Source organism: Telopea speciosissima, chromosome 7 (genome assembly GCF_018873765.1).
Source record: "Telopea speciosissima isolate NSW1024214 ecotype Mountain lineage chromosome 7, Tspe_v1, whole genome shotgun sequence".
In the NCBI taxonomy this organism is placed as follows: domain Eukaryota; kingdom Viridiplantae; phylum Streptophyta; class Magnoliopsida; order Proteales; family Proteaceae; genus Telopea; species Telopea speciosissima.
In genome coordinates this window covers 57553913-57626001 of record NC_057922.1, presented here as the reverse complement: position 1 = coordinate 57626001, position 72089 = coordinate 57553913, and the positions used below count along the sequence as shown (strand labels likewise).

General features: G+C 39.3%; 3 protein-coding genes and 1 non-coding gene across 6 annotated transcripts; 3 read left to right on the top strand and 1 right to left on the bottom strand.

Moving 5' to 3' along the window:
* Positions 1-5627: 5627 nt before the first annotated feature.
* On the top strand, positions 5628-8685 carry LOC122666949. The gene is made up of 9 exons (XM_043863074.1): positions 5628-5780; positions 5942-6018; positions 6739-6967; positions 7079-7233; positions 7338-7383; positions 7488-7579; positions 7749-7845; positions 8060-8116; positions 8540-8685. Exons 1-9 carry the CDS (start codon positions 5628-5630, stop codon positions 8645-8647), a joined length of 1014 nt encoding a protein of 337 aa, XP_043719009.1. The 3' UTR covers positions 8648-8685.
* Positions 8686-17857: 9172 nt separating this feature from the next.
* On the top strand, positions 17858-23281 carry LOC122666920 (sugar transport protein 14-like). Of its 2 annotated transcripts, none has more exons than XM_043863032.1 (3): positions 17858-17999; positions 21567-22519; positions 22814-23281. In XM_043863032.1, the coding sequence occupies exons 1-3, from the start codon at positions 17858-17860 to the stop codon at positions 23249-23251; spliced, it is 1533 nt and encodes a 510-aa protein (XP_043718967.1). In that variant the 3' UTR covers positions 23252-23281. The 2 variants fall into 2 exon arrangements, with proteins under 2 accessions (XP_043718967.1, XP_043718969.1); XM_043863034.1 differs by having other exon boundaries at positions 17916-17992; positions 21560-22519.
* An 11052-nt stretch (positions 23282-34333) lies between these two features.
* On the top strand, positions 34334-34405 carry TRNAD-AUC. Its single transcript has one exon. It is a non-coding gene; the product is annotated as a tRNA-Asp (tRNA).
* Positions 34406-37769: 3364 nt separating this feature from the next.
* Positions 37770-70563, bottom strand: LOC122666742 (centromere/kinetochore protein zw10 homolog). Of its 2 annotated transcripts, none has more exons than XM_043862805.1 (7): positions 69812-70563; positions 69598-69735; positions 69207-69380; positions 54480-54641; positions 40923-41156; positions 40559-40702; positions 37770-38290 (listed from the first exon to the last, which is right to left on the bottom strand). In XM_043862805.1, the coding sequence occupies exons 1-7, from the start codon at positions 70361-70363 to the stop codon at positions 38153-38155; spliced, it is 1542 nt and encodes a 513-aa protein (XP_043718740.1). In that variant the 5' UTR covers positions 70364-70563; the 3' UTR covers positions 37770-38152. The 2 variants fall into 2 exon arrangements, with proteins under 2 accessions (XP_043718740.1, XP_043718741.1); XM_043862806.1 differs by having other exon boundaries at positions 37770-38285; positions 69812-70562.
* Between the last annotated feature and the right edge of the window lie 1526 nt (positions 70564-72089).

Genomic DNA, 72089 nt, shown 5'->3' with positions numbered 1-72089 from the left:
AACAACCTTGTCCTTAAGGTTCAAAGAGGGAAATTGTCTGAGTAACACGGCACTATCAACCCATGAAGCCTCCTCCAGAGGAAGGTTAGCCAATTGTACCAAAACTTGAGTAATTCATTGGCCCTGTCGACGTAGCTGTCGAGAGCGAAGGATAGCCATTGGAATAGGACTGGGGTCCGGAGGAGTTGAAACAGGAACCAAGTAATAATTAATAGGAAAAAAGAAAGTTGCTTGGTCGTGTGGTTCCTATGCCCAAACACATGAGCATGCGACATGACCGTTCAGTCCCCAATGAAATCGAAAATCCCATCTAGACAGATGCCCCTACACGCACTCTCATTGGCCTCATACTAATACAGGGGCTACACAACCAAACAACGGTCTCTTACCCTAATTAATATAGAGTTATCTGAGCTCAGCCCGAAGCTCCGGCCACGGGCCTGAAAATTCCAACCCAAGCCCACCCTGCTGGCTGAAAAACCCAACCTAGACCCTATCAGAGCTCAAGACGGGCTCGGTTCCACAGGGTCAAACTTACACCCCTAGTTGTTGGACTGGAATTTTACTGAGCTTTGAAGAATGAATATAATTTGTACTGGCTTCATGGGCTCACCGTCAAAAAACCTGAATTTGAACTATATTAGGATGGGCCTCAACTTGGCTCTGTTCAAAGTTTAACACATACAAAGCTCAGGCCCAACCACGGGCACTGATAATGTTTATATTTAAGCTAAACATTTTAGGAAAACAAAGTTGTTTTAAATTTATTTTTAATGGATGAGACTTGAGAGAGACTATGGGCTATTGGGCATGTTCCCTATTTTCGGACTGAAGGGATTGTGGTTCTGTTGCATGAGTGTTTTTTTTGGTAGATAGAGCAAATGTTATTTATCTAACGTGTAGTACACCCAGATGGAGAAGTGACAAATTCAACAATCCATGGATTGGAATTAGGTTAGACTGTCGTACACGTAACCGACAGAGCGCTCTAGCCAAGGAATCAACAAAGCTATTTATCTCCCTTGGAATATAAGCAAAAGAACAAGATAAAAAAGAGAAAGAAATATAAAGAATATCTTCCAAAATAGGTTTAACCTCCAACACCATCGATCCACCACCATGCTGTAGATAATTAACGATACTCATATGATCAGATTCCACCATGAGAGCAGTATAACCAATAGATAAGCCTTCCAGTAAAGCCGAGTGGATAGCCAACGCCTCCCCCCGCCATGATATTAGAAAAAACAATTGAACTGAAACCGCCCAAACTGGAAAACCTTGATGATTCTGAAAAACAAAACCCAATCCACTTTTGTTGTCATAATGAAGTAAACTAGTATCATAGTTTTTCTTCAGCTTGTCTCTCAAAAATTAAAAACGGACAGTGCCAAGGGCTTTCGTAAATGTGTTGACGAGATGATCATGGGTGGAGATGAATTGAACGTGCAACTACTTCTTGGCCACATAATCACGAACAAAATGAAAGTCGATTTCCACATGTTTGATTCGAGTGTGGAAGATGAGATTCGTAGAGAGATAAGTGGCGCCAATTTTGTCACACCACAGTATAAGAGAACCATGTAAAGGATAACCAAATTCACCGAATAAATAATTTAGCATAAACTATTTAAGAGTCCTACTCATGTTCAGTGGTACTATTATACACCCACCACCCAATGGATCGATCATGTATGTTTACTAAGGAACAATTACTCAGCTACTCCACCAAGCCGAAAAGAATTTGCCCTTAAGGCTGTTCAAGAGATTGAATTCAATTCCAAACAAAGTCATTCAACAAATATCAGAAATTGTTCACAACCCTGCTCATCAAATTCAATGATATTCATAACTTATTGATCTACCTAACATGAATTCTTTTTTTTATTTTTTAGGGAAAAGAAAAAAAGAATTATAAGCAAAGAAAAGTTTATTTTTCTTCAGAAGCTTCTGTCACCCGAGAGTGGAAAAGACCAAGACCAGCAAAAATCCCTCCTAATATTAAACTTTTAATATCCTACAAAAGGGCAAAATTCAATATGTCACACCTACTAGACTACTTAGATCTCTGGTCAAAGAGTCTACCTCATCAGTGATAATCAATTGTTTTAAAAAAGCTGGAAACTGTTGAACCTAAGGGTGTCAAAACTATATTCCCGTCCATCATTCCTCAAGTCTCATAGGCTTCATCTGATTCTGTTGAATCTGGCCCATTTTCTCATCGAGCAAAGGGTACAAAATAAATCAGATTGAATTTTCGATCAAAAGTACTATGTGAAATCCTCAATTTTTTCCTCTTCCTCTATTCCTATCCCATAGGTACAACGTTTGAATCAATAGAGAACCCTTTCTTCTGTAAGCAAAATCGTTTACCGAAACTTAACCGAATCATTTACATCGAAACCATGAAATTGTCTAATAAATGGTTCGATCTTGGTTCAAAATTGAAACTGTTTAATTAAATAGTTTAAATCAAAGCCAACTGTTTAAACCGATTGATAAATACATAGTAAGTTAACCCATTAATTCATAGTTAGAATAAACAATTATGGTAAGAATAAATAAATTCCACTAACAATTTAGAGACATTCAAACCTTTTAAATAAAAAATCAAACATATAAACAACTATAACTTTACAATTATTAAAACAAAACATATAGCAATAACCAATTCAATTCAATGTTAAGTTTATATTTATTTCAATACAAAATTTAAAAAGAAAGAAGTCAATTGTATTTTTTTTTTAAATAATGAAACTGTTTAAAATATTTAAAACCGAACCATTTAAGCTGAAACCGAACCATTTAACACCCTTAGTTGAACCATTCTGGTCTGATGGCCTGTGACATCAGGTCCGACCATCAAGTTAACTACTATGACTTAATTTGCACTTATTGACAATTGCCATAATATAAGAGGGTTTCAACTGCCGCAGGGGATGATTTAAAACCATCCAACCTAACAAACCCACATCGGCTATGGACTGGTTATATATCTTAATGAAGTTGTTTGATTCTTTATATGGAGTGAGTAGGCTTGAGAAGGAACTAACTATTGTAGTGAGTTTGTTTCATGTTTTACCTAATGCTTCCTTTTCTCTCAAAACACTCTCTACGTATTACCTAAATCTCAATCCAATATATGAAGCAACCAAAAAGTCCAAACAAACCTTAATGAAGTGGGTGAAAATTTGTTGTCTGCAACTTGAAATAGTAGCAGTTAAGGTATATTGACAACCAACCTCTATTTAGATTTAGGGAGAATGTTCTCTGAGCGGGGGCACAGGCTGTGCCCAAACACATGGGGGGCGCAATGACCATCCTGCCCCCCTGAGTGGCAGGCCCATGCGGCACAGAGAACATGAGCCCCTAGATTTAAAAGCTGATAGAGTCAAGAGGTTGGTTTTTCCCTTTATGGGCCATTCTTCTTTGCTAAAAGGGTTGTTGGACTGGAATACAAAGCCCAGTAAATTTGTATTGGCTTAATGGGCTCATTGGCTAACTCAAAAGCCTGAATTTGAACTATATTAGGATGGGCCTCAACTTGGCTCCATTTAAAAATTTAATAAAAAATGTAAAGCCCAGGCCCAACTACATGCATTTCTCGTAAGGGTGAATTTGGAACTATAAACCATCCGTTTAAAATCGAGTAGAACTGAACCGACCAAAAAAAATCGATTTTGAATTTGGTTTTAAAAGAAGGAATCTTTTCTTGATTCGGTTCGATTTAAAACAGAACCGTATTTACTCTAAATTGTATTAGTAGTTTAGAGTTAGGGTTTGTTGGTTGCCATCAAAAGCACTCAAAAAGCCACTGGTGCACAAATGGAAGTTTGTTAAGTCACAAGTAAATTTGGGACATTTGTTGAATATTCATCCTTATGAATCCAAATGATTAAATATACACGGTTAACTTTGAACTATAATGTTTACCCCAAAAAAAAACTTTGAATTATAATTTCTCTGATTTTTACTAAAACAAGATACTAGAAATTTTTTTTTTTTTTTTCTATGGATTGTGCACTATATTCAAGTCAATTTGTGTTAGTAGTTGGAGACTCAATAGTGAAATGTCTTTGTGGGTGATAGGACCTAAACCCAATATGAAACTGAATAAGGAACCGAATACAAAATGGAATGAAAATCGAAGCTGTTGCCACTGCAATTTGCACCAACGTAATGACGTGGAGACATACACACGGTGGACTAGAACGTGAACAACAAAGAGAACTGGAGCGAACTCTGAGGAGAACTCTCTAATGCTTAAGTCAGAACTCAGAGCAACAAAAGTATTTTGCAGGGATGTTGAAAGAGCAATGGTTTGAGAGAATTAATACATGCGATTGAATGTAATGTACCTTGTACCTCATCTTCTTATTTATAGGATAGGAGGCAGAGAAGTTCGATTCTTAGTAGGAAGCAGAGAAGGAAGGTGGAACCAGATATATGTGGAGAACCCCAAAAGGAAAGATTTGCATGTAGGAGGTTTCCTTGTAAAGAGTCCTTAGCTCACTGATAACCGCGGAGAAATTCCGGTCCCAATAAGTAAGTTCTACTTATGGAAAGCTTGGATCTCGGTGAATCACGGTGGCTTTAGCTCAATCCACGATTTTACTTGATCTCTTCTACCACGTGTTGCATGTCCATTGGTGGACAGTTTTATGCGTATCAAAAACCAAATTGAGTCAACTCGATTTTGGTTTTGCAAATATTTTCCTATTCTTGATTCAATTCGATTTGGGTTTTGCCAATATTTTCTTATTCTTGATTCAATTCGATTTGATTTTGGTTTTGCAAATATTTTCTTATTCTTGATTCGATTCAATTTTAGTTTTGCAAATATTTTCCTATTCTTAATTCGATTCGATTTGGGTTTTGCAAATATTTTCCTATTCTTGATTCGATTCGATTTTGATTTCAACATTCAGTATCTTGCATCAAACTGAATGACGGATTGGAATAACCAAAATCGAACCAAACAGATTATTATTATTATTATTATTATTTTCCCTGCGAGTGTTTATATTTAAGATAATTTTTAAGAAAACAAAGTTGTTTTAAATTTCTTTTCTATGGATGAGACTTGAGACGGTGGCTATGGGCATGCCTCCCTAATTTCGGACTAACACGATAGTGTTTCGGTTGCATGAGTGCAGTTAGCACACCATCACGCACTTCTTCTCTCCCCTAAAACCCGTTTGCATCATCTTTATCTTTGTTTTTTTCAGTGTCAAAAAGAACTATTTAAAAACAAGAGCTTCTACTTCTACATTTGTTTTCATGAAGTCAATGACAATTCTACCCTTCGTTTGTATTTGATTGAAAAATTGAATCTATCTAATAGTGTATTAATTACTTAATTAGGCATGGAACTCCAAAAACAAAATTAAATTCAGGGGCTTTATTGTAATATCACGAACAAATAAAAATGGAAAATCTCGGTATTGGGTTTGTTCAACTGGAGAGGATTTCTTTCCAATTAACACTAATACGTGAAGAAAGCACTGGCGAGTGGCGACGGCGTCCATATATGTATGCATCAACGTCTCCTTTTGAGTTGTCGAAACTCTGCAGCTCACAGACTCAGAATAAACGAAGCTCTGTTTTGGAAGAAAATACAAACGGAAATGTCTGGTAGTTTCGGCGTCGATGGTATTGGTGGCGGTGGTATAGATGATGCGTATCGGCCACTCCCCTCCGTCTACCTGGGCTTCTTATCGATCTGGTTCCTTTCTGCATTCTCTTGGACTTTTAACACCTGGAACAACCGCCATTTTCAGGTTCGACTTTCTTTGTTTTCCCGGATTTTACGTTAATCGAAGAAATTTGAATGTGAGATTGTAGAAATTATTCGCAAAGCTTTCAATTTTCGTTTCAAGAATTCTAAGTTTGAGTTGAACAGAAGTGGAACGTTAATGAAAGTTTTTCTGTATTTGCGCAGTCAAACCATCTGCAGTGGACGCTCTCCTCTGTTCCATTGATTAAAGTTCTGCAGCTTACACTTTCCTTTCTCTTCTGGTACGTAGAAAGAAAGATGTTATATATGTACCCTGAAAGTTATTGGCTTAAAAACTTTGGATTCTGTTTATGTTCACCCTGGTTTCTTCATTTATTTCTGAACATGATTGATTATCTATCTACCTAAGATGCTTATGTTAGGTACTTGATCGATACGCCAAAAGCTCCGAAGCAGATGAAAAGCGTTAAATCAAACCCTTTAAACTATTCCATACTAGGCTGGCCTAATATAGCGCCCATATACTAGAGTGGGCCCTATTAGGCACATAACAGACCACCACGTTTTCGTAGTTGTCGTCCTCGGCGGCTCTCACTCTAGGCAGCTTTCACTCTGACGGTAGGTAGCCATTTCCAAGCGGCTTCACTCTACTCTAAGGTTTTTAGCTTGGCTGAAACACTCTATTCTAGGTAGCCCTCTCTTAGGTAGCCCTTTCCGTGACTCGAACCCATGCCGTGGTGCCCAGCTCTGATACCAAATGTTAGGTACTTGACTGATACGCCAAAAACTCCGAAATTGATGGAACGCGTTAAATCAATCCCTTTAACGTATCTCATACTAGGCTGGCCTAATCTAGCAGCCATACACTAGAATGGACCCCATTAAGCACATAACATCTTATTTGCCTTTGTTTTCGAAAAGATGAAATGTTTTACTCATCATTAGTTGCATTTCCATTTCTTCTTCTCTTCTTCAATTTCCATAACAATGCTCTTTTACAGGTATTCCTGCTATAACTTTCAGACTTGCTCTTTGTGGATGTCATTTGGGGTGTACGTTACAGGAGCACTCTTTCAGACAGTTTCATTTGTGTCCTTTTTGCTCATTTCTCATGGTTACTGTATCATGTGTGAGCGTCTTTCAGTACCCGAACGTCGTACTACAGCTGCACTTGGGTGTGTTTCCTATTTGACTCTAGTTGGTTACAGAGCTTCTGTACCTTACTTCACTGTGAGTCTCTTGTTTTCTTCCTTCATAACCATCCTGTATCTGCAAGTTGATACTCAGTAAAGTACATTTCGACATTAATATGAGCTAATAATTCCTTTACCTGTTATCCAGGTCCTTTTGCTTCTTAATTATTTCATATCATTCTATGTTATCTTCCACCACATATCTCAGAATCTCCTGGTTTTGCGTGAACAATTAAGCTCTATAGAGGATGAAGACATTCATATAATGCATGATGCAGTATACACAAAATACACTATGTTCAAGTATGTCTATGGATCTGATGTTGATTTAAATTACTTAAACTAAGAAAATAGAAGTGTAATTTGACCTTTAATCTATTTTGGTATTTGCTTTTTCTTCTATTCAGGAAATTCCAAAGTGCAATGCAGATGGTAGCCATGGCAGAGACTCTGGTATGAGTATGACATCCTTCTGATTTCATTGATCCTAATGATATTTTTCAATGTTCAAAATATGGGAAACAGTTTTTGAAACAATTGATGCATTTTGATACCAGATATATATAAACATGGATGATACCTCAGACAATTACTGGCTCCGTGTTTTAGTTCGAGAATGGGCACAGCTCTGCATTTTCTTGTATATTGGGTATGTTCTACCAACTTGTACAAGTTATTGCTTATGAATTTCCTATTTTTAAAAGAGAATTCAATGTTCACATGGTGATCTATTTTCAACATGAATCAGGGCAACACTCTTAATTATTACAACATTCTGCCTTGTGTTATCATATGTCATTGATTTCTGTACCTTCCAGGTGGACTTTCAGGTCACAAGAATTCTCATACAATTTCTCAGTTATGCCTAATCTAAAGTCTAAAGCGGGGAACATGGTGCCTCCCATCTACAGCATAGTAAGACTCCTTTCCCTCAGATCTAAAGACTTTTAAGAACTTTGCTTTTGGGATCTCATGACTAGAAATGTCTCCAACAAAACAAGCAAGGCAGGCTCAATGCCCACAAGTACAAAACCAATCCCAAATAGGAACAAATAACTGAATGCACAGTAGACAAGGTAAAAGACTAAAATGTCAAAAATTTCTCTACTAATGCCAAACTTAATTACAGGAAATGGATGCTGCAGCTTTCAGAGATTTCAGCTCTCATGAATGGCACATTGGGGTGGTAAGTGAAATCTTTTCAACTGTATTAGCTTATTTCTCTTTAATGAAAAAATTTGTTATTCCTGGACTTTTTCATGTGAGAATCACTTTGTTTTAAGAACTAAAAGTCATTCAACATTTTCTTTCCCCTTTTTGCATAGTGCCTGACTTAGGTTATTCTATTTCATTGCACTACCCAACACTTGTTGGTAGATAAGTAACAGAGATACTGCTGCAGATGTTGGTGTCCAAAATGGACACCAGGTATTCACAGTACATACTGTAAGAATTATATGGAATTTAGTAGAAAATTGAAGTCCAATCTTGTTCTTGCTCTTTAACATAAAGCAGATATGGGAAATTTTTTGAATACCGAAATGTCCTTTTTTGTATAGCTTGGTAGTTGGTCCTAGTACTGAAAGTTCAAAATGTTCAACTATTGCAGCCAACTTCCTCTCCAAATGCAGAAAGCTCTACAGATTCATTTCTAGTCATAGTTCAGCATCCGCATTCATATAAAGCAAGTACTGGAAGCCAAATAGTCCACACATAGCTGCTAGTGTGCAACAACTACAACCGCAGCACCAAAGATTTAGAATACGATTCATTTTCATGAAACAGCAATCTGGTATAACAATTCAGGACCTGAATTGATTGATACCATTGCTTCTATGTACTAATATCAGCGTCAAGTAGGCACTTTGACTGCAAATATCTCATGATGGCAGAACGACAAGTTAAAATTTATTTTTTTTAATCTTTTATACATGTTATTTCCTGTTACAGCCACCTGAAGGCAAGGTCTGCACTCTTGAGAGTCATAACTTTATACCCTTTTGGGCTAGAATGTTGTTTCCATTCACCCCTTCCCACCAGTTAAAATGTATATTTTCTGATTATGGGAGCATAAAATTATATGAAATTGCAAATTATGAACTTAATGTTCTGGGTCTTCTCCCTATGAGTGCAGCATGAAAAAAGATAAATTTCCCGGAAGATTGTAACATTTTTTATCAATGTTAAATGTTACCCACATTTTGGAACTACATAAGAAAACAGGAAAAAGTGCTCACAATGGATGTGCAGCAGTATCCAATTGGTCCAAATTCTGGGACATGCCCCAAAAATGGGGAAAAAATAGATAAATCAGAGGGTGCATATTTAAGTTCTATCCTGCCTGGTTGGGATCATGACATTGAGGATGATGAATCCCAGGTCTGTCATGTACACTAATTGTTGAATTCAACTTGCACCTTAAAAAAAAATTGTTCAATTTCATAAAATATTAGTTAGCTTCATATGTTCTATGAGTACTAATGTAACTCCTTTAAAAAGGTTGCGAGATTGAGTTGGGTAAAATTTCCATGTCTATAGGGAATATTCTCATTAGTTAAACCACTAATTATTTTCTACACCGGGATGTGAAAACTGGACATAGGAACTTCCAGAGCTGTTGTTATTGTCAGAGTGATGAGTAGATCCTCCAATCTTGAAGATTTCAGAACAGGGAAAGACTATCAAAATTGTGGTTTTCAGTATTCTATTTATGATTATAATTCGTTGTTCATAAAAACCACTTGCGAACAAAAAGTTCTAATTAAGGAAGAGAGGGGACAGAGCTACTCATAACATCTTTATATACATCATTACCTCATTAATAATTTTACGAGTATTAAACAATAAAGTCTTTGAGAAGGGGTTGTTATATATTAATCCACTAGGCTTGCAATATGTTACCTTACAAAGACACAGAATTACCTTTATTGCAGTGGTAGAGAGAACTGATCAATGCAAGGATGAACTCCTGCTCAAGTGACAAAAAAACCAGGGAGGTCGAGTTGTTAGCATGTCTTAGGGGTCATGCTCCAGAGGGGACTGTTCAAAAAGATCTGAACTCATCACTGGAAGGGCATCAACTATTTATAGATCCAGAGAGGAATGCTAATGAGTAGAAAGGCTTGGAGGGAAATCGAACTTGCACCAAGATTTTCTGTTTTTTCCTGCATTCTTAGCCACTTCTATATGAAGGATCTCATAAATGTGTCTGAAGCTTTTATAATATATTATCCATGTATATTTCCAAGTTTCACCCACTAATGATTGTTAAATGTCAATTTTTAAAAGGCTGCTACTAAGATAATCCCTTTCTTGGAGGAGTTGTACAGAGTGCAGGTCAATTAAAGACTCTTGGTCAAGCAATGTAACCTGTAGGATTAGCCAATCTGTTAGTATCAGTTATGTGTATAGTAGTATTTGCAGTCACTTTCCTGCATGCTCAGCAATTTGCAGCAGAAAATACAATAATCTCTCATAAACTGTCTTTTCCAATGGACTTTCATATGCAGTTCTTCAAAGAATCATAAGAATCACATCTTATTGTTATAAACTATGAAAAAAGACGCTTCAGGTGAAGAAGAATCTAAATTATATGCTTATATATATTTATATTTATTTTCCCTTAGATGGTACAATGAATGTCTGAATCTACCATTTTGTGTATGAAATTCTAAAAAGGCTTGCCTTTTGACAGTTCATATGTTCAAGTTGTAAGTTGAATCTAAGCCAATTCTTCATGCTAGTCTAGAAAAAAGTTAGCCTTACATTGCTAGAAACCACGGATAAACCTTAAACTTGGGTTTCTCATCCCTTTGCTTTCTTATACTTCACAATGAAGTCGTCATCATGTCTCTCAGTCATTATTCTTTTCTTCACTTTTAAGTCACTGTTCTTTGAGGCCTGGTGCTGCTTTTGCGAGCTTTCTTGTTTGTCCAGTTTCATAGGCTTAACGGGAGTTCCGATCTTTTGGAAGACAACAAGCCATGTTCCATCATCCTGTAGAGGGAAGTTGGTTATTCTTTTTTCATTTAACCACAGAACAGTCAAACACTAATTAACATAGTGCGCAGTGGATTGTCTCATCTTCACCTCAATCAATAGCAATGTTTGAAAACTCTATTGTATGTACATATATACTTACCTGCATGTTGTCTACTTGAGTAAAAGTTTTTGATCAATGAGTTTGCCAATATAGTTGAGAAACTTGATTTATAAACCACTACCACTGTTTCTTCTCTTCTTAAATACATAAATAAATATGCTGACAAAATGAGTACAAAACTTGATATTGAGTATGTCACATGATATTGTGGTTTGAACTGTAAGATAACAAAATGAATGCAAGAGGGTTAAATCATGCATATTCTGAATCTTATATTTTGCAAATGTTTTCAGCATACACTTGGTGACAATAATTCCCTCCTACTGAATATGAGTAGACTGGTTGAGAACTAGTACAGAAAGAAGACCTTAACACAAAATAACAGGGAAATTGTGGGAAAGGAACACCACAGTGTTGAAAAGAATTAGTTGGATGGATTGTGCTCCTAGAGAGGTGAGGTTATGATTTTTCAGATTAAGTGATATATACTCTTTCAACAAGATGTCCAAAACAGATCTCCTGAGAGCTGTGAGGTATGTTCTTATGATCTTTGCGATAGAACAATAGGTACTCTTCATACAAACAGGGAAAAGAAAAAAAAAAAGATTTTTAAGTTATCTTATGCAGAAGAAGCAACTAAACATAAATTGAAAGATGGGAGAAAGGAAAAAGAAGGCTGGTTTCTTTCCACCAACCTTTACATGATCATGCAAAGAACAGTATTTGCAAGCTCAAATTTTTAGTTCACTCAAATAAGGAAGCATTCATGGAACAGACTCACCATTTTAAGCAGTTGGGTTCCAGAAAAAAAAAAATGACCACATGATCCACAGATAAACTGCTAAATGAAGTTCACATTAAATAGAGTTGGGAAGGGCCCGAAAAGAATGGTCACATGGAGAGACATTCCAACATGAAATGACTGAGGAAACCCCCCCCCCCCCAACTAACTGCCCTTTGTTTGTCTTAACCAAAGTTTGTTACAGAGGTTAGTGCAATTGTTGAATCAGTCCCATGGTAATTAATCATTAACCAGATAAATCGATTGGTCTCCTCCATGGGGATATAATTACCGTATTTGAACCTCCTGGTGGTCTTGGATATGTGCCTCAGTGCACACAAATGTAGGAGGAGAGAATCTATGTACCCTAAGGTAAGATAGTGGAGACTAAAAGGTTAGTCCCTAGGCACATTTACTGAGAATATGAGCAAACAAGGAAAGTGGGACTTTGAGGGAGGCACCAATTAATATTTTTCAAATTTTAGAAAAATCTATATTATTATTAGAGAAAAAGTTCTCTGTCCGGGAGTGTGGCCTACGCCAGCACTCCCATGAGTCTATCTCTCTCCTCCCCATGTGAAAAGACACCTCTACCCCCTTGTTTTAAGGAGGAGAGAGATAGACACAAGGGAGTGCTGGCGTAGGCCACACTCCCGTGCAGAAAACTACTTCCCTTATTATTATTATACATATACATTTTTATTTTGTCATAATTTTTAAAATTTTTTTTTTTCATTCGAGAAGTTTGACCCCTCTCACCAATTTTGTTTTCTTTATTTTCATTTTCGAGACTTTGTTTTTTTTATCTACACTACTTATCCCAAATCTCTGACCAGACCAAATAGAATCATGTAGTACTTCATATATAGGGCTACACCAATTGGTTCTTAAGCCCTAATCCTTTGTGGCAACTCCATTTTATATGATCGTATGATTCCAATTCCCCCCTCCCGATGATTGCGTGACACGTTTCTTTTCCTATCCTCGAAGGGAAGACCATTCCCATAAGGAACGAACCATTTCCGTGGCGAATCTCACAGATGCAAATTGTACCTGTCCTATAGCCAACTATCAATTATGCCAACAAGGCCATCTATTTCATTGGCACTAACAACTCTACATAATGCCTTGCAAACTATACCATTTCACTGACACTACCACTGCCATATGCATTTTGCCTGTGCATGACTCATCTGATAACTAGGATCAACCATGTAATCTCATCTCTTCTCAGCTTCACATAATACTAGCATCTCTGCCTTCTTTAGCCATGTCCGCATACTACCCACTCATTGTGTCAATCCACACATTCAACATTAGAGCCACGGTAAGGGTGTGTTGACCAACTGATTGTGTTGACAACAATGACAACATCAACGTATTCCAATTGCTTGGTCTAGTCAAAAGGGAAATAAAGAGAAGCTAGGGAATTAAATTTTAAACAATTAGATTTTTTTTGGAGGCAAGTGACCACTGATTGATCATGCAGCCCCTACATAAGTGTGGGGCCAGTAAGAGCGCACACAGTGGCATCAACATAGATGAAAATTTTATTTTAGGAGGAGTTTGACGGTAATTTTGTGCACTCCTATGTCAAGGCATAGGAGCCACGTGACCAATTTCAACGTTCTTTTTACCTTTTTTTAATCATTATAAATAATGATCGTGTAACTAATTCAAACACTTATCAATTATAATAGCTTCTTATATCATTTATTTGGATTTCATATCTACCAAAGCTTATACGTTACAAGATGTTGATTGCAATTTGGATTCTTGAAGGAAGATCCAAAACTAGTTTGAAGTTTGAATATGCATTCAGATTTTGGAGATGTTTATAGATATTTGCAATATTCATGCCCTTGGCAGATAGATGTTTATGGATGCATGTCATCATATTGCCATATTCATGCCATTGGCGTCAAGGTTCAAAATCTGAAATCTGGCATGGGATGGGCCTCCAACAATTCAGATCTTATTCGGATCACAGATGGTCTAGAATATCGTTCAGAACTCCAGAAATTGAAATTGGAAGAAGCAAAGATTTCCTAAAATTTGTGATTTTTTTATTCAATGAATTTGGGGATTTTGCTACAAGAGAAAAGTTTTCATTGACTTTCTGCTCTTTCATTGATAAAAAAAAAAATGAAAATAATTAGTAAAAAAAAAGATGAAACACAAATAATGACAATGGGAAAGAGGGTTGCAAGAATCAACTAGAATGATCAGTTCCAATTCCGGTTCCCAAACCATGATTGGCAGCCACACTAATAGTTAGATCCACTCTTTAGTCACGTGTTAGATAATGGAAGTTATTAAACATGAATGTATTTGGACGAGTTTATGTGGGCGCTAGCCCCTCTGTATCTATCTTTGTACTTCTCACATGAAATTACTTTATTGTCCTCTTATGTATGATATTGTTTTGACCATGTTTTTAGGTATTGGTATCTGTTAATCGAATATGGGCCTGAGGCCCAGTTCTGGCCGTCCACATGGGGCAGGCCAGTCCAACCCACGAGCATGGGAGAGAGCCGACCACTTAAGTGGCTGACTTCCCCCCCCCCCCCCTCTTTCTCTTGGACGATTCCTAGAGGGAATCTACAAGGGGAAAGGAGTTTTAGGGTTTTAGGTTATAAATAGATAACCTTCCTAACTCTAAGACTAGGCTATTATTTAACCAATTTTTAATTTCTTTCTGCTCACCGAGTGTTGTGTTCTCTGTGGGATTTTATCTCTTCCCAGGGATTTGTGGTGTGGAGTTCTCTGTGAAGAAACCTATTGTGATCGTAGAGATTCGTTTGTATGCTCGTAACCATAAACTTAGCTTATGATTCTTCTTTCACTGTGTTTTCGTACATATTCAGGTATGATCCAAACCCGAGCTTATTTGGATTTGGTTTATGTAATCTAACAATGGCATCAGAGCTATTGGTTTATGATTCGCCTATATGGGGAAGAGATTATTATTTTTTGGATTATGGAATTAGGGATTTTTTGTTTGGAAAGAGCATGAGCGCTGCCCATGGTACGCAGCTCATGCCTCTCCCTTGTTTCTCTCTCTTTCCCCCTCTCTCTCCTTCCTTTTCTCTCTCTTTCTTTCTTCCCCATGACATGCAACCCTTGGCGCACGCCACAGCTGCAGCAGTCCACGGCCAGCGGCTGCCGCAGGCATGTGCAGGGCGCACGCCAGCCGCTCACAGTAGCAACAACAGCAAGCCGTGGCCTGCGGCTGCTGCAGCTGTGTGCAGCAGGCCACGGGTCATTGGCATGGTGCAGCAGCCGCTGGCCTAGCCAGCAGCTACTGCAAACAGAGAAATGAAAAAAATAAAAATAAAAAAAACACAAGAAGAAGAAAAAAAGATGGTGTAATGTGGGTAGCCTAAAGGTTTTAAAACCCTACGGTTAATTTTTTTTAAAAAAAACACTCTTGCAGTCGTACTGTTTTGGCCACGCTCTTCATGGGCAGCATTTTTTTTTGTTTGGCTTGGTTTAGGGTTTTCTTTCTCTCCACCCACATTCTAGTTTTTCTCTCACTTGGTTTTAATTGCCCTTGGGTATGTATTTTTTGTTTTAATGTGTTTGCAAATTTAAATTGGCAATTTTATCCTCCCGTGGCGGTATTGACTTTGTTTGACTCACACCATATAGGTAAGAGGTCAAACCCCATCCCATGCAATGCAACCTGTGTGATTTTATTTTCGTATTTTATGGGATGGAATATTGGTGCTTGTGTAAGGGATATGTTTTTTGTGTATGTGCGATAGGGTTGGTACCTGGATATGATACAAAGTGCGGTGCTCCCTAATAGTGATGTAGTAGGATTCTTGAATATAAAGAACTGGTTGTAATTTTTAATATTTTATTTTTGAAAAGCCATGTAAAAGGAGGCTACTGCACTGTGTATCATGACCTCGTATCGACTCGGCATATCACTTCAAGTACCAATCTGGGTCTCTTGTTGTGAGGATCTGGTCTTTTTTTCCGTCCGGTGCACGGATGGCGCACAGAGAGTTTCTTTATGCTTCTCATTTGGAGGGAGAGAAGGAATGCGTCTTCTCAGGGGTATATGTGAATTTATCAGGAGATGGGGGTCATAAAATGACATGAAATGGAGTCGCCACCTAGGGTTAGGGCCTAGGACCCATTGTTATAGCCCTAGAAGGGCTATGAGACTTCGGTTGGTTTGGTCAAAGATTCGGGGTAAATGGTCAGGTTACGAGAGTGGGAAGGTGTTAGGCACTCACCTCGCCCGGGTAAACCGGTCTTTCTACTGGATGCTTGTTTTCGAATATTCTCCCTTTATGAATGTCCTATTCCCACATGTATGGCTACATAATGATGCACCAACTATTTAATTAAATTAAAATATGTTACACTAACTACTGTACACTACACGAGAATACTTGAAAGGACTACATCGTACTGGAATTAAAAAAATTAACGAAAGAAATATATACCTGTACACTTTAAATAAATGCAAGAATGCAAGACGGACAGCGTCCCCCAGCTTAGGTGGAGGCAAAAGACTAGCTTTGTCCCATCGTCAGACAAAGTAACGGCTTACGAGTGTCGGATCTTAAGATCTCGGATAGAATAACGGCGTTCCAAGGCTTTGGAAACTAGGGGTTCAAAGGCCAGACAAAGTGGCTATGCCACGAGAGGTTTCCCAGATTTGGGAAAAAATGGTCGAGCGAGCATGACTCGGATAGCCCGGGCTTCGGACAGAGGGACGAGGGTTGAAGGCTCGAAATCAAATTGGGGAAGATCCCTGAAACAGGAAAACAAGAAAAAAAAACTAGAAAATTAGAGCTCTAGGGTGCCCCTCTCCCACAAACTTGGATTTTTTTCTATACACACATATTATGAACAAGATGTCTGGTCCTATGCCTAGTCGAGAATCGTTTTAGGTAAGAACCCATGGAACAAACTTATAAGCTCGTAAATGAATTTCATGTAATAATAATAAAATAAAATATATTTAATTATTCCAAATTAACCAGGTTTGATGGACACAATCCGTCAGATTCGTGTCATTATTGGTTGTGACCGATACTGATACATATCGGTGGTATCGATCAAAAAGATGTTTTCTTTTGCATTTTTGACCGATTCAGCTGCAATATGATGTGTGATCGTATCAGTATTGATGGTGACCGTAAACTAAAAAGAGAAGATGCTGGAGTACCCTCCACTGACGGTTCAAAAAAACTTTTCAACCTTTTCCCCAATAGTAAATGAGAGGGTTCTCTAGACTAAATTCTTAGACAACTATTGGGCCCAAAATGGCAAATATGATGTGGATGGATGGATCTTTATCACCCTGGTACTGGGGGAGTTGCTGTATGCATCGTGCGGTGTAACAGTGGTCATGTGCATACAATGAGGCCCACTGAGCACACATGGGTGCTGCTGCGCCACACGATGCGCACAGCAGCGCCCCAAATACTGGGGGCAGCGCAATAATTTTCCCTGGATGGATAACCTTCTTCATGGACTTCCGTTGTCAAAAGTCCAACGTTTTTTACATCCAGTTGGTAAAGAAAGAGGGGGTTTAAATCCAGAAATCCGATAAATGAGCCGTTTAAAGAGGATATTTTGGCTGTCCAGTTCCTTTTGAGATTAGCTGGCTCCCTCATCTTTAAGATATTTCTTTCTGGTTTTTTCTTATAAATTAGTCTTCCTTCTCCACTCTCCAACAAGTCACCACCTTCAAATCTCTTGTTCATGTAACCGTAGTGTTTCTCGATCTAGCTACTACTGCTTTGGTCCCTTTTTTGTTCTTCTAAATTAAAATAAATTAATTCTTATGGATACCCTTGCACTTTCATACTAATCGACTGTAGTAGAGTCTGGTCCATATATCGATCACATCATCTGTGCAGTTTCTTCCTTTTTATCTTGACCTCTACTGATGAGGAGTAACCATTGCCTTCCTTTTTCTTGTCCTGAGGGATTTGGTTTGTCCTTCTGTTAAATTGTATGTAATCGGAGACTGACTGACTGACTTACTGTTCATCTTCATCAATCAAAATCAATCATCAATGGCGGGTGGTGGATTTGTTGATCCAGAGGCTTCAAAGAGGGCTCACCTCTATGAGTATAGAATCACAAAGGCTTTTGTCTTCGCTTGCTGCGTTGCTGCACTTGGTGGTTCTCTTTTCGGATATGATCTTGGTGTTACTGGTAAGTTCTCTCTCCTCCTCATCTCAATTGTTCCATCTTTTATCTCTCTCTCTCTCTCTCTCTCTCCCGGCGTCCCCTACAGCAATGGTGTTAGTCTGATGTTAGTTATTGGTGTGAAAGGATTATTTTATCCTTGAATTAAAACATTAGAATTAAATTTATAATACTATGCTCCAAAATCTATGTTTTGAGGTCAAGTTAGTTTAGAAATTTAAATTTATTTTTAACTGGCTGATATATCATCACTTAACAGCATAAAACTAATAGTGAAAGATAATTTATCATATTGTGATCTAATACATTAATACAAGGGTGATTTGAGTTTTGTTTACTTAGATGAAAGAGCCAAGAGTGTGGGAGTTCGACTCAGTGGATATGGGACTACGGATTATTAATCCTCACAGAACCGAAGTTGGGCAGTTGGGAACTAGAAATAAAATCTCTTTGTTTTGATAAGGTCACGAATTCACGATAAACTTCATCAATGAAGCATCGTGATTCATGAGAGGTTAAAATTTTCCTCTAAATTCGCCTTTGTTATGTGTATTTCCTCAGTAGAGTTGCCTCTATGGACTTTGGACCATTCATTAACGCCACGTTCCCATACTCTACACGAGTCCTGTCTCTCCTGAGTCTTGAGAATTGCCTCTTCTGACATGTTGAACGGTGCCTTGGGTCATTCACCAGTTAGGTTAATATTTTTTAATTGAGCTCTTCTCCAGAGCACCCCGGGAGGGGTAGATGTCAACACTTGGATGGGGTATGCTGGACAATTATCATCTACGGTTCCTGACCGGTGTGATTCTCTACTCTCACAAAAGGGAAGTGTGGAACCCACCTGGGCAACAGACCGAGCAGTCTGCAATGCATAATTCCCAGCGGAGCCTTGGGTCATTGACTAATTAATTTGTTTTTTGGATTAGGTTCTTCTCCAATGCATCCCTTAGGTGGACATCATCCAACGTGGGGAAGATGTTGACACATGGATGGGATGCCAATCGAACGGCACCCTGAACTGAGAATGATGTATATCCCATGGACATGCACATACAATAAACATGCGATGTGCATCATTCCCTAGCTCGGAGAGCCATTGGATTGCCCTTATGCTAGAGACGAGGCAAATTGACGAGGTTGATCCCCCTTAAATCCATGGGACCCATTTTTTAATGCTGAGAGTCAGGCATCACCAAGGATTCATTTGTGTTCATGACTCATGACTCGGGAGTCGGGAGCCAGGTCCCATTAATAGGTTTATTGTTAACTTTTCTGGATCAAGTGGATCGAAAAACGGATTTTAATCCTCTCCAATTTCTAAAAGTGTGCAATGCGATCATGCTAGGTGGAGATATCAATAGCTAGCAGTTCAGGCATTCAACAGTGTGAGCTCATTGACTCGGTTTTTTTTTTAAATGTTGGATATTCGAGCTGCCAGGTGTCGACATCTCCACTTGGCGCCATGCTGCACTGCACACTTTCAGGGAATTGGAAAGGATTATTTTCCTCCAAAACCCCATCCGTGTTATAGTTTCAACGAAATGGAAAATCTTATTCCAAAAGCTAATGCTAATCCGACAGTAAATCTAAGAGGTTTTCTATAACCGAGCCTCGTAGTTCTGGAGGCGGGATCCCAGCTCGTTTAAGTTTTTAATTTTTTTTTTTTCATGTCTAGCTTTAGTCGCCAGATGATGTGTAATCCCTACAGAGTCCCTATTCTATTTTAATGTGTGTATATATTTTTAACCTTTCATTGGGGGGTGGAGTGGTCATTTCACCCTCTCTGCGTCTGGGTCTGGAAAGTACACCACTATAACCCCATATGGTTTTACGTTGAGCACACCACCAGAATACCCAGCCTATGTCGTCCTCTTTTCTTTCTCCTTTGAAAAGGATCACCTTGCCCTCCCTGTGTCTAGTCTTATAATTGGTGTAAGCCGTTAGCTTTTCTATATCGAGGGCGTAGGTTGCACCCAAACACATGGGGTGGACGAAATAACCACCCTACCCCCTGAATGACAAGCTCATGTGTCTGAACGTAGATTGCGCTACGGCACATAAAAAATCAGCCCTAAAATATTTTATCAAATAAGATAGAAAAACCGACTGCAAAGTAGAAGCGGTGAATTAGTTGACCTCCTTGTTATCCGTAAAGACAAAGACTAAAGATTCTCTGTGCCAGCAATTATTATTTTAACCATGGTATCTAATTCTGATAATATTGGGGATGTCAATTTTCAGCCCAAATCAAATTGAATCTAATACTTTTTTGTTTGGGGTTTTATGAAACTGATAGAAACTGAAACTACTATGAACCGACTGAAATGAAATCGATATAAAACCGGACCACACCCGAAAATAACCAATAAAATTTAAAAGGATAAAAAAATTTGTTTTTAATATCTTTTAATGCATATATATATATATATATATGAAAAACTAAAACCGAACCGATAGCAGTCCAATAATGGTCCGATAAGAGCCCATTTAGTCAAACCGATAAACATCAATCTAAGTTAGATTGAAGCCAATTTTTGACTTGTCGATTTTCCCTATCATCAGCCCAATCGGAACCGGACCGAACCGAGCATAGGACACCCCTACCTGATATGCTCGTAGCAGCACGAATATCTGCTTTGATCATGTGGGGCTGAAGTTTTTTGGACTAGTACATTCCAAGGTCATGTGTTCACCAATGAAGTGTCTACCAAACAAATTAAGACAAGTGACAAAATAAAACGAAGTAGTTTTTTGTGTGGTAGTGTGGGCTACGCAAGCACACCCATGAGTCTATCTCTCTCATCCTTAAAACAAGGTGGCAGAGGTGTCTTTTCACATGGGAAAGAGAGAGATAGACTCATAGGAGTGCTAGCATAGGCCACACTCCCAGATAGAGATCTTTTTCCCATAAAACAATGAAAATCTAAGACACTTGAGAGCATGCATTCCAATATCTAGGAGAATGTATGATTAAATTTATCTCTTACCTTTTCAAATATTAGTTAAAATTGCCACATCACTTTTCTGATCTAGGATAATTACTGTGTCAAATTTCATATAACGGTACCCTTGTTGTTTTCTATCATTTTTAGGAAAGTTTAATAATTTTCATAACTCTATTGGCCAATAAAGAGGTTGGAATTGTGTTTTGTTGAACTTGACATATAAGTAGGGATCAACCCTCCAAGAAAGAAGTGAACCCCACCTCATTTGTTACATAACAGAAATGTGGATGAAGGCAGGAAACCCAGAAAAAAAAATGGTAATTAACAACGAGCTGATCTTTAAGTACATGCCAAGTTAATTCACCCAAAAAAAAAAGTTCTTTGTGGGAGAGTGTACCTCCCCACCCTCATGAAAGGTGGAAATCCTGCCCCCATGATGCCAACGTCTACTCTCATTGGTCCCCGTGTGCACAGGGCCACGCTCTCCCACAGATATTGTCAAGCCAAAAATAAAATAAAATACATGCCAAGTCTATGATTTGATTTACTCGAAAACACAAGCATGCACTTGCAATTGAATATTACTGAATTCGACATATTGATCTTCTTGTTTACTATGTTTCAGGTGGTGTGACTTCCATGGATGACTTCTTGATTCTTTTCTTCCCGACAATATATGCAAGGGAGCAACAAAATCTCAATGAGACAGATTATTGCAAATATGACAACCAGCTCCTCACGCTCTTCACTTCTTCTCTCTACTTTGCTGGCCTCGTCTCCACATTTGGGGCCTCATATTTGACCAGAACAAAGGGTAGAAGAGCCAGCATTCTCTTTGGTTCTGCCAGTTTCTTCCTTGGCGGGCTCTTGAATGCTTGTGCTGTCAACCTAGCAATGCTCATTATAGGCCGCATCCTTCTTGGTTTAGGCATTGGATTTGGGAATCAAGCTGTCCCTCTCTATCTTTCAGAGACTGCTCCTCCCAAGATCAGGGGTATGATTAACCAACTCTTCCAACTAACTACCTGCCTCGGCATTCTGGTTGCCAATGTCATCAACTACTTCACTGACAAAATCCATCCATGGGGTTGGAGATTGTCTCTTGGTCTAGCCATGGTCCCTGCTTCTCTAATGTTTATTGGTGGCCTTTACCTTCCTGAGACTCCCAACAGCCTTGTTGAACAAGGAAGATTAGATGAAGCAAGAAAGAACTTGGAAAGAATTAGAGGCACCACCAATGTAGATGCAGAGTTCCATGATCTACAAGTAGCAAGTGATGCAGCGCGTGCTATTAAGCATCCCTTCAGGAACCTTTTGGCAAGAAAGAATCGTCCGCAGTTTGTGATAGGAGCTTTGGGCATCCCTGCATTCCAGCAACTCACTGGCGTGAACTCTATAGTATTCTATGCTCCAGTCATCTTTCAGAGCTTGGGTTTTGGCTCAAACACTTCTCTTTACTCATCCATTATAACAAGTAGTATGCTTGTCGTTGCTACTTTCGTTTCAATGTATGTTGTTGATAGGAAAGGTAGGAGGTTCCTCTTCTTGGAAGCTGGTTGCCAAATGATCATCTCCATGGTAATCCCCCACCTTTTCTCAGCTTCTTTCACTTAATCTGTTTATAGTTAATTTTAGAACTAAATCTCCTTCGAAACTGACTGAAATCTCCGAGTTGTCTCAATTTCGTGCCTGATCAAAATGAAACCCGGGTTGAAACCCAAGTTTCAATCAATCCTGGGTTTCAACCCTGGGAGGGCCGATTTCGGGTCTGCTGGAAACCGACATCAAAATCAAGATTTAGAACTTTGGACTTATAACTCTCTCTTCTCTTGCAAATTAACACTAACAGGAATTCGATCTTTTTTACTACAGTTGGTGGTGGCCATTATTCTTGGCCTCGAGTTTGGACATGGAGTGGCAATACCTAAATCATATGCTGCCATCCTAGTTGTCATGATATGCGCTTTTCTCCTTGCTTATGGTTGGTCATGGGGTCCTCTAGGATGGTTAGTACCAAGTGAGCTCTTCCCTCTGGAAACAAGATCAGCTGGTCAGAGCATAGTTGTCTGCAATAACCTCTTTTTTACAGCTCTGGTTGCACAGTGTTTCTTAGCGTCTCTCTGTCACCTCCGATATGGAATCTTCTTGCTGTTCGCAGCTTTGATTATGATCATGAGCTGCTTCGTTTACTTCCTCTTGCCAGAAACAAAGCAAGTCCCCATAGAGGAGATTGTCTTCCTATGGCAGAACCATTGGCTCTGGAAGAAATATGTTGAACCATCAGATGGGAAGGTGGTACGAGCGGACTAAATTAAATCTCCATTGATCTAAGAGATTTTCATTCATGTTATGGAATTTGCATTAGACAATTGTTTCCTGATGAATTTCATTTCTTTAATTTTCCCTTTCTATTTATGAAATAGCAAATCATCAAACCTCCAAAACTACTGATAAACCATGTTCATTCATCTACCCTTCAAAGCCTGGAATCATTTGAAATATATATGAAGAAACCCAGACCATAGACCTATTATTGTACTTGATTTTATCTTACCATTTCGGTGTACTTTTTCTGAATTTATAACAAAGTAACTAAGACAGACTTCCCTGATGGCTTTGTAAATGGATCATAATTTCTTTTTCTTTTTTTTTCTTTTTTGGAAAATAGAAGTCTATTGACCGTAGGAGCGCATTTTTCAATCACTAATTTGTTAATGTGGTGCTCAGCCAGAAATTTCAATGCGTTAGGAAAGACAGTGGGGTTGAATCCTACCTCTTATGGTATGACCGAGTATATGTGAATCGACCTCCAAAAGAAATAGGCTCACAAGCTCCTCCACTAAGTCATTACAATATTTTTTTTTTTGATGGAAAAAATAAAATATATTAACTATGAGGCGCCATGGTGTGCCTTTACATTCATAGGTCCACATATGTCCGAGTGGACTAGCTCTAAAAGATGAGTCGCATGGACTGACTTACCAAAAAGCTTTCGATGAGCTTTGCCTGCTAGACAGGGCTCACTGGTTGATAAGGTGACTTTAGCGAGTGGGCCTAATAGGCCTTCTTGAGCTAGCCTAGTCATCCTATTCCTCCCTATGTGTCCTAGTATAGCATGACAGGTAGTGGATTCAAAACACACATTCACATCAATCACATAGACATGACACGCATTGATTTTATGTTTTGGTGACCCTTAGTGTCACGCCCCCATTCCGATGTAAGATATTTTACTACAAAGGAGGTGACTGGGACAATACTTGTCATCCAAATACCTACCAGGATCACAGATACAGTGTCACGAGCCACAGTCCACCTTGTCATCACATTATGATAACAGAAAGGAACGTACCAGAATGGAATAAATCGTTCCAATTACAGAGTTAGCGGAAGCGAAATTAAATGAAATCATGTGAAATTATAGAGCATCGGTTCTTTAATGATAACACATAGTACAAGTTCAATATTTGTAACCATTCACTCTCTCTTTATAAATAAACATACAGTTTGTACATGATTGTGGATGAATATAGAAATTAAATAATAAACAATTGCCACAAGGGCACCAATCTTGGGTGTACATCTATATCCAAGTCACAGCCACCGGCTCCACTTGATTCGCATCCAACGGTGCTCATTAAGAGTAGTATCTCCTGCATATAGACTAAAAGGGGTTACGCAACGGGGTTAGCTACACTAGCTAGTGAGAGAGCCCATGCACATTCATACACACAATCAATATCAAGCAGAATGATGCATGCTAATGTTAGATTCATTTTTCACCTAGCATACAAATTGTACAAGTCTAGTGTATGCTACTGTGAAAACTCGGGAGACACTGAGGGTTACTTAACTTATCGTCCCAGTGAAACCTTAATTATCACACGGGAGGTTACGCAGGTAGAAACCATCCGGGCACCCAGTGGCAGACCCCGATAGTCATTACTGCCCCTGTTGGCAAGGGTCGTAGCATAAAGGAACAAGCATTCTAGCCGCAGATATACAACATGCAAATTCTATCGTCCCGAGAGGCATTCCGGGTGCATCAACGTCCCATTCCATCTAGTACCCGGATACCAGTACGGCACGATACATATAGATCAGGATGATATACAATAATTTCTATAATTAAATAAATTGGGGTTCCGGTACCGGCACACCCGACACCGTAGCCCGATACAATGGTGAGAATAATATCACATTCATAACAATTCACATTTGAGATAAAAGATGCAATGCGCACAATGCTTATATTTGTATAATAGCATGCTTAAGATTGCTTAATAAATATATCCAAACCCAACAAAGTCACCTAGAACCCACTCACCTAACACGGGTGTCACCCTGCGTGGTTGACATGAATCTGCATCAGCTATCCATCGACTTGGGTAGCCTAAAAATACGAAAACAATCATTAAAGCATCTATAGAAGGGTCCCATGCTAGGTCCCTAAGGTTAAAATCAAGTTTCAACTAAGACAGCACAAACGGACTCATGGGGCGGTTGCAGCAGAGAAAAATCCGCCCCTGACTCCGCTCAGGCCAAAAGGTGAAAACAAAGGGAGCGGATCCACAGACAAAAATTCTTACTTAGATCCGGTCATGTATCCGTTCGAATTTTGAGACACACTCGAGAGGGAGCGGACCCATGAGCGGATGTGTTTCCTTGGTCTGCCCCTGCATCCGGTCGATCCCTGAGACATACCCGAGAGTGAACTAACCCACGGGCGGATGCAACAGAGTGAATCCGTTCCTTCATCCGTCCAGGTCATTTCACAGGGATTATACTGGGCGGACTAACAGACGGTACCACGATTGGTGGATCCGATCGTGCGTCTGCCAGTAGTCTTTTCTGAGATTTCAAAGGGCTTCTTCTCCAGCTTGAAGCTTGGAGTACCCTAGCACTTCAGGGTCATGGAGGGGATATCTAAGCCTTCCTAGGGTCACTAGAACCTAGGCTTACCTCATAGATTCAAGATCACACAAGGATTTGATCTCAATTTGGTCTAGGGATAAGGTTTCAAAGCTTAGAACCAAAGCTCAACAGCAATGGGTGCAATGCAGCTCATGGGAACCATTCCTAGAGCTAGGTCAGCACCATTTGAGCTCTAATCAAGGACCGAGCTTCACCTTGAGTCCCAAATGGAAACCTAGGTTAGCCCAAGCTCAAGGAACTACCAAAATACAGAACCCTGAGCTATTTAAATATAGAGAAATGGAGAGGGAGAGTTGGAAGATTCACTCACCTCCAATGGAGAAGCAAAACTCAAGGCTAGGTGAGCCTTCTCTATTCTTTCTTCCTCCCTTCCTTTCCATCTCTTCTCCTTTACCTTCTTCTTCTCCCTTAGTCTAGTTAGCAAGAGAAGGTGATGTGGGCAGCCAGCCATTTTGGCATAGCTCCCATCTTCTTCCCTTCCCCTCCTATTCCTTTCCTACTTCCACTTCTTTTTCTTCCTTCCTCCTCCTCCTTCTCTTGTCTCTTCTCCTCCACGGTTTGCTTGGGAGGGGGACAGATAAGAGAATAAAGGATTCTCTTATCTTTTTAAGGGTAGAAGGGGCCTTAGGTCGTGTTTGGTTAGTTGCCCTTAGAATACATCTAACCCCTTAGGCTTTAAATGGGTTTTAGTTGGGTCTTAGGGCTTGTTTGGCCCAAGCCATAGACCATTAGGTCCATTTAGTTAATTAGGGTCTGTTTAGGTTGCATCCTAAGTTTATAGGACTTAATTGTCCCGTAAGGTTTGTTTGGTTTAGGTTAGGGTGTAAAACCCATTAATTTATTTTAGTTAAGCCTTGTGGGCCCACTTTATGGCCCAATCAACCAATGGATGGTAAGGGTAGGGGTCCATATGGTCCAAAAATTAAATTATAGTGTCCGAGACACGGATATGTGGGTCCCATAGAAAAATAAATCAAAAGGGTAGGTAACAACACGGGCGGATCCTCGAGCGGATTCAGTTCGAGTGAGTCCGTTCGTGACTCCGTCGCTGCTGGCAGGGCTCAAACTTTAAGAAAAATTACGGGGCTTTGGCCTACACTTCTAGGGCTTCGAGGGGATACTTCTAATAATATTTTAAGTTCAAGGTCATCAGTGTTGACCATTGCCACCATGGCATTATCCTTAGGTAAAGCCTAAATTGCCCCAGGGTATTTTGGTATATTTGGGGTGTGGGTGTAACACTTAGGACCACTTGAAGTTGACTAAAAGTTGAAAGATTGGAAAGCGTTTGAAAGATGAGTAATGATACTCAATTATGTTAGGACACGTAACTATTAGACTATACATGTATGAATGATGATTAGAGTCAATGAATGCTATGATTTATGCTAACTATGAACTATACATGCATGATAGATATAAAAGATGTATGTTAGAAGAAGAATAAGAAAGCTCAATGTGATAATAGTTTCTAGTTATGCATTATATATATGGTAAATGATTAGAATGATAAGAATGCATGATTGATGGAATATGAGTGGGAATCTTAATATAAAGTTATGATTACTGATGATATAATGTTTATCCCTCATGTATATTATGATGAGAATGATTGAATGATTACATGGGACTATAAATAAATTAAAAATGGAATGAATGTATGTGCTCTTATTGTGCATGCAACTATATTATACCCCCTATGTATCATGCACGTACATGTTCATGGTAGAGATAAGAATAGTTTATTAAAAAGATATACTTAGTACATAATGAATGTTCAAGGATAAGGAAAGAAAGTCATTCAAAGCTCTATACAACATGATGCGCAAACAAGTTCACAACAAGCACGCCAATCCCAAACACGGGTTAGTAAGTGTGGACGCTGAGTTGGCCCATATGACAAGGGTTACAAATTGGCAGAGTCGGCCAAAGACGAGATCAAGGGTGATCAGGCCGTTTAAGAACAAGGTCAACAAAGTGTCGGTTCAATTCTCAAACAATATTACAGTTAGTGTGTCGTGACTTAAGCATTGTGCTCTAGATCCCTACATGATGCATGCTGGTTAAAGGATAATAAGACCGAAAATGGTTCCCTTAGCAAGGTGCTCTTATATACCTCTCACCACTCCTATGAGTAAGATGATCAAGCAGTACGACAGTGCAAGCCTCTTTGATATACCAGACAATATGGTGCTAAGAGTTGTAGTTTCACCAAGGGTAAGCACATGTCTACACACCGGGCCCAGAGCTCTCGATCTCCGCCAACGTCAGTTAGAATCGATCAAATGGGTGATATTGGGTTTATTAGGTATTCCCACCCCCAAATAAATCTGCAACCACCACCTTTGAAGAACCAGGGTTTGGATTTTCTGGTTACACGAAGAAAACTTCTGGCATAAGGAGAAGAACTTTGCAACCACCACCTCTGTATAGGGCTTTGAGTTTGCTCACTACACCACTACTCGAAGAAACCTTCCGACAAAAGGAGAAGGAAAGTCAAATTTTTTTGGGGGGAAGAAGAAAGTATTGTTCAGCTGCACTAAGTCCTTTTCATTACAGGAGATACGAGGTGATACCAGCAAGCTTAGGATAATCACTACAAATACCACCAATGATTAAGATTTCATTTGTAGAACATCAACGGATTACATTAATCTGTTGTGTTTAACAATGCATTTAATGAAAATATCGATCGCTTTGCGACCAACAACTCTTATAATTTTGGTTTAGGGAGATGTGATGAAATCGATTGGGGAGAATAATGACTTGTGTCCCTATGGATCACAACCAAACTCTATTTATTATAAGGGAGAAAGAGTGTAAATTATAAGTACGCCCTCAAGATAGAATATACTAAATATAATACCCAATTTGCCCAAATTACAACACTCTCCCTCAAGTTGGTGCATATATATCATACATGTCCAACTTGTACAAAATAGGATGAAACACTTTGCCACTAAGCCCTTCGGTGAAAACACCAGCCAATTGATCACCTGATCGAACAAAGGAAATACATATAACTCCTTGGGCCAACTTCTCCTTAATAAAATGTCAGTCTATCTCCACATGATTGTTCTTGTCATACTGAACTAGATTGTGAGCAATGCTAATAGCAAATTACTTAGCACAGTACAATAGCATTGGAGAGTGAAGGCTGACACCAAGATCCTTAAGGAGACCCTTAAGTCACAACAACTCACATATGCCATGTGTTATAACACAAAATTCAGCCTTCGCACTAAATCAAACAATAACAACTTGTTTTTTTGCTATGCCAAGTCACAAGGTTACCTCCGACAAAAGTAGGATAACCAGATGTGGACCTTAGATCATTTGGAGAACCTGCCCAATCGGCATCAGTGAAGGCTTCAACACGCAAGTGGCTATAAGGAGAAAATAATACCCTTTTGCCTGGACCTGACTCCAGGTACCTCAGAATATGATGCACAACATCTAAGGCTATCTTTGGTATAGTTTTTATTTTTTATTTTTGCCTTAAAAAACGTTTTTAGTTGTGTTTGGTATCGTTTATGGAACCTGTTTCTATTTAAAAAAGATTGAAAAAAACCAAAAATAAAAAACGACTCTTGACCCATTTCTGTGTTTTGGCCAAAAGCTATTTTTGTTCTATTTTTTCGCTCAATGTTAATGAACACGTGCTAATATGTCACAAAAAGTGGTGGTAAATACGTCATTTGATTTTGTTATTAGAAAGGCAAGCCCCACGCCCCTTCTCTTCTTCTTCTTATTCTTCTTTGTCTTCTTCTCACCCTCTTCCCTGCAACCATTCCCTGCTCATCGGCTCCCCACCCCTTCCCCTACAACCCCGCCCCCATTCATTCTGCCTCCCCCACAAATCTCCTATCTTCCTCTCCCTCCTCAACCCCTGCAATACCCCCCCAATCTCCCATCTTCTTCTTCCTGTCCCCTTCTCCTCCTTCGTTCCTGGGTTGTAGAAAAAACGGAGGCCAGATCTATTGCTCCTGCATTGTTCCTAGGTTGCAAAGAAAACGGAGACCAGATCTATTACTCCGAGTCCAGGCCCTTCAAAGATGGAGAGAAATTCTATTCAAGATGGGGTAAATAGTATTACAGCATGAAGAAATCTAACATTTTGTTTATGAGTTCGGAAGATTCTTATCTGGGCCATTCCTAATTTGTCCAGCCTTAAAGGGAACGACTTGGGATGGAGTTTTGGAAGCCATGGATGGGGCGGTGGTCAAAGAAGAAGAAGAGGAAGTGGGGAAATTGAATATAAAAAAAAAGCGATACAAACCGGTTGGGTGATTTACAGTGGAGAAAACAAAAATAATAAATTAGAGGGAGGGAAAGAGATGAACACCACAACCGTAGAACTCCATTCCCATAAATCCCTCATCTCGGGTCTCTATTCACTCCATTATCAATGTTCCACTGTTCAAATCCATATCTGAACCATTCATCCGTGAATGGAATTTTTATGCATTGCAATTTAACTCAAAGGGCTTGGGAAGCTGAGAGAGTTATAAAGAAGATGGGTGAAGGGAACATCTCTTAACCTCTTTTTTAAAAAAAAACATTTTGTACATAGGGGTACCAAACCCATTTCTTCAAAAAAACCATTTTATATCTATTGGTTATCAAACCATTTTTATGTTTTGATAAAAAATGATTTTCGTTAATGATTTATGTTAAATTGGCAAAAATAAAAAATAAAAACTATATCAAAGATAGCCTAAGTGAGTAGAATGTGGGTCATGCAAAAATTGACTCATCAGACTCATAGCATGAGCAATGTTTGATAGAATACATTCATGCGGAACATCCATGGAGATCAATGAGCATAGAAAATTATGATGGTGTTCTTGGCGTACCTGATCTATGTTTGTGGAAGCCGAACTCTTGACGATCCCTGTGGTCTGGTCTGCCCTCTTCCACACAACTTTAGGTTTTCTCAGAGATGTCACTTAATCGGCCAGTGACAACTATTTATAGTGGTGAGGGCAGGGACCAACCCTGCAAAGAAACTAGAGTTTCATTCCCATTAAGGAAACAACACTTTAGGTCCACACATAGTAACTGGACTCATACCATTAAGGCAGCTCCCATCAACACAATTAAACCAGTTTTAATAAAATAAAATGGGACTATGCCAGCCCACCTTATGGAAATCTTACAATCTCCCACTTGGGCTGCATATGTCATAAGTTTTGATTTTGAAAACCTTATAAAACGACTCTCAGGTTTAGACAAACTGATTGTGGCCACAAAAGATAGTGTTGAATGGAGTACGCCTTAAACCTGATACCTTGGTCCGAATGAAACTACAAACACCCAATAGTGCAGATCGTCACATCTGAAGAGACATGAGACCTAGCACGTCAAAGTGCTTATGGCCTCACCGACTTGGGTTGTACAGTATGAGAGTGTGGTATGAAAAATGCATGATATAATGATCAACATGGCAATTTCTAAATTGATCCAGGCTCGAAAATCGAATGAGCCGCATGAGACAAATACTGGAGGTCTCATTTACCATAAGCATCGCCCAAACGCAAACACTTCACATAAGGAAGCTCATTGGGACTGGGTCCGAATGTCCCAACATACTAGTTCACATCCTCTAGACCGAATGAGGCTTTTCTAGTGAACAAAATGTGCGTGTATTTACTAAAGGCCTCAGATACCATAGGAGACAAATACACCACATAGCCTCAAATATCTGAAGGAGGCAACTAACCAAGTGTACACAATAGAATCTGTATGCATTTACTTAACAACTGGATGTGCATGTATTGACTGGAACCTCGTATACTGAATGAGATAAATACACCACATATGACCTCAACTAATTCTCTATGAGGCAATTAATCAAGTGTATACACATAAACAAATGGCCATAACAAAATGCATGTATATTCTCGAGAATAAAATGTCATAAAAAGACATGAATCTGAAATCAGTTGCAATTGTATACACAAGCAAAACTCCCACTAATAAAATGCATCAAAAGAACTAACAAGTTCCATATTACTGACATACTCTTAAAACTTTTGGAGTCAAATCCTTAGTGAGAGAATCAATAAGTATATTATCTGTAGTAATGCACCAAACTGAGTTTTGTGACTCACAAACTTTCTCTCTAACAAGGAAGCATAAATATCAAATTCCGAGTTAAAATTCCTCAGTCATAGAGTCTAAACAGTGACATCACAATAGGTCACAAAACTCTGCTTGCATAGAGAAAAGCAGTCGGTGTCCGTAAGACACCCTCTTAACATATAGTACCACCTATCATCCCAAACAGATATCCACATATAGTCTTTTAGGTCATCTTGACAGTTACCTAATGTGCTACTCCAAGATTATAAAATAAGCAATATCAATCCATATGTATTCTTGAGTTTACATTAAACTACCAACATTAGATGCACAAAGAGTATTATTCACCTGAATTCACTGAGTATTGATAAATCTATTTTCTTTCACAAGAAATCTTTTGAAACAAACCAAGAATACGTATAGTTCTATTACGGTGAATCTTAAGGCCTAAACATAAGAGGCTTCACCAAGATCTTTTTACCAAAATGATTAATACTGTTTTATCTAAAGTAAAATGATAATATTATTACTTGCAGCAAGAATATTATCACTATAAAATACAATAAAATATTATCTAACTCCCACTGATCCTCAGATAAATATTGTCAAACTGGATATGGTAGAGTGTGGGATGGTCTTTACTACCTGGATCTTAGTCTCACTGCTGCTCCCTCTCCAGTTTCAGCTCATATTACCCGTGAGATTGTGCTCTCCGTCAACTCTGTCATTGGCATCGTCGTCTCGGTCACCCTTATAAATTTTGCGTTGTTTATTTCCTTATTTAGTCAAATAGTGTAATTTGGATCATTTTAATTGTGATAACTGTGAACTTGCCAAGCACACCGGGTCCTTGTATTTTTTCCAGTGATAATAAAAGTTTGATTCCTTTTTCTATTATTGTAGGGTCTTTCTCGGACAATTGCTCAGGGTAGGTTTAAATGGTTTATCACTTGTATTGATAATTGTACTCGACTAACTTGGGTGTATCTTCTTCGGTCAAAATCCGGAGCTTTCTACTACTTCCAGTCCTTCCACAGAATGATCCAAACCCAGTTCAATGCCCAGGTCAAGGTTCTCCGCAGCGACAATGGAACGGAATACATTGACAGTTCATTTCTTAAGTATATTGATACACATGGAATCCTCTCTCAGACCTCATGTGTCCGCACCCTTGAGCAAAATGGTATCCCATAACGAAAGAACTACCATATTCTGAAGGTTACTCGGTCTCTGATGTTTACCACTCAGGTCCCTAAGTACTATTGGGGTGATGCTGTCCTCATTGTTGCATTTCTTATCAATCGAGTTCCTTCCGCTGCTCTCTATTTTAAGACACTAATCAGCCAACTTCCCGATCCTACTATTGCCTCTCATCTCCCTTCCTGTATCTTGGTTGTCTGCTTTGCTCACAACTTCCCCCCCTCGATCGAAACTTGACCCCCGAGCTTTCAAATGTATCTTTCTTGGATAATCTACTTGTCAGAAGGGTTACGTGTTATCATCCCCCTTCTCGCAAGCTGTTTATCACTATGAACCTTATTACCAGTCTTCTCTTTAGGGGGAGACTCTAGAAGAAGAGAATCCCTTCATCTCCTTGTCATTGATACTATTCGTCTTCAGGGGGTGCAAGTGGATGAGATTGATGCTACTAAACAGAAGGATTCCATCACCTATTCTCGACACCAGAAAAAGGCTGTCTCAAACATACCAAGTTCATCTTCGCCTCCCGAGCAGGTTCTACCAACCTAGGCACCCGGTAATGAATCTCCTCCTAACCCTGATGATCGTCCTATTGCTCTTAAAAAAAGAGAAAGGACTTCCACCAAACACCCTATTTCTAACTTTATCTACTATGAGTCTTTGTCTCCCTCCTATCATGCCATCGTTTCTTTTCTGTCCTCTGTGCCTACTCCATAGGGATGGAAGGAAGCTATCACAGATCCAAAATGGAAGAATGCCATGGTAGAGGAAATGCAAGCCTTAAAGAAAAAAGACACTTGGGAGCTTGTATTTTATCCTAATGGAAACAAGTCAGTTGGATGCAAGTGGGTAATTACTATAAAGCAAAATGCAGACGGACCTATTGCTCAATATAAGGCCAGATTGGTTGCCACGGGATTCACCTAGACCTATGGTATTGATTATTAGGAAATTCAATAGTGACTTTCGGAGGATGGAACTAACAATGTTAAAATCTTTATGGAGCAGGAGCCAAAATCCGTATCGCACAAGGTGTTGGAGGCTCCTCAACCGGGGTGGGGCTTTCTATCGTCACCTTTTCTCTCGGTGTATGTGAAAAAGAGTGACGAACCCATTTTTGTTCAATAATAGGTTGGTCCAAAGAACGAGAGTCGGCTTCCTTAAGGTAGTTCTTCCTCAATAGCTCAGTGGTAGACCGATCGGCTATCAACTGACTGGTCATAGGTTCAAATCCTACTTGGGGACTGAAGCTCCACCCTACATACCTCAGAAACATCTGAATGAAGCCTATACACCCACTTTGTTGCCAGGCCTTGATTGCCGACAAAAGATCCAAAGAAAAAGGATAAAGCTACGAGAATGAAATTCAATATCAGGCGCTATTCCATTTTTACAATAGATATAGGCAAAATCTTGAGATCATGCCACGACGATCGATATGGAAGGGCAGTCTTGTTGATGCATTCCTATTGAGAATGCAGAACAAAAGAGATCTTTTGAACAGGAAAATTGGGTTACGTAATTCAATTATTCACCCACGCTAGACGATTCAGATTCCCAGGGGGCCCAATAATAAATGTTCTCCCTTTATAACAAATTAACAACTCAAGTTACCAAAGTAAAGAGTTTAATTGTTGAAGACAGAACCACGACTAATAAAGAAAATAGAATAGCTCCATACTCTCACCCTATCTCCCAGTGCATGGAGGTCCACTGAAAGCCGCTCTGGTGCCCTGATATTAGCTAGAGTGTCCCCCAAAACAAAGGGCTGCTCATCTTCCTTGAGCACATATCCACACACTGACACTCATGTTGCGCCCCCTCAAACTCTAGGTCCCAAGTGGCAAAGATGAATTTTGTTTGAGTCATGTTGTCTTGTGCTACAAACATGGGATGGAATCTTCAGTAATTGGACGTGAAGAATGCCTTCCTCAATGGTGATTTTGAAGACGAAGTTTACATGGACATTCCTCCTAGTTTTGAATCATCTACTATAACTGACAAAGTGTGTAAACTCAAGAAATCTCTCTATGGGTTGAAACAGTCCCCTGGGGCCTGGTTTAGTAGGTTTCAGAAGGCTATGCAAAAGTTTGGCTTCAAACAAAGTAATGCTGATCATACCTTGTTTATCAAACACAGAATTGACAAGTCACAACACTCATTATTTATGTGGATGATATAGTGATCACTGGAGATGATGAGGAAGAAATTTGTCTTCTAAAGACTCGACTGGCAACCAAGGTCGAAATTAAAGACCTAGGACATCTCAAATACTTCTTGAGAATCGAAGTAGCCCAATCCAGTAAAGGGATCTTCATCTCCCAACGAAAGTACATTCTCGATCTTCTTGAAAAAATTGGGATGCTTGGTTGTAAACCAGTTGATTCTCCTATTGAAGTGAACCACCAACTCAGCAGCACCGATGGTGATTATGTGGATAGAGAGCGCTATCAGCGCCTCGTAGGAAGACTTATATACTTGTCTCATACCAGGCCAGAACTGGTGGTGATTATATCCCAAAAAAATCAGATCATATGAATGGAAAAAAGGCCCTTACTGGGAGTCAACTCATCACCAAGGGTGTGAAAGAGAGCGGCAAAATGGGAGAGGGCTCCCGCGAGAAGGAAGGAGGGACCGAGACGTGTCGCGGAAGGCTGGAAGAGGCGGAGAGGGGCTGGTGGTGGCGGAAAGGGTAGGCAGAGGCCTGGAGGGGCTGGGGAAGGTCGGCGGAGGTGTGGTGGTGGCGGCGGAAGGCTGGCGGAAGAGTGGTGGTGGTGGCAGAAAGCTGGCGGTGGTGAGTGGTGACCAGCGGTGGTGAGGTTATGGTGAGATCACGAGAGAGAGAGAGAGAGGAAAAAAATTATTGTCCATATTCCCGGATGATTTTTGGCTCTGATGCTATGTTGAATTCCGTGAATACAAGCTTTAGTCAGAGTGACTACAGCCATCTTTATTTATAATGTAAAGAAGAACATTTTGGAATAGGTACAACCGTACAAGGACATAATTACCCCTAGGACAATTTTACCCTTGAACCCATATTACAACAATTATATTTACAAAACATTCATAAGATCATATATATGCTGGTGGCTGTACATATAGATATTTACAGTCTAGTACAAGTCAAAATATAAATTTGCACCCAGCCGCATGGGCTGGCCCAAAGGCCGATCGAACCATGGTCCCTATTAAGTGTGAGGTTCTTGCTTCCCAAGGTTTCTGCGACTGTATTTCTGGCCCAGGAACCTGTCTACATCAAGATGTTTTCTGTATTTTGTCTTGGAGACAGTTGTTACTCTTGAAAAATCCATTCTTACTATTTTAAATAGAATAATAAATAAAAGGGAAAATTACACTGCCACCCCCTGAGGTTTGTATTAAATACAGAGCAACCCCCTGTGTTTCTAAATTATACGGTCACACCCACTGAGTGGACGGTGAGTAGACGGTGTTAAATAATACATTTTAAATACCAACTTTGCCCTCTTCTAATATCCTGTTAATACTCAGTGAGAAATTCCAACTTTACCCTTTAACCCTTGTGTTTCAAAATCCTCTTTCTTCTCCGGAAACTCCACTGTCCTCTCCGGCAATCTGTGAGGGAAGACTTTACCTTCAAAGAACGAGAGCAGATGCAGAGTTGCAGTCCCATTTATAACATTCCACCAAGAACCCATCACCATGAATCCATTAACAAAGTCCAGATGGTTCTGTTTCCTGTCATGGACGATCTGCTCTCTAAAACCAAAATCTCACCACACGACATCGATCTGCCCTCAGATTTCTGCTTGCACCGCCGCTCCAACCTCTGGATCTGCTCAAGATCAAGAACGCTTAACAAACTGCACTTTTGAATCTCACTGGGGACTTCTCCGTGAAAAGAGGTTCGCCACCCTCATCTCTTCTAACTTGAAGAGGTTACCGATGCCAACTGGTAGCGTGCCTGCAGATTAAAGAGACGATTGGAGAGAGGGCCAGAGAGTTGTAGACGAGGGGCAAGTGAAGCTCACGAACATGGCCATTGCTGTTCTATTTGATCCAAGATCAGTTGTTCGTCTCCAAAACCAATCCGAAAATAACACAAGACAAACAGATTAAATAGAGATGAAGAAGAAAGGAGAAGAAGAAGAAAACACAATCCCCAAATTTGAAGTTGCCTCCATTGCTGACCTGCAACTCCACCGCACAGGTATTCATTCCCAAATTTTTTTCCAGGTGGTGGGGCCAGTGGGGTTGCAGAGAAGGAGGGATGATGATGGGTGGGTCCCATTAAGTTTATTTCAAGGTAAAATTAGGAAAAAGAAAAAAATTGAGCAATTAGGGGTATATTAATCATTTTAAGTCATGAATTACCAACACCATACCACTTAACGGGAATGATATAACGAAGTGGGGCTGTCTGTAACAACTAATCAAACCTCAGGGGGTGTGGCTGCATAATTTAGAAACACAGGGAGTCGCTCTGTATTTAATACAAACCTCAGGGGGTGGGAGTATAATTTTCCCTAAATAAAAATAGGGAAACGAGTTGCTTGTTTGAAAACAGAGACATCTGGAGATGTATCAAACAGGCCGTACATTTTTACTAGATTTTGCTTCATTTGTATGTAGTCATATGCACGCTAGTTACGCAAATTCCCCACCTGACACATGAAAAAGGCATGGATTTGAGCTGTATGCTCCATTCTCTCACATCCAGAGCGGCTGTGTATACCTCACAGGAAAAAAAACCTACTTCTGGCGCACTTTAGGGTGTTTTGAGGGTTCTCACCTCAAGGTGCAATTCCTTTTAAGACACTAAAGATGCTGTTTCCAGTCAAATTTTGAGTAACATTAAATCATCAACCATACATCTCCACTATATTAGAAGTAGCTGAACAAGTAGAATACCATAATGTAGCTGCTCAAAACTTTTACCCCTAATCCGTTATACAGCATTGCATAGACAGATGCTAATTCAACCTGCATTCCCAGTAAATTCCCAACTCCTCACCATAATCGGATATAAGAGTTGCTATAATTCACTGACCTTGACAGGTACAACAGCTTCATAGAGAAGAAGAGCATCCCTCGCAGCATGATAAAATTCCATAGCCACTCTTGGAGATGACAAACAAATATCCTGCACTGATAGTTAATAAAACATAATTATGCCCCCTCAAAGAAATTACATTCTTACCAGTCACAGAATATGAAAGGAAACTATTGAACAAAAAATATTGTTGAGGGGATACAACATTAACATAATAATAATGTGAAACATTTAGTCAAGGGTATGAATGTAACAATGACATTATATATCAAACAACAGTACAAATTATTTGCCCACTATCTCTCTCCCTAGTCCCTACCCCTCCCACTTTCTCACTAAACGAAACAGAAAAGGGAACTGCAGTAACAACTTTAATTGTAACGTACCTTTTTTGTAAACCCAACCCCCCCCCAAAAAAAACACCTTTTTATTTAATGCATAAGAGAATTTAAAACCATCATAATAGATAAGAGAATAGATCGGTTCTCAACTGATTGGGTTTCAACGCTGGAAACCAGATTTCAATATTCATGAGAAGCAATCTACAACAAAACTTGTTTGGGTAAGATTCCCAGATCTCGCACTCGAGTATTGCATTAGAATGTGCTTCTTTCAATTGCAAAAGCAGTAGGTCGGCCTGTTGCTTTAGACTGACGAACACGTCAGGGTATACTAGGTTATTTTGCCCGTATCCTAGTGAAAATCGATGTGTCTGATCCAGTCTCGCGTCTAGAGGAGGTGCAAGTGGAGCGTCGTGAACCTGGTTCGAACACAGTGTTTAGCTTTTTTCAAAAGGTGATATATGAAGAAGGGTTAGGCCGTTTTGCATATTGCAAGCGAGATGGTCATCAGGTTTCAAAGTGCCGCCATAAAAAGTTTGATGAAGCTAAGTAGGACGCCATGGACAAAGCTGTGGAAGTTCCCGGAGCAGTGTACATGGAAAGGATTACCTCGGTTTCTAGGGGTAATAGAGTCAACTCGCAAGCTGGAAAGTCTCCAAATTTGGAATGTTTTCAATCTCTTTCCATTCAAGGTGTGCCATCTTCCCATTTAGTTGGGAATCCCGTTAATAGTGGAGAGAAAGAAGGGATAACCACAGCTGGGCTTCAAGCCAGTACGAGTTCTCCTCACACGGGAAATCTCATTGAGGGGTTACAAGAGAATGAGTTGGCATTTGAAGGCAGTGGAAACACTCACGTTTCTGGGGTCTTGAATACTCAAATCGGGTTAGGGTCGGATTTGGGTCATCGATCAAAATTCGATCCAGAAGATCAGATTGAAGGTTGTGAGGAACTTGGTACTGTTGAGACTGGGCATCAAAGTAAATATTTGGTGCCGAACCAAAGAGAGGGAGGGAGTTCGGTGCATATTTCCCACTTGCAAGATGGGGCTATCGGTTTAAATATGCCTAATGAGGTAGATTCAGTTCAAAGATCGGATTCTCATGGGCCGGGTTATGACCAATCTGATCAAGAGGAGGTGCAAGGCGGATGGACTCAGTTGTTGGGCTGAAAAAATCGTGATGGAAGTAGGAATGCTCTTCGAGGTGGTCGTGTGGGTTCCCATTTGGCAACTCCAGTTATTGGCAGAACTCGAAGTCAAAGGAATGCAAGTCTTGGTGTTAAGGCGGTGGATGTGGCGGTAGAAAAACATCAGATTGAAAAGGAGTTAAAGGTGGGTTTGCAAAAAATTTCATCTCCCTTTTCGCCAGAGGAGGAGGCTCTTTTGGCCCGTGTGGCTCTTGATCGGCTTGGCTTATATGTTGAGATCCCTCGACAATCAAATAGGATAAGGACCCCCTCGGTGCGCCTCACAGATCCCCCGTAGCCTTATTTTATTATTTCTCTTGGGTGAGTGAGTGGCTTGTTATCCTCACCAATATGTTTTAGGTCTGAGTCCCCTTTTTAAGCTTTAGATTTCTTTGCCTTTAGTCTGTCTTTAGGCTTGTTTGCCTCCTTTTAATCTTCAATAAAATCTTTATTTTTATAAATAAAAAAAAAAGATAAGAGAATAGATCATTAGAAAGAATAAAAAAACAACCAGGTATACAAAGAGAAGCTCTACAAAGGGGAACCAGAAGAAAAAACAAAGCATACTCTTTTCCTTTTTCCTGGTTAGTAACTCACGTGTGCTAGATAGTCTACTTGCACCATATTAGCCAGCAAATGGGCAAGAATACAGCTAAGACATAAGAACATTTGAAAGGGGGCGTAGCCACGAAGTTTATATGTGTGTGTAGGCAATAATACAGCTAAGACATAATAACATTTGGAAGGGGGCATGGCCACGAAGTTTATATGTGTGTGTGTGTGTGCTATTTTGACACACAGAGGAACAAGCACCCACCAATTCCCAAGACATACCTGAAGTGTATGATGCACTAGTTCCATAAGTAACAGCGCGGCTTTAGACACTACACACCTCCTGGGCAAGAAAAGCAAATCAACTGCATGCTTAGAAAAATTTTCTCCCTGAGCCTTTCGCGTAGAACCTTTCGTCATATAATCCTGTCACAGTGTTCACCTTTTCTTAAATGCATATGCAGATGTATATATTGAAGAGAATATCTAAAGAAATAATCCATGAGGCAGAAAGTCTACCCATGTGTAAGCTTTTGGGATATTAATTAATGAAGATTAACAAGAGGATGAACTTTCAAAATTTTGTTTATTGTAAATAAGAGCAATGGGAAAGGATTTTCCTTCTCATTCCGGTACTATTACTTACTGGAGGAAGAGTGAAGTCACATTTTAGAAGAACATTTCTAGCCTTTGCTAATATTTCCTTCTTCTTCCTAGATGCAAAGTGAACTTCAACATTTTGTGCAAAATTGCTCAACCTTTCATCCCTGCTATCAGATGATGAAATAAACTTCATCTCCTTTAGAACAGTCTCAAAATCAGATGAAAGCTTGATGATTTTTTGAAATTCTGTGAGCTTGGAAGCATCATCAGGAACAGCCTGGAATAAGCATTTTGAAAACCAAATTATTCACTAAAATAGAATCAATAACAATAAACAACAAAAATAGCACAACCGAAGTTTTAAATTACTCGTGAGAGAAAAAAAATCAAAATTATCTAGAAACGTATGATCCCCCAAAATCAAACAAAAGTAGTGCATCAATAGTCAAGGAAATGTAAGCCCACCCCCGTGATATTCCTGATAACCAATTACCCAAAGAGATTTAGCAGGATTGTCAGCATCACAATGGACAAAGAGTTCAAAAGCAATGCTGAGTTATTATTCAGTAGTAAGCCTAATTCCTATACTCTAAAAGGAAATTGCCAACAAAACAGAAAAAATAATGATTGCTTGAATGATCAATGAGATCAGTCAAGCTCTCTATTTATAATAATAATGAAAGAGATTACAAAGGGAAACACTGTTCACAATACTACCCTTGTTTAAAAGTACATAAATAAAGCATAAATAAAATACCAAAAAGACCACAATACCCCCCCGATATTCTAGAGTACATTATTTAACAGTCCCCCTCAAGTTGGAGCATAAATGTCAAACATGCCCAACTTGACTAAAGAAGGATAGAACAACTTCCCAGACAATCTTTTACTGAAAATATCAGCAAGCTGATCTGTAGACTTCACAAAGGGAATACAAATCAATCCATCTTCCAACTTTTCCTTGATAAAATGACTATTCACCTGAACATGCTTGGTACGATCATACTGTACTGAATTATGAGCAATGCTAATTGTGGCGTTGTTGTCACAGTACAACATCATAGGGAGACGAACAAGAACACCAATGTCTTGTAACAAACCTTTCAGCCATAGTAACTCGCAAATACCTTGTGCCATGGCACAAAACTCTGCTTCAACATTAGAACAAGCTACCACATTCTGCTTCTTGCTACGCCAACTGACAAGATTGCCACCTACAAAAATACAGTACCCAGTGATGGACTTGTGGTCAGAAGAACCAGCCCAATCAGCATCAGTATATGCTTCTATCCGTAAGTGATCATGAGGAGACAGGAGAATGCCCTTTCCTGGAGCTGACTTCAAGTAGTGAAGGATGCGAAGAACAACCTCCATATGGGAAGAGTAGGGATCATGCATGAACTGACTCACAGTGCTCACTGCTATAGCAATGTCAGGACGTGTGTGAGAGATAAATCAACTTCCCTACCAACCTTTGGTACCGGGCTTTATCAACAAGTTCACCCTCCTTTTCTTAAAGACGAACATTGGCATCCATAGGAGTATCTGAAGGGTGACATCCTAACAGACCCATTCCTGTCAACAAGTACAGGCCATACTTCCTTTGGGAAAGAAAGATGCCCTTAGAGGACCGAGCCACTTCAATTCCAAGGAAGTACCTCGATTTTCCTAGATCTTTAATCTCAAATTCCTGTCCCAAAAAATTCTTCAAACTGTTGATTTCATCACCATCTTTACCGGTTACCACAATATCATCAACGTAGACTTTAAGTACAATGATTTTTTCACCAACTCTCCTGATTAAAAGAGTGTGATCAAAATTACTTTGCTTATAGCCTACAGAAATCATAGCCTTATGAAACCTACCAAAGCATGCTCGAGGTGATTGCTTCAGCCCATAAAGTGCACGTTTCAATCTACACACTTTGCCTTGGATCTTGTCACAAAAGAACCTTGGTGGAATATCCATGTACACAGTACACCTCCTCATCAAGTTCTCCATTAAGAAAAGCATTTTTCACATCCATCTATTGTAAATCCCATCCAAGATTCACTGCACATGATAATAAAACTATGAGAGTATTAAGCTTTGCAATATGGGCAAAGGTCTCCTGATAATCAATGCCATAGGTATGAGTAAACCCTTTTGCCACAAGTCGTGCCTCATATCTATCCACAGTGCCATCCACCTTCTGTTTCACTACAAACAGCCACTTACACCCAATAGGTCTTTTCCCTGGTGGACGAACAACAACCTCACATCTGTCATTTTTCTTGGCTTCCATTTCTTCCATCATTGTTGCTTTCCACTTTCCATCTGATAGAGTTTCCTGCCAATTTTAAAGAATACGAATAGAAGAAAGAGAAGAAACAAAAGCACAAAAAGATGGAGAAAGGGAATCATAGGAAATAACATGAGATATAAGGTGTTGAGTGCAAGCTCTAACACCTTTGCGAACAACAATAGGTAGGTCAAGAGAAGAAGTATTACCGGTGGAGATGTAGGTTCTAGATCCAGGGTTGGCAACTGGATGGGTACCTGTGTTGTAGTGGATTAAAGCTGCTTATGTCTGGTTTTGCTTTTTTGTATAGACCTTCAAATTAGAATCATCAATCCTCCGCTGAAATTCACCAATGGTTTTTTGGACTGGAGTGATCTCCCCCTGAGCAGGAATTTCATTATTATTTGTAATCTCCCCCTAAAGAAGAGGGAGGCACAGGAGCAGGAGCAGGAACAGACTCATCATGCACATACCGAAGGGGGGTTCTATGGTCAACACATCTTCACTAAAACTCTCCCCCTAAAGAGGTGGGAACGAATAATAGGAGAGACGCTCATGAAGACAACATCCATACTAACCATAGGTGGGTGGGGGTGTTTGTGTTTGTTGGTACCATAGTACGTCGGGTAGGAGGATAATAACACTTATACCCCTTTTAGGTGGCAGAGTAACCTAAGAAAATGCAGCGAAGACCACGGGGTTCAAGTTTACCTGGGGATCTAGTGTCCCGAGCATAACAAACACAACCAAACACCCTAGGGGGAACAATACAAGAAGAAGAGCCATGTAACAGCTCAACTGGGGACTTGAAATCAAGAACTCGAGTAGGCAGCCTATTAATCAAATAGGTTGTAGTAAGGACAGCATCCCCCCAATAAAAGGAGGGAATATTTCAAGCAAACATAAGGGCCTGAGCCACCTCCAAGAGATGGTGATTTTTTCTCTCAGCCACACCATTCTGAGCTGGAGTATCGACACAGCTGGTGTGATGTAAGATCCCATGGGCAGCAAGGTATTTTTGGAATTGACCTTCCATATACTCTGTCCCATTGTCACTTCTCAAAATTTTGAGTGGCAGTACATTGAGTCTGAACCATCTTATGGAAATGCTGAAAACAGGAAAAAACTTCATTTTTTGTATGCATTAGGTAAACCTAAATGGTTCTAGAATAACAATCTATAAAAGTGACAAACCAACGATGTCCAGTAATAGAAACTTTGCGACTAGGACCCCTCACATCAGTATGAACCAAATGAAAAAGGGAAGAACATCTTTTATCAGAAATAGGATAATTTGAACGTGTCTGTTTGGCCACGACACAAGCCTCTCCAAAAAAAATCTTCCTATTACAATTTTTAACCAAAGCTGGAAATAAATGAGACAAAGTTCCTAAGGGGGGGGTGTCCTAATCTAGAATGCCAGTGGTGTAATTCAGAGGAGAAAGAAGAAGACAAACACAATTGAGAAGGCAATGTTGTAGGAGGAAGACGACCATCATCAAGCAGGTACAATCCACCATGTACTTTACCACATCCAATTGTTCGCCCCGTGTCTAGTTCCTGAAAAATACAATGAGTTGGAAAGAATGTAACTTTGCAATTCAGATCTTTAGTGAGACTACTAATGGAAAGATGTTTAGTAGTAAAATTAGGAATATGTAATACTGAAGACAAGGTAAGGGATGATGAGCAACTAATGGAACCCTTTCCGGAAATGGAGGAGAGGGAGCCATCAGCTACCCGGACATTATCCTTGCCAGAAGTAGGAGAATATGTATGAAAGAGGCTGGAAGAACCTATCATGTGATCAGTGGCACCGGAGTCTATAATCCATGGGGAATAGACAACCGATGCACAATGACCAGCAAATGAAATACCTAAATGGGCAAAGTGGGAACCTGATGGAGTGGAAGAACTGGCAGCTATAGATGTAGTAGAAGTAGCAGAAGCCTGTAACATACGCCTGAAAACCTATAATGCTTCCTAGGAGAGACCATGTTCAGAAGTGGGGGCAGTAGTAACACTTTCAATTTGATTAGCCTTGCTTTTAGTTTTACCACGACCACGTTTGGCTTCAAAGTCAGCAGGTTTCCCATGGAGTATCCAGCAAATAGCCTCATGTGATAAGGTTTGTTACAATGTTCACACTTAATAGGTTCCTTGGTGGAAGTAGCAACAGTGAGAGTAGCATCAATAGTAGTGGGAGCAGGGTTGGAACCAGCCTGTAGGGCAGACCTATCAACCATAGGAGTATGAAGCATAGCAGGCCTACGAGTCTCCTCTGTATGGACCAAAGCATAGGACTGCTCCAATGTAGATAAGGGAACCCTACTAAGAACTTACACACGTACAGGATCGTACTCAATATTCAGACCTGCCAAGAAGTCATACACGCGAATTTTATCAACATGCTTCTCATAGGCAGCAATATCAGCAGGAGTCGTAGGCTGAAAAAGCATAGTAGTGATCCAATTGCTGCCACAAGCTTTTGAGGGCAGCATAGTATTGAGAGATAGAGAACTCTTTTTGAGTGGTGTCATGTACTTTTTTTCTTATTTCATACACCTGAACATCATTCCCAATCAGTCCATATGTCTCTATTGCAGCAGCCCAAATCTGATGTGCAGTGTCCAATAACAAATAACCACTGGATAGGTCTGATTGCATAGAGTGCAACAAGAAAGACATCACTATGGCATCATTTGAAAGCCATCGGTCTTGAAGATGACCAGGTTCAGATGGAGCAGTAGTGGTGCCAAGGAGATGCCCAGTAAGCCCACGGCCAGCAACAGTTAAATAGGTAGGGCGAGACCACATCAGGTAATTAGTCCCATTAAGTTTAATAGCAGAAGCATAAGGAAGATAGTCAGTCTTGTGTTGGCCTTCAAAGCCAGAAGTAGCAGAGGTAATGTCAGACCCATCCATACTGACTTGAGAGCAGCCAAATCACAAGATGTCCATGCAGCCAGCCAAGAACCAAAACCAGAAAACCCTGATCGATATGGGCAGAAATCAATCCAAAGATGAAAATTCTGAAAATCTTCAATATAAAGGCACACCAGCAAGGTCGAGTGTTCCTTGAAGTAGTGTAAAAGTGATCAGAAAAAATCAGCCAAAGCTGAAACTGAAAAACCCAAAATCGATAAGAGTCGAACCCTGAGATGAAATCGATAATTGAGGTATGGCCTTCAATTGATGGTAAACACCTGTGATAATTGCTGTCCAAAAACTGCTAAGATGGATCTCCACTAGGGAAAATCAACCTCCAAGACAAAGAGGGGCTCGATCTTCAAGAAGGGGAGAACTCCAAAAAATCGCAGAAAAACAGGGCAGCAGCTATCGATCTGAATTTGTGATTAAATCATCTATTGAAGAGGTTGGATTGAGGGCAGCATCTAGATCATATGATCACCTCATTAGTGCTGCCCTAGGGGATGAAGAGAACCAAGGATAAAAAAGGAGAGAGAAGATCGAGTGGAAGAGGGTGGAAGAAAAAAACGATGGAAGGGGGAGGTTTTGAAAACCTAGATCAGAGATTTGGCTCTGATGCCATGTTAACAAAACAGAAAAAATAACAAATGCTTGAATGATCAATGAGATCAGTCGAGGTCTCTAGTTATATAATAATAAAAGAGATTACAAAAGGAAATGCTATTCACGACACTGTTCACAGCCTTAATTACAATTCTACCCTTGTTTAAAAGTACATAAATAAAGCATAAATAAAATACCAAAAAGACCAGAAATAAAATCCCAAGTCATAATTCTCACCTCGAACTAAAAGTTTGGGAAATTTAGACATTTCTTGTACAAATAATGATAACAAAAAGTAGATCAAAATACACTGGGGTAGAGCCCTTTGTACAGCAAAGTCCTAGAGCCTCTTAACTCCGCAAGCTCATAGACCTAGGCATCCACTCACATGGCAGAAGCATGGTGATGTAGGACAGGCTTGGGAAACCACATCAAACCATAATCAGTCCTATTCCAGCCAAAAGGGTATGATTTATTAGGGTTTATGGGTTACCATAGTTGAAAGAACAAATGGAAAGTTGTTAAGAAATGAAAACGGAGGTTGGGTGAAATATGATGGAACAAACAACAATAGATTTGGGAAATCAAATAGGGATGGTTTGCTCTAGGTATAGAGTTTGAAAGAGATGAGTGGATAGAAGAAGAAGATCATCTTGGCTTCACAACATCTTGGATTCACTCCAAGGTTTGCAGGGAATCACTCATGCTGCAGAGAATGGAGAAAATCTCACAAGTTCCATCATCATTCATTGTCTTCCATATCAAAATAGAGTCTTTTTAAAACTCAAAATATAAAAAAGAAGAAGGAAATAACTGTTAAAATTATCGGGGCCCTTATTATGTAAACCACGATAGAGGGAGTCCTTCTATCATGGATATGTTTCCTTTTTTAGTTCCTTCAGTATAGTTTCTATTTTCCTAGGAGATAATTGTCTTTCTATGTTTTCCCTATTCTAATTAGGAAAGTCTTGTATTCTTCTCTCCTTCTAAATTATAAATAAGATCTGTGTGAGTGGAATGGGTATCGGCTGTGAGTTCTCTCAGCAGCCTCCCTTCTCTCTTCTTCTGGTTTTTATATTCTGGTATTGCAACAATAACTCCCTAACAAGTAACAACTACTTTTCCAGCAATAACTCCCTTACAACATTAGTATATAACAGTTTGACACTAAATCAAATAAAATACAACAAAATAAAACAAGCTACCCATAAGTAAATAGAAGTATGCATCCACACAAGTTAAAGAGGGACATCTAGCCACAAGGATCAATTAGACAAATCAAGAAGCAGGTTTCATTGATTACGATGATCAATTGAGCGGGGAAGACTGGTTCTGTGCGCAAACTAGTAGACAGCATTCCAGATGCTGGAAGTGGATTGAGGCTAAAGGAGAAATTGTTGAATCAGAATTTAATCATAGAAGATGCAGAGCAGAGCCGGAAGCATCTAATCTGGAAGTTTCAGAAAAATTGAGTTATATCCATCACTTCTCTTTGGGGTTATTTTTGGAAGATTGAAAACTTGTACATTATTGTGTTTTTGGGTTGTTTCAAAGTCTATTCAGGTGTCATTCCAGAGAGAAACTGAGAACCAGAAATTACAATTGCAAGTTGTATAAGGAGATTTCTGAACAATTTACTGATGAGGTGTTGGTCCATGACATGATTTCTAGTCATAGGAAGTTTAGCCTAGGAGTTCCACTTGAGTTATTGATAAGTTTTTTTTTTTTTTTTAAACCCGAATATTCTCTAGGACCCGGGCTGGCCCTTAGGAATTTATTAAAATAAAAATCAAACAATAGAAATAAAAACAAGGGGGGGGGGGGGGGGGCATACCCGCCTTACCCCAACCCGAAACAATAGGATGCACTCACTCGACAAATAAAAATAAACCACACCCACCCTATACAAAGCCTCACTAGCACTTTTGCTTTCTCAACACCGGTATACCCGCAGCATCTTCACGCACAATACTTCTCAGGCCCCGTGGCAAATTAGAGCCCGAATCGAACCTGGAGTTGTCTGCCGAATCACAAGCAAAGTTGGCCAACCAATCTGCTGCTTTGTTTCCTTCTCTAAACATAAAAACTATATTCGGGCAGAGAGCGGCTGTTAAATCCAAAATCTCCTGAAACCAATACCAGGTTTTCCAAGTGCTGCACCTTCTCTGCGAAATACAGTGAACCACCATAGAAGAATCTGAATTCACATGCACTGCCACCAGTCCCATCTCCGCACAAAGTTTGAGCCCGCCTATTGCTCTAAATTCCGCGATGGTATTGGTACATTCCCCATAAAAATTAGAAAAGGCCACCACCACCCAACCCTCCTGATCACTTATGATCCCCCTACTCCTCCCAATCCAGGGTTTCCCTTGCATGCTCCATCCACATTCAGCTTTACCGCACTAAATGGAAGGCACCAATATACAGGAATAGGCGGTTTATACACAATTGGAGGGATATGGATATCAAAAATCTGAAGCAGGAGCCTCTCGTTCACCGTGGTATGCCTTGTAATAGACGAATAAGGCAGCTCCTTAACCCAACTTTTAACAGCTTCGATGATGGAATTGGCAGTTCTAGCCTTCTCTCCATGCCTCCTGTCGAACCTCTCCTTCCAGAGTTCCCAAATGATAAGCGAAGAGATAAAACTTGTAATCAGCCCAAATGGAGATCTACCACTAGCGTGACTGTGCCAGAAAGTGTTTCTATTCTTAACACCCTGCGCTTGAATCACTTCCATATCAAAAATCGTGGAAAAAAAACTCCAAACTTTGGAAGCCATGGTGCCCTCCACCAAGCAATGAGCCACTGACTCTCCCTTAGGATGCCCGCAGCACTGGCATTTGGACGCAAGGGGAATACCACCACACAACCTGTCAAGAGAAAAAACCAATTTTCGGCGGGATAGATTGGTTCCAAAACCACTTTGCAAAGGGTTTAGTCTTTCCAACGCTTCTTATTTCGGTCCAAAAGGCTTTTGTAGAAAACTTCCCATCATTCGCAGGCATCCAGATTAGAGTGTCAGCTTTTGAAGATAATACAAAGTTGTTTCCAAGGATGCTTTCACGCACTTCTCCGGAATCAATAAAACAGACTGGAGTTGGGGAATCACTATTAGTCCACATGGAAGAGAAACTACAGTTCATTGGGTGAAAGCATTGATCAGATCCACCTTGGCAAGCCTCCTAACAAACATTTTCAAGGCCTCCGAGAAGGTGATCAACAGAGTGGAGAGGATAATTAAGTTTTTTTATAGGGAACCAAGGGATAGGAAGAGAGATAATTTAGTAGACTGGGAGACTCTGGCCGCCAACGAATGAAGGGGGTAGAATCAGTAAATAAAGCGCCTGTCTTTGGTAACTAAGTGGATTTTGGAGGTTCTCTGTGGAGCAGGAGCCTCCTTAGAAACAAGGTATTCGCCTCCAGAGATGGAGTAATTTTCAGGGTGAAAGGAGGTAAATTCCAAGGTTTATGCAATCTCTAATGGTAAAGAAGAACATGAAACAATAGCAGAAGCAAAACAACGAGATTCAAAAGAGTCATTTACTTGGATTCAAATAACGTGAGCAACAAGGGCAAAAATATATTTACAGTGTTATCCCTTGTAAACACTTACTTTGAAAAGAGAGAGGAGCATTTAGTTACCTACAAAAGTGGCACATGGTAGCCAAATAGAGTTCTTCCTAACTAGAAGGTCCAATAGATTGTTATGAAAGGACTATAAGGTTATACCAGCTACCATGGGAGAGCCTAACCACACAACATAGATTAGTGGTCATGGATATGAGTGCTTATTTTCCCTAGGATTATGTGATGGAGCTTAAAATGAGCTACCTTTAACTCATTTAGTGATAAAGTGATCAAACAGGGAAAGTGGGATTTTGAGGGAGACACTAAAAAGATGTGGAAGAGAGACTACTTGTATTAAGAAGGTTGCTAAGATGTCCTAGGGGAATCAAAAGGAAAACATCATTCCTCTAGAGAGACTTGGTGGTGGGATGATGAGGTTCAAGCAGTAATGCAAAATCGACCTCGAATGCAGCAGGATCAATAAAATAGGGAGAACAAAATTGAATAACTGAATTTTTCATTTCTCTTTTCTGATTACATTAGAAAGCAGAACAAAAAAGGGTATGGAAGAAGAAGGGGATATGGAAGGGGGACAAGGGACTCTCTCAGTCCAGGGTCTCTCACCCACAGCCTCTCATTGTTGCCGTTTCCCACAGCCACTGCCTCTCACAGCTTCAAGCCATAGCTCTCTATTTTCTTCAATCTTCAACCGTTGGAGGCCTCTAGGGGCATTACATTCTATGGACTCAAGGGTTGAGCCCAAAATAGAAAGTGGTTGCTAACCAAGACACTTACAACCAAAATAACAACTTCCTATAAATCTAGCTGCCATACATCAAAATAGAAACTCCTAAAAACAAAAAAAGTAACAAACTGAAATTAGAAACTACCCAAATGAAATAAAATATATTTTCTAAAACTGAGAGTAGAAACTAAACTATGGCAGCATTAGGATAGAATCTTTCTCCACTTGATGGGCCCACAAGATCTTCTAAAAAGCATCCCCTCACAAGGCAAATATGGGCTGTGACACTGTTTACATGAGCAGCACTGTGAACAGTGTTTTGGTTTTTTTTCCCTTCATAATTCGATTTACATCAAGCAGCTATTAAGACTAAGATGGCTAGTTTTAAGGCACAGCAAGGGACCAAGGACGTAGAAGATCTAAAAAGGTATATATTTGCAAAAAAAAAAGCTAAGAAGATTGTGGGGAAATCAAGGGCGAAGAAATATGAAGACTTATATAAAAACTTGAACACAGAGGAAGGGGGGAAAGCCATCTATAAGATAGCTAAAATGAGGAAAAGGAAGAGTAGAGATTTCGACCATGTTAGATGTACTAAAAGTGAAGATAGTAGACTACTAATATGGAATGAGGACATTAAAGAGAGATGGAAAGAAGTTCTACAGCCTTCTAAATGAAGGCATTTCAAGTAATAGTGGTATGGAAGACTGCCTTACTCATCACAACACCACATGGCGCACATACATACGAAAAATTAGGGTGTTTGAAGTTAAAGAAGTTTTAAGAAAGATGAAAGTACCCAAGGCACCAGGCCCATATGAGGTCCCAATAAAGTATGGAAGAGCCTAGGATTATATGGTTTGTCTTGGTTAACGAAATTGTTAAACAAGATTATGAGCACAAGGAGAATGCCAGATGAATGGAGGAGAAACATTTTGATTCCGATTTACAAAAATAAAGGTGATATTCAAAAAAGCAATAACTATAGAGGCATAAAATTAATGAGTCATATTATGAAATTATGGGAAAAGGCCTTTGATTCCATGCGTTTTCTTTGTAATGGGCCACCTTAATGAGCCTAAAATGTGGGTACAAGGTAGGCATGCGAGATTAGGCTTAGTTAGTTGGCCATTTAAGTTTTCCTATTAGTATTATGTTTCTTAATATTGCTTTACTTTCCTAATCAGAATAGGACTTTGGTTTATTGCTATAAATACATTGTAAGGCTGAATAGCCCAGACGATTTTGAAGATTGAATGAAACTGAGTGCCTTTGGCCAGAAACTGTGAGAAACAGTGGGGGTGTGATGCCTAAAATCTGAGATAGGCTGCTCTTCCTTTTCTTCTTCCTTTATGCTCTGTTTTTTCCTGCGATCTAACTGTTGATCTGAATCTCTTATTATCCAACGTTGTTTGTGTTTGATTAACCACTGATTTAGTAGTTCAAATAATATTGTTCTCTTGTCAGTTTTAGATCTGCTACTGGAATTGAATTGTTGAAATACCACCAGAGAATCCGGTTTAGAAACCCCGTGGATGCTCTGTTTTATTTTCAGTTTACAGAATTTTAACTCCCGAGTACATTATGTTAATCTGATCAATACCAGATTTTGGGGGATTAAAGGGTGCCCCCAAAGGACCACTCGACCAGGCTTTTGAGGGAATCAGATCTGTTGATTTGAAGATATAAAATTTATCCCTGTATTGCTCTATTTCTGTTTCAGAACTGAAGTTCATCTAATTAATCTACATCCAGCCATTAGATCTGTGTCAACTTTGGAAATTGAATGAGCATACCTAGATGTAAACTCAACCTGGTTATTGGGGAGATCTGAACTGCAGATCTGATGGTACACAAAATCTCCAGATTTCTGCACTTTTTATTCCAGATATGATGTTTGCTTAATTACTCTATATCTGACCATCAGATCTGAATATATTTTGGGAGTTTGATTGATACTACTGAGAACTAAACTCGATCCAAAGTTTGTCTCAATCAAATCCTTGTGTTGAAATTAATTTCAGATTTTCTGTTTGCTGAATTTTCCATCTTTGATTCGAATTTCTCTATTACTTTCAACCTACCCATTATTTCTCTCCTATGTTCTGAAGGGTGTGTTTAGCCTCATTGTTGGTGATCGAATTCTGGAGTTTGACCTTCATCTGAGAAGGTTTACTTTTGGTTGACCTTGAGTGAATTAACTGTGTTCTTGAGATCCGGATGTGAGAGTAGGTCTAGTTGACAATTACAGATCTGGTCTTGCATTAGACACGTAATGGAATATTACAAAAAAACATAGAATTGATGGGAGTTAAAATAGTTTTAGGATTGTATGGAGTATTACCATCAAATAATCATTTTGCCCCTATATCAGCAGGTAATTTAACGCGGTTCCAAAAAGAACTGTTACGGAAAACAAGAAAAAAATCTTTTTTCCTGCTTCTAGTAAACAATTTTTTCATTCATTTGTTCATATAAACAAAAATTTAGATGTCTCTTTTGCGCACAGACATGTTTTTTTTCTTCTCAACAAACAAAAAAAAATGCCTCTTTTCTGCAGTCATGTCTTTCTATTTTCCAAAACCAAAAAAACAGAAGGAAGAAAAAAAAAAATAACGTAGCCAAATCCTGCCAAAGGCACTCTTTATACTACAAAACACATCCTGTGATACCAAAAAAACCAATTCTAGTAACTGTCGTAACCAAACATCGACATGTAGACTGTTGTGCTTCAGATGTTGGCCTTTAGAAGTACACATTATATACTTCAAGTCTAAGAATTACGCATAGTCATGTGTAAGACACTATTCCAGCTCCATATCCTAGTTGGGCCAAACATACATATGACTTGAGTCAAACTTTGCCTCTGGATTTTCTCCCAATCATATATGTCTGGCTGCCACAGACAGACAAACAACCAAATCAAACCAAACATGTATAACTTGTCATGCAACTATTCATTTGTGGATTTTTTTATTTGGATATAGAAATTTTTTTTTTGGAGGGAAGGAATGGTATTACAAGGAACCCCCCCCCCCAACAAATACCTGCAGTGGGGTAGGAGTGTAGGACTCATCCCAAGTTTCAGTAACAACAGCTGAAGAATTTACCACAATGCGATGGGTGGCCCCTCTTATGGATTACATACTATCCTCGAAGCTAATACCATAATGAAAAATAGTTGGAGACTTTACCACCATGCAAAAGGTGGCACCTCTTATATATTACATAAAATCCTCGCAGGTATTAAAAAATATGTGGTCCAAATGCCCACAGCACCATGCCCATCTCCAACAATGCATGGAGCATTTGGTAATCCTAGATCAAGAGTTCAATGCTTTCTTTACCCAAACCAGCAGAACATTTTTTTATAAAGTATCAAGGACAAAGACCTGTTGTAGACGCAGTCAAAAATTATCATAGTCATGTCATGTTCATAATTCAGTCCAAATACTTGAAACCATACCTGGGAAAGAAAGCTAGAAATAACCAGCTCTGAGATCCTTGGCCACGTCAATCTTCCAAAACATGCCATCCATCGATCATTCTCAAAGCATATGGATTTGTAAATGAACTTTATTACCCGAGTAATATCTGAATATATAGTTGCACAATCCCTGCATTCCACCTGACATAACCATAGAGTAGTTAGATGTCACATAACAAAGCCCACATAACAAACGAATAACATATTGACTTGAGGAAAACCTTTTTGAACTATTTTTAAACAGTGTCAATTATTTGAAATTTTGTGTCGATTTGGAAACTAAAACAACGATTTCATGGGAAAAAATGCCATAAATACTAGAGTATTGTATTATATCACTACCGAGAACAAAGAATTTTCAGCACTGCCTAAATCCATGTCACATATTAATTCATTAAGGTGACTCTCTGTTTATGAACTCTACATCATATCTCCCCCCACCGAAAACATTAAGAAAGTAACAAAGAAAGAACATCCCAATTACTCCAAATAGAACATGTGTCACTCCCCTAAAATGCAACCATAATGGATAGCCAGGAGAAGACCAACCACTAAGTACTCTATAGACTCCATGTCTCAGTGTACATTTACCTTGAAAAAACCTTGCAGTCCTTGTTGAGACATTATATTTAGTATGTTTATGGTGATTACTAACTTGTTTGTGTGTGATGAAAAAGCCCAAGTCTCCTTGATCAATTGGAATCCTCTCCAAAGCATCAAAGAACTACAAGAAGTCAAGCCCAAGTAAATGGACAGGGGTCATTAGGCAAGCATCTCACTGGAAAATCCAACTTGATGGATCAAAGACATGAAGGATTGGAGCATTCAATTGAAGATCAAGCTTCAAGGACCCTCATGAAGATCAAGACTTGGGAATAGTTTCAACTTGTAATTCATTTAAATTCCTAAGCAGGTACTAGGTAAATGATTCTCATAGCTCATAGACCCCAAGGACTTGGTGTTTTAAGTCACCTAAACATAATTGGAGTCAAACCTTAGATATTGACCTTAGTGACTTAACATATTTAGGACTCATGTCCTCTATTTCACGGACATTGGTAAATCAGGGATGGATGTCCAAGCTAAAAGGAGTGTTCTTAGACAGTCCTAGGTCCTCCATCCGGGGAACATTCACAAGAATGTGCGGACATCAACAAGACATGATGACGAACGTCCGAGCCAAGAGGAATTGTTTTTTAACACTCCGGACGTCCATGACAGATCTCGGACATCTGCTAGACTTGATGGGACGGATGTCCAAGCTAAGAGGAGTCTTCTTAGACACTCCTAGATCCTCTGTCCAGGGAACGTCCACAAGAATGTGTGGACATCCACAAGACTTCGAGCCAACCTTCCTTACTACTAACCTTAAGCACTTTATAGGCATACATAGTTTTGGGTCTTTAGAGTTTTTTAGGAATCATCTTGTGCCTTTCACTTGTACATCTACCTACTGGAGGTTTAAGCTTAAACTTGCGTACTTGGCTAGACAAGCTTGTTGTAATCCTCTTCATTAGAAGAGTGCAGGAGTTTGAGTTCTCCAAAAGTTGTATTCACAAATGTGTTGTAAGGTGTGATTGCTACCATAGGGAAAGTGATCGAACAGGCTTGATTGATGCCATTTGGAAACCAATTGTAGAAGGTTTGATCACTGCCATTAGAAAGTGATACGGACAGAAAAAATCCACGAGTGGGATCTATTGGTAGTGGATGTAGGCAAGGTTAGCAGAACCACTCTAAAATCTCATCTACTTGTCTATATATCTCTCCTTCCCTTATCCAAGGATTTAAGTATCGGTATCAGGTATCGTATCAGAGAGACGCAAGATAAGTTAAATATACGCATGAAAATAGTCAAGAAATGCATGGATATGCTTATGATACATATAAAATACAGTTTTGAAGCATAAACACTTTATTATGCAATACATAAATATATATCAACTTGATACAAGGATTTGAGTCATTTTTACCTAATCTAGTTGTGAAGCATAACCAAATAAAAAGAAGAAAAACTATTTTGAGCACTGTAAGTCCCCAAAAATTGTTGAAATGGAGAAGATTAGGGTTGGTTTTTATGTTATATGATTTTCTCTAACTCATATCAAAGAGAGAAACAAGTTTTCAAGGCCTTCGGCTACTCTCAATTTCGTATCTCACTCATAGTTTCTGTTTTGCAGGTTTAAAGTAGGCGTATCAAGTGTATCTTAACCATTTCGGTCCCGTATCGGACTGTTTCTGTCAATACAAACATTTTCTACAAAATAAGTATCATATTGATACCCATTGATACTGATACGTATCGGCCAATACAATACGATACCAACTGCTACTTAGAACCCTGGCTTTATCTATTTACTTGTGATTTATACACTCTAAGAGTTTCATTGGTTGGGTAGAGTAAGAATTTTCTTTGGTCAACTCATTATGCATTACCCAATCGACCCCCTTGGGTGGCCAACGATCCAACATTCCTTTCCTTACAAACACCAAAAAGGAACAAAACGAACAGCTTCCATGTAATCTTCAATCAAACACTGGCTCCCAATCTTGCCCTACTGATAGTATTCATTATTCATCTACAAAATGCAACTGACCCCAATCATCTATATCACTTAACCAAACCATGCAGCTACATACTTGCTCTCACGAATAAATGGTCCACAACCTCCTCACCATATGTGTTAGATATGGCATTCATCGCTTAGCCTCAAATGTTGATAAAATGATTCATAGAATCTTGTCAAGCATAGTTGGAGCAGGCCCGGACATGGAAGAAGAGAAACCTGAGATGGGGAAGAAGAATTGCATGGGGAAGGGGAGGAATTCACTAACACACTCGCTCAGAGAAGAAACACCAATCTTGTCCATTCCATTCTACTTTTCAACATTGCATAAGCAACTTTTCTATTCATTCAAATTCGTCTACAATGCTGGCTTCCCTTACAAACTTATATAGAAGACTCAAAAATAGACTTAGACACTAAAAAGGAAAAGCCTAACCAAATCCTTAGCTAATAAGGTATCCTAAATTGACTAGGAAAGTAAAATAATAAAGAAAACAGACTCAAAATAGGACTCTAACTAAACTTCATAGTTATCAAGACGCCGCCATAGTGTAGGGCGCCTTGCACTGGTTTAATTGGTATCAGACCAGGTTCAAGCACTTATTTATGCCAAATATCATTTAGTAAATGTTTTTATATTTGTAAAACATTTACTCAAGATATTATTCATAAATCAGCAAATACCCCCCTATTTGAATCCAATAAAAATAGTTAAAAAAACAAATTCCAAAAGGATAAAAAATCAAACCCCCAGTTCAAGAACAAAAATTGGATTTCTGGCGGTAGATGAAATTTTAAACTTTCTAATGCTGAGTTTTTTCTCATATCTAAAAATTCCACAAATCTTACTATGGTAAAACATTGCTAAAAAGCAAAAGTGCGGTAAAATATTCATTTGTTTTTCTATTTTAAAAAAAAAATTCATTCAGAGCGATTTTGACAACATTCGTACAGACCAAATAAGGTTTGACCGGAACATAATCCCTTCAATATAAATCAGATTTAAGCAATCTTGGATTTATTGGAAAGCTGGTTTTGTGTTATACCTAATACAAAAAGTCTCATGTAAAAATAAAATCATTTGATTAGTCAAACTTCTTAGAAAACCAGAACATTTCTCTAAATCGAGAGCAGTTTAATTACTTATTGATAAGATCATATTTTCTAAGAACAGTATCAACCAAATGTATGTTTTGCATGTTTCAAACTTCCAATAGCTAGCTTCTTCAGTCCTACTGTCTTCTAGTTCTACATTGATTTTTTTTTACTTTATGTGGCTTAATATTGATTTTTGATTACTTAATATTGATTTTTGATGACTTGATGTTGCCTAATTTTTATTTTTTATGACTTAATGAGGCTTAATGTTGATGTTGATTTTTTATGATATAAGGTACATATTGTAGCGTACTAAATAATGTTAGAAAAGATGGGAAATAAAAAAATAACACTTGGGCACCTAGATGGGAGCCTTGTCACCTAAGCGCTTATGCACCCCTTCACCCCCTTAGGTCGCCTTGCCGCCCTAAACTTATGAAGTAAATCCCGTTTTATTACCTTCTACCCATATTTTAGGCTTATTAAATTGGCCAATTACAAAATAAACACATAGAATCAAAGGCCCAATACATACATAACCTGTCCCAAGGCTTATTTTCATTAAAATAAGCCCTCTAAGTGACTTCTCTACATCAATTCTCCCCTGCTTGAAAAAAAATTCGACCTCAAATTTTGCAAAATGGAGAAATCAACTTTGAATGGTGAACATCTGTCTTCAAACCATAACAATACTCAGGCAGATCGTGGATGTGAGGAATGTAGTCTTCAAGGCATGGAACTTTCTCTTCAAAGAACTCTGGTGGCATGATGAACTCTATGTGGTGTTGGACTTTGAAATCAGCAATCATGTCCATGGGCCCTTCTACAGTTGTGTCTTCAACCATCTCTACTTCAAACTCTAACTCTTTAAGTTCTTCTTTGTCACTCACAGAGTCACAATCTCCTCAATGGTTTCTTCAATCACCTCCTCAACTGTAGTACCAAGTTTCACATTGTCCATTTGCTCAACTTTACTTGCTATAAATTCTTCAATGTAAGCCTCGGCATTCTAAACATCAAGGACTGACTCTTCCTTGACGACTGAAATTTTTGGAACGTCTTCAACATTAACCTCAACTTCATGTTCTGATTTTTTGATTGGAGGTTCCTTCTCTTGTTGCTTTTCCATCTTTAAAACTTCAACGACTGCCACAGTAGCATCCGTTGGAGGTGGAGGGCGGTGGCTTTAAATGTTTCCTCAAAAGAGGCCATTTGGTCTTTTAGTTGCTTCACGCTCTCTTCAAGTGTAAATACCTTCTGGTGGTAATATAGTTGAACGGAGAGCTTTCTTCACATATATTCCGCTAGGTACTTGTTCTTCAACTCGTGCTTCATCTTTTCCCAAGTCCTAAGTTCACGTCTTCTAACTTTGAGTCTCTCTTCATGGGATTTTCCACCATTGTTTAGCATAACCAGTCTAACGGAATTAAACAAAACTAAGCTTCTGCGCATCTATCGGGTTGTACCAATCAAAATATTCCTTTAGAGAATCCAACCAATCAAGAAATAGGTATGGATCCCTTTGTCCAGCAAAGTAAGGAACTTCTGGCTTCATCTTCCTTGTATTAACATCAACCCTAGGAGGTGATAGGCTCTAATACCAAATAATGTAAGACTAGAACCAGAATAGGTCTAATCCCAAACAGGATAAAATAGAAAACCTCCAAAGAACAAGAAAGAGAGCAATGGGATCTCAAAATTGGTTGGAGAAGACTTATGAGATCTTAAAAGATAACCAAAGAGAAACAATCCTACAAAGTAATAACCTGTTGAAGCTGCAGTTGAATGATATCTTAGCTGTAGAAGAAACTCCCACTAGAAGATCACAATCGGTAGAGAGAAAAGAAGACCGATCAGCACTTTAGGATTTTGAGACCCAAGATTCCTTCCAATAATCAATGATGGGGACTTGAACACTGCAGTGGCGATGGATCTTGGACTAGGCAGCAACAAGAAAACCAAGAAGATTGATATGAACTGCTTGCAGAGAATTTCCACCAATCTTGAACAGCTTCTTGAGAACGGCTACAGCAGAATTAGGGCTGGTGACAAAAATCAATGGAAGGGGATGGGGGAATGGAATGGGCATCTCACCCTAGGCCTCTCACCTATCCTATCTCAGGAATTCAACATTGCATAAGCAACTTTTCTGTTCATTCAAATTCGTCTACAATGCTGGCCTCCCTTACAAACTTATTAGAAGATTCAACAATAGACTTAGACACTATAAAGGAAAGGCTAACCCAATCCTTAGCTAATACGGTAGCCTAAATTGACTAGGAAAGTGAAATAATAAAGAAAACAGACTCAAAATAAGACTCTAACTAATCTAATGAAGTTCTTAGAAGTCTCAATGTTAAGAGGGGGAGGGAAATCATGATTAGCGCTAACACTAATCACAATTTCTCTTCTATGGGGTAATTCTTGTCTTTTTCTTGTTTTTGGGGTTTTCCCTATTATTTATTGGAATTGATGGGGTGTCCCAACCCAACGGATGTGACTCCCAAGAGTTGCAGCATATCTTCTTCTTCTTCCTCCCTCTATTTCTTCTTCTTTTTCTTCTTTTATAGTTTTACATGGTATCAAAGCAACATCCTTAGGGCTGCTACATATTCCCTATTATCTAGTTCTCCTCTCTCTCAAGGTTTCAACCAATATTGGTTGATTCATCTCTGGTTGGTGGTTTGCGACTTCTTTCGTTTTTTGTTTAAAGGGGTACAGCACCCTATGCTGTATTTTGGAGGTTTTTAGAGACTAGTTCATGCTTCGGAATTGAGAACCCTCTTTTTTTGTGGTGATCGATTTATGGAGTAGAAGGTTGCAGCTTCAAGCTCAATTCAGGTATGTGTTGTTGATTGTTTGGGGCAGTTATATCGATCAGTATTTTTTTTTTTTTTGGATCATTTTCTGGGCAGATTCTGCATCGATTTTCTGGACACAATCTGCATCAATTTTTGGGACAGTTTTCTGGACAGATTCTGCATCAATTTTGGATTGATTTTCTGGACATATTCTGCATCGTATTTGGACAGATTGTTTGAATCAATGGGTGATAATAAATCTGTTGTTACTGAAACTTCTTCCAACAAGTTAGTAGAAAAGAAGTTGGAACGTGCCAACAATTTTCAACAATGGAAGAAAATTGTTGGGCTGGTTTTAACTGGTCATGGTCCTGAGAGCATTTAACACAGACCAAGGATGATACTGATGAATTTTAGAGCAGATGTTAAATTGTATGGATCACCATATTGTTGACCTGGTGACCCATATCGATACTATAAAGGAACTGTGGAATTATCTGAATATTTTGTATTCTGGACAGAACAATCTTTCTCGAATTTATGAGCTTTCTAAGGACTTTTATCAGGTAGACTGTAAGGGTCGTTCTTTGACTCAGTATTTTGGAGACTTCAAGAGGATGTATGAGGAACTGAATTCCTTACTTCCTATTACTTCTGACATGCAACAGATAAAAAATCAGCGAGAGCAACTCGCAGTCATGGGATTTTTGGGTGGTCTAGGTAAAGATTTTGATGCAGTCCATTCTTCGATTCTTGATGGCAATAAAGAGGCCACTCTTTCCGAGACTTTTTCTAGAGTTCTACGTGTCTCACGTGAGAATTCACATGATACCACTCAAGTGGAAACTTCAGCCTTGGCGTCTTTCACCCCTAACCGTGGGGGCAGTGTTGGAACTGGTGGTGCTGGTCGTGGTCGTGGAGCTGGTAAGGGCCCAGTGTCTGGTACTCAGACTACTTCAAAGGCTTCAGGGGTAGTGAAGACTTGTCATCATTGTGGCAACCTGGTCACATCCAACGTTTTTGTTGGAAGCTTCATGGTAAACCAGCTCAGTTTGCCAATTCAGCCAGTAGTGATTCTGTTGTTGCTTCATCTCCACAATCTGAGGGTAAGACGGTGAAGATGACTGATGAAGATTATAAGCACTTTACTCAATTTCAGAATTCCCAATCATCTCAGTTCTCCGCTGCTACACTTGTTCAGACAGGTAATGCTACTGCGTGTCTTTTGTCCACTTAACATCCTTGGATCATTGATTCAGGTGCTACAGATCATATGACTGGGTTTTTTCTCCGTTTCGTGAGTCCTCTTCGAATGTTGTGTTAGCTTATGGCAGGGTTTAAAGTATCGGTGTGTATCGTACCGTATCGAACGATACGTCTCGGTATCAGTCGGTGTTGATACGATACATACCAATACGTATCTATTTTTTAAAAAAAACAATGTATCTATTGTATCGATATGTATCGACCGATACATATCGATATGATATGATACGGTCGATACATATCGATACACCGATACGCATCGCTTTCAATTTTTTTTTTTTTAAATGTATCGATACGTACCGATACATATCGATACACATGCCTTTTTTCATCTTTTATAATCTATCGGCCCAACCCTCTGCTTCACGAATTAAATCTCAACTTTTTCTCCCTTTGGGTAGTGCCACAAAATATGTCGAGTCGGGTCGGGTCGGGTCAGATCCACATCGTACTCGAATCCTTGGAATACAAGACATACTCAACACTTGAAAGGGAAAAGGTAGGGTTTTTTTCCAAAAAACTTGATCTTTTGCTTCAAATCTTCTTTTTCTTTTTTCTTTTTTTTTCTTTTTTTTGTGTGCTATGATTCGAGGTGAATAGGTTCAACTAACTATTAAATGCATGTTGTGTATACATTTGCAAAGATTTGAACTCAAATCTACCATTTTTCACCCAAAACCGAAAGCTTCTTTAAGGGTCAGTATTGTGCTTATGTTCGATTAATACACAACATCATCCTAGTTGCTCTTATTCTTGAAGACCCTTACAGACATGAGTTTGATCCACCCCGACATTCTTCATGGCAATAGAGTGACTCTGCATGTAAAAAATCTCATCTTTTATAACAATTTAGAAATACCGCACTTGTCTGGTTATACATTATTCACAATTCTTAGTGTATATGCATGATATATGACATATATTGCTTGTTTATATTGTTTTTCGTGTCCAAAAATGTATTTCCCTGTGTATTTTGATCATTTTCATGCATTTCTGCACCAATCGATACGTCTCTCCGATACGATACGATACGATACATCTCTTAAAATCGCCCGATACCAATACTTTAAACCTTCGTTGATAGATCTTTAGCAAAGGTTCGGGGGTACAAGCACTGTGCATGTTACCCTTTCTTTGTCATTGTCTTTTGTCTCTTATTGCCTAATTTTCCTTTTAATTTATTGTCTATTCAGAAGTCACCAATCAAATGGATTCAATTGGAGTTTTCTAGAAGGTTGCATCTCCTTGAAGACACATCAGTTGTGGCGTGCTCGAGTGTGGCGCTTCCTCACCAAATTCATTGTCGTTTGGGTCATCCTTCATTGGAGAGGTTAAAGATTTTAGATAGTCGTTTTTGGACTTTTTCTAGTTTCCATTGTGAGTCTTGTCAATTTGGGAAACTTCACCGTGTAGTTATCCCCCTAGAGTTAATAAACGGTCTGATCAACGCTTTTCTTTAGTTCATTCAGATGTGTGGGGCCCTTGTCCGGTAATTTAAAAGTTGGGTTTTCGTTATTTTGTCACTTTTGTAGATGATTACTCTAGAGTTAATAGGACTATTTAATGAAAAGCCGTTCTGAGTTGTTGTCAATTTTTTGTGCCTTTGTTCTTGAGATTCAGAATCAATTTAGTACTTCCTTGAAAATCCTTTGTAGTGATAATGTTAAACAATATTTTTCAGCTCCTTTCAGTGCTTTTATGGTTCAGCATGGGATTGTTCATCAGTCCTCTTATGTGGACACACTTCAACAAAATGGTGTGGCCGAGAGGAAAAATAGACATTTAGTAGAGGTCACTCGGTCTCTTTTGTTTGCGATGAAAGTGGCCAACCGTTTTGGGCTGCTGCTATTTTGGCTGCGTGTTATCTCACTAACCGCATGCCTTCTTCAATTTTATGTGGTGGTATTCCATATCCTTTGTTGATTCCTTCTGCTCCATTGTTTGTGTTACCACCACGTGTTTTTGGGAGTCGGGATCATCGTCCCGATCGCTCTAAGTTAGATCCTAGAGCTCTTAAGTGTCTTTTTTTTAGGTATTCTAGAACTTAAAAGGGTTATCGTTGTTATTCATTTGATTTAAATAAATATTTTGTGATAACTGATGTTTCCTTCTTTGAATCTACTCCTTTTGTTGAGTCTTCGTTGGTTTCTTCAGCTTTAAGTGATGATCTGCTCGTATATGTTGTCAAAAATTCTTTTGGTTTGTAGGTTCCTTTGCCATCTACTCCACCTCCTAATTCTATAAAACCTTTTGATGTGTTTTAGCGTCGCCCTCCGAATGAGGATCCACCCCGTATTACACCTTTGGAGAGATACACCACCCAGTTCAATGCTTCTACCTTGCCTTCTTTGCCGGCAGATCCTACGATAGGTACTTCCTCTTCTTCTGCAGTTCCTGATATTTCTGATTTAGATGTACCTATTGCTCTTCGTAAGGGTGTTCAGAGTTGTACCATACATCCCATTTCTGACTTTGTGTCCTAAAATGGTTTGTCCTCTGGTTTTGTTACTTGATTGTCTACTGTTGAGCGTCATCCTATTTCTAAGTATGTTGTAGAAGCCTTGTCTAGTCCTGGGTGGAGAGTTTCTATGACTGAGGAATAATCTGCGCTGGAGGAGAATCAGACATGGGATCTTGTTTTGTTACCTTCTGGTAAGTCCGCTATAGGTTGTCGGTGGATATTTGTGGTGAAGGTCAACCCTGATGGTTCCTTGGCTCATTTGAAGGCCATACTTGTTGCTAAGGGTTATGCCCAGGTATATGGTGTGGATTACCTGGATACTTTTTCTCCTGTTGCAAAGCTTACTTCTGTTCGCATTTTGATTTCTTTGGCTGCTACACATCATTGGCCTTTTTTCAGCTGGATGTGAAAAATGTCTTCTTGCATGGTGATCTCCATGAGGAGGTATATATGGAGCAACCTCCTGGGTTTGTTGCTCAGGGGGAGTCTGGTAAAGTGTGTACGTTGAAGAAATCGTTGTATGGGCAAAAACACGCCTTGGGTGTGGTTTGGCGCTTACGATGTTGTGTCTAAGTTTGGGCTGACACTGCCCGAGACAGATCGTTCGGTGTTTTTCCGGCATTCTGATGCAAGAAGGATATTTTTTATTGTTTATGTGGATGATATTGTCATCACAGAAGATGATTCTTTAGGTATTGAGAACTTGAAGGTACATTTGGGACAACAGTTTCAAACTAAAGTTCTGGGAAGACAGAAATATTATTTGGGTATTGAGGTTGCTCAATCAAGGAAAGGGATTTCGCTCTCACAGTGACTTGCTTTCAGAGATAGGGTTGCTAGGTACTAAACCTCTAGATACTCCTTATGGATCCGAATTTGAAGCTTATAGCAGATGATGGTGATGTTCTTTAAGATCCTGAGAGGTATCAAAGACTTGTAGAGAAACTCAAGTATTTGACTATGACTAGACTTGACATCTCCTTTCTTGTCAGTGTATAGAGTCAGTTTATGTCCGCTCCTCGGACGTCTCATTGGGATGCGGTTATATGGGTTTTACGATATATCAAGAAGGCTCCTGGACGTGGTCCCCTATATTCTGATCATGGTCATGGGAGGATTGAGGGTTTTTTAGATGCTGACTGGGCAAGATCTCCAATTGATTGGAGGTCTACTTCAGGTTATTGTATGTTTGTTGGAGGGAACCTTGTGTCATGAAAAAGTATAAAACAAACCGTTGTAGCTCGGTCTAGTGCAGAGTCAGAGTATTGTGCAATGGCACATGGTACTTGTGAGCTGATGTGGGTGAAACAACTTATGAGTAAACTTGGGTTTGTTGACAATTCTCCTATGACTTTGTGGAGTGATAGTCAGGCTGCTATCCGTATTTCTGCTAATCTTGTGTTTCATGAAAGGACGAAACACATTGAGATAGAGTGTCATTTTGTTCGTGAGAAGCTGCAACAAGGGATTGTTTCTCCTTGTCATGTTCGAACAGGGGAGCAACTTGCTGATTTGTTTACAAAGTATTTGGGAAGTGTAAGGGTTGAGTATATTTGTAACAAGCTGGGTATGATTAACATCTATGCTCCAACTTGAGGGGGAGTGTCAGAAGTCTTGATGTAAGAGGGGGAGGGAAATCATGATTAGCGCTAGCACTAATCATGATTTCTCTTCTATGGGGTTATTTCTGTCTTTTTCTTGTTTTGGGGGTTTTCCCTATTATTTATTGGAATCGATATTGGAATCGATAGGAAGTCCCAACCCAACGGATGTGACTCCCAAGAGTTGCAGCATATCTTCTTCTTCTTCCTCCCTCTATTCCTTCTTCTTTTTCTTCTTTTATAGTTTTATAGAAGTAAATCGCGTTTTCCTACTTTCTACCCATATTTTAGGCTTATTAAATTGGCCAATTACAAAATAAACACAGAATCAAAGGCCCAATAAACAACCCATCCCGGAAATAAGCCCTCTAAGTGACTTAGCTACATGAATCCTTTGCACATAAAACACTGAATGGCAGCCCTTGGCATCACAGGAGGTCTGTCGGAACCATGCTGAGGTGGAGACTATGGTCAGTTAAGTCGTGAAGATGCCATAGATGAACCACTAGCCTGTGGTTTACTGAATGACTTCCCTGGGCAGACTATTGTTGACTAGAGTTGTTAGCCCCTAGGGAAAGTATCTGTAAAAGACCTTCGAGTGTATGGCTACTTCAGACTTTCCTCTACCTGATATGTCACCTGTACAGCATCCTCCATTAGGCAATCGGCTGGATGCTAGTGCAGCACTGATCTGAGGGTGCAAACCATTGCGGAACTGTACCATTAATACCCCTTCACCCCACTCAAAATCAGATCAGTGGCTAAAGAGTAAAACCTGGCAACATACTCCACAACTGTCATGCTTTCCTGTTTCAACTGTGCAAACCTGAAGTGCATGCGCTACTTGTAGTTAGTAGGCAAGAATCTCCGGTTCATGGCTTCACCCATCTCAGCCCAAGTAGTGACTTACCCAATGCCTTGAGTCCCCACTAGACTCGAGTCGTGCCCTTCAGTTTAGCCTCTGCAAATAAGATCTTTCGGGCATCAGTCAACCCAAACCATCTAAAAAATATTTCCAAACTGCAAGCCCAGTCAAGGTACTGTTATTGATTATCCCCATGAAAATCGAAGACATCCAACTTCACTCCTCTTTCAGCTCCATAATCATCATATCAACCAGATCCATATGGTAGTGGTGCTGGTGGCAGTGTACCATGAGACGGATCCTTTGGAATGGAGTAGGAAGAATCCCTATATTGCATAGGACTCTTTCCTTTATCATAAGCCACCAGTCGGCCTTGGATGGATGTCATCATAGTATGGAGAGACTTGACAGTAGTGGTGAAGGTATTGGCACGTTCAGTGCGACAGTCAATTTTGGAATTGGTCTCACCTTTATAGGAGTTGAATTGTTGGAGAATCTCACTGTTGGTAACCATGGTTAAAATATGGATAGAATTTCCAAATTAGTGGCGGTTCCGGGTTCCGGAAACACTATTTGGAATCAGAATGGGCCCACAGGAGTAATAGGACACTCAAGTCAAGTATCAATGGCAAAACAGTAAATAAAAGTAGGCTTATAAGGGAGGTGGCAGAACTGTAATTAAAGTGAACTTGATCTAACAAAGGAAACAAATTCAACAAGTGTAATATGTATGATGGGAGGGGTATACTTGGAAGAACATAAAAATAAGAGCTTAAAAGGAACTAAAGAATGAGGCAGGGGCTCTTTGGGAAATAAAGAAATACCACTTAAAATCAAACAGGACTTAAAAGTGGGGGGCAAAGCTGGAAGCTAAAGAAAAATAGGATAGACTAGAAATAAAAGGGAAGGGAAGAGTAATTCAGGAAAGAAAAAAATATAAAGGAGAATTAATGAAATAAAGCACTAAAGGTGGGGGGTAAATTAGGAAGTTGGGTTAAAAAAAACTTATTGTGCATGGGGGTCCTTGGGAGCAGTTGAAGACGTGTTGAGGGAGGTTGTCTCCTTTCTCTTGTGATGTGTGACTAACAGGAATTTAGGGAGCGGCAGGAATCCAGAAAGCTTCGGCGGAAGACCAGGAGATTCAATTCGACTTGGTGAGGACACCAACTCCAGACGTACGTCGAGGTGCCGTGATTCAACTATAATACTGGAAATCAGGTATGCCACTTCCTCTGAAACTCTTTTTCTTTTCTTTTTTCTGTATGTTTTCTTCACTCCTTGGAACCCTAGATGGGGGAGAGGGTCCGGTCGAGGTCACACGAGAGAAAGAGGGGAAGGCGGTGGGAGTTTTGTTTCTAGGATCAAAGGGATGCCAAATCGAGGGAGATGGTTGAAGCCAGAGATGAAAAAGGTCGAGGGTTGTTGCCAAATCGAAGGGAGGGTGTATGGTTTCGATTTGTGTAGTGACGTTGGGAACCGAAAGGGGAAGGTTTCTTTTTTTTATTTTAATAATTTGACGGAACCCAAAAAGGGCGGCCTGCAGGAATCAAAGGAATGAGTTGGGGTACTGTTGTTACAGGTTGGGTTTCAATTGTTACAGTGGGGACTGGGGAAGAAAGGTTTTTTTTTTTTGGGCAAGAGTCGAAGGGTGGGGTGAGTTTCAGTAAAAATCGAAGGAAGAGGGGTGGGGTTTCTGCGGGAAATGGAGAGACAGGGTTCACGATGGGAAACAAAGGGAAGGAATTGGGTGTTGATCTAAAAGTTCACCTAGGTGAAATGAATTTTTGCCCAACAAATTCTTTTTTCTATTTCAAAATTTGATTTTAAGTTTACAAAAATCACAGAAACTTAGGGATAGATATTCTGTTTTGGATTGAAAAAGGAGTATTTATGAAAATATTGCTGTAATGTTAAAATTCCTTATTCAAATTCCTGTTTCTGACAGCCTTTTACCATAGACATTCAGATCATTTTTGTACAACAGGATAAAGGAACTTCGAAAACAACTAAAGCATGGATTAGACAGATCTAAATGTGGCCCAGTTACCTTAGAATCAGAGGAAAGAACCAAGTTGAGAATTGCTTCAGTCATTCCCCCATAGTTTTGACTTGATTCTTCTATTGAAACGCCGGGATGCCCATTACTCACTAATGGAGTAATGACATACTTCATGATAGAGTCAGCTATCTTTGCAAGCCCATAATCAAGAATGCCAACTATCTGCAGATGGTAAATAGTACAAATCACAAAAATCAAGTAATATCACCCCCAAACTCAGGAACACATGTTAGTGTTCTCCAATTTATAAAATAAAAATTCACAAACAAAATTTTGTTTATGTGTATTTCTCAATTTATATGCTTATTCACCAGTGTTTGCTTACGGAGTACACATCAAGTTATAGTATACTATGAAACTGGGTTCAGCACACACTCACATCCATTGCTGTCAAAACGCTATTGAACTCAACTGCATCAACCCCATCCATAGCCAACTGAAACTTAACTCTCAGAATACCACTCTCTGGCTCAAAGCGTATAGCAGCTTCCATCAACCTCACAAGTACCGTTTGAACCTACAAACACAAATTGAAATCAAATAAAAATAGAGTTTTTCAATAATACAAATAAATAAGATAACCAAAACCTTACCTCATCGAAGCAATCCATCCACTCTTTCCTCAACAAACTAAAAATCAGCGGTTCTCTCCCCTTAACCTCCTCATCATGAATCAATAATGCTTTCTTCAAATCCCTCAGTGCTTCTGACGCATTTATTATCCGCCCAGTCCCCAAGTCCTCACTCACCAACCTCAATCTCCGAATCAGATTCACTATTGTTTGAACTAGAACCAATAATTCCTTCCGCTCTTTCAATTCTTTCCGTGTACTATTGATCTCTGCCACTGTGTTCTGAATCTCAATATCGATCGGGTTATCAGAGATGAGCTGGAGAATGTTGGAGACATCTCCAGAGATGTTTTCAGTCCGTGAAACAGCTTCAGAGCAACGTGAGAATATCTCAGAGAAATCTTTATGGTGAGAAAGGATGTAATCCTGAACCTTATCCTTTATATGGAGTGATCGGATTTGAAGTCGATCAATTAGGAGGCGGAGATCTGGAGCTGATAGTGGAGAAGATTCTTCAAATTCCTGAGTTGAAAGGAGCTCTCGAACATGAATTGATCCAAACAAAACATCCATTAGTGTATAATTTTCTTCTTGTCTGCCAATTGGAGAGAAACCAAAATTATTTTCTTCAGAAAGAAACTAAAGATTGAAAAGCAGGCACGATGGTTTGACTTAAAGAACGCACAGAGAGAGACAGAGAGAGGGAGGGAGGGAGTGAGATGATCCAGACAGATCCGAGAGAAGGGAGCGAGCACTTTTATAGTTCGCCGCTGTTCCTCTTCTCCATTCTCCCTCTCGTCTGTAGGTATTCTAAATAACGATCAAATCATCATTTTGCCCTGTTTTTGTGGACATGCTCATGAGCATAGTTGGTAAATATGCGTAGATACACGTACATGTACATCTAATTAAAAAAACAAAAGTTTTGGGGGGAGGGTTTCCCACAACGCCAGTGTAAGAATCTGCATACTATACCAATGAGGATCTACAGAACATGGGTCCACATGGGACCCACATGATCAGAATAGGGGAGAGTGTGTCATTGTAGACCCAACTGTTTATTATGCAAGAGGGGTATATTGGAATCTGCACAAGGACGGCGCCACGGTGCATGCTTCCTTTTCCCTAATAATATATTATGTCTAGTAGCAACCAAACGATTATTATTTATAGTCCATAATCTATTCTCATAAATGATTGCTCATAAATAGGTCATAAATACAAATAGAAACATACCAAAGAGAACCTAACTTTTGGGAATAAGACAAAGAGCAATCAAAAGAAGGGTACAATTTCTCACTTCACCACTTTGGTGACAACAATGTGCAACTGTTAATTAAACTTAGTCGTTCCTTATAGATAAATATAATATGTAAATATATGGGAAAAAGGAACATACGCCGCCAGAGTGTAGATTCTAATATACACTCTCTCACATAATGAACCGTGTGGCCCACACTGACATTCTCTCTCCTATTCTAACCATGTGGACCTCATGTGAATGATACCATCCTCCAAACCTTCATTGGTGCAGCATGTAGATTAACTCTTACACTATCCTCATGGGAAATCCTCTCCCAATATATATTTATGGTATTATATTTATTGTAAGAAAAAACTAATTGAAATGCAACCCGAAAAGGCAGAGGACCAACGAAAAAAATTACAACTAACACAGCCAAGTGATTTTTTCGAAAAGAAGAAAAGCCATCATGACTTGTGAGCATAGTTAGTAAGTTCAGGTACAGTAAAAAACGGGCATGGATATGTAAGGCATTAAACGGACAAAACAGCAATAATACTATTCAAAAATCCAGCGGAAAAAATCACGTACGGCAATAATACAGTACATGTTTAATACAATTCTTCTGTTAAAATTCGAGGGCAAATATTCACCATGCAGTAGGCATGTACATCACCTAACAAACAGAATAATAGCATGTAGACAGTGATGGAAAAGAAGCACATCATGTACATCACTTCTAAATAATATACAAGCACACATAACATCACAGACAAATAATATACAAGCACTAGTTTCCCTGTTTAAAGCAGAGACCACAATTGAATGACACGATTTTTTTTTCTTTTTGATAATCGTTGTCAATTAAATTCATCTAAAGTGAAGCCAAAATTGCATCAGCTCAGATGTTCAGCCCATAGGGCAGGCCTTCAATGAAGATAGAACTCCTACAAATGATAGACTAATAAAAAAAAACAGACAGCTAAAACAAAGAATGAGTTGAGCAATGTCAATGAGCAGAAGATGACAATCGAAACACCTGTGGCTGGATATGCA

Bases quoted from the DNA above. Each gene is read 5' to 3' on its own strand.
- LOC122666920 (XM_043863032.1), top strand. From the start codon at position 17,858: ATGGCGGGTGGTGGATTTGTTGATCCAGAGGCTTCAAAGAGGGCTCAC. The intron at 18,000-21,566 runs GTAAGTTCTCTC...ACTATGTTTCAG, and splicing joins ATATGATCTTGGTGTTACTG to GTGGTGTGACTTCCATGGAT. The intron at 22,520-22,813 runs GTAATCCCCCAC...TTTTTACTACAG, and splicing joins GCCAAATGATCATCTCCATG to TTGGTGGTGGCCATTATTCT.
- LOC122666742 (XM_043862805.1), bottom strand. From the start codon at position 70,363: ATGGATGTTTTGTTTGGATCAATTCATGTTCGAGAGCTCCTTTCAACT. The intron at 41,157-54,479 runs GTATGGTTTCAA...TGCTTATTCCAG, and splicing joins TTTCTAGCTTTCTTTCCCAG to GCTGTTCCTGATGATGCTTC. The intron at 38,291-40,558 runs GTATGTCTTGGG...ATTAACTATCAG, and splicing joins TAGTGCATCATACACTTCAG to TGCAGGATATTTGTTTGTCA.
- LOC122666949 (XM_043863074.1), top strand. From the start codon at position 5,628: ATGTCTGGTAGTTTCGGCGTCGATGGTATTGGTGGCGGTGGTATAGAT. The intron at 6,968-7,078 runs GTGAGTCTCTTG...CCTGTTATCCAG, and splicing joins CTTCTGTACCTTACTTCACT to GTCCTTTTGCTTCTTAATTA. The intron at 7,580-7,748 runs GTATGTTCTACC...TGTACCTTCCAG, and splicing joins TGCATTTTCTTGTATATTGG to GTGGACTTTCAGGTCACAAG.